This window comes from Pyxicephalus adspersus, chromosome 5, assembly GCF_032062135.1.
Source record: "Pyxicephalus adspersus chromosome 5, UCB_Pads_2.0, whole genome shotgun sequence".
Taxonomy (NCBI): domain Eukaryota; kingdom Metazoa; phylum Chordata; class Amphibia; order Anura; family Pyxicephalidae; genus Pyxicephalus; species Pyxicephalus adspersus.
The window spans coordinates 60,853,946-60,926,034 of NC_092862.1; the positions used below are offsets into that span (position 1 = coordinate 60,853,946).

The 72,089-nt window shown below is 40.1% G+C and overlaps 2 protein-coding genes across 3 annotated transcripts; both read left to right on the forward strand.

Annotated features, from left to right (window-relative positions):
- The first annotated feature begins 14,519 nt into the window (after positions 1–14,519).
- On the forward strand, positions 14,520–24,717 carry LOC140331007 (regulator of G-protein signaling 9-binding protein B-like). The gene is made up of 3 exons (XM_072411673.1): positions 14,520–14,857; positions 16,780–17,089; positions 23,367–24,717. Exons 1-3 carry the CDS (start codon positions 14,762–14,764, stop codon positions 23,663–23,665), a joined length of 705 nt encoding a protein of 234 aa, XP_072267774.1. The 5' UTR covers positions 14,520–14,761; the 3' UTR covers positions 23,666–24,717.
- Positions 24,718–36,017: 11,300 nt separating this feature from the next.
- On the forward strand, positions 36,018–54,683 carry MCUR1 (mitochondrial calcium uniporter regulator 1). Of its 2 annotated transcripts, none has more exons than XM_072411674.1 (10): positions 36,018–36,236; positions 37,163–37,384; positions 41,346–41,462; positions 43,328–43,431; positions 44,198–44,299; positions 45,353–45,394; positions 46,495–46,566; positions 49,987–50,040; positions 53,594–53,708; positions 54,395–54,683. In XM_072411674.1, exons 2-10 carry the CDS (start codon positions 37,285–37,287, stop codon positions 54,448–54,450), a joined length of 762 nt encoding a protein of 253 aa, XP_072267775.1. In that variant the 5' UTR covers positions 36,018–36,236; positions 37,163–37,284; the 3' UTR covers positions 54,451–54,683. The 2 variants fall into 2 exon arrangements, with proteins under 2 accessions (XP_072267775.1, XP_072267776.1); XM_072411675.1 differs by having other exon boundaries at positions 36,020–36,236; positions 41,373–41,462.
- The last annotated feature ends 17,406 nt before the right edge of the window (positions 54,684–72,089 follow it).

Below are 72,089 nucleotides of genomic sequence, written 5' to 3' on the forward strand. Positions count from 1 at the left end.
GCAATGTAGTCATTTCACTGCCTGTTTATGCATTAATGTATTCTAAGATAATTAATGCAATGTGTGTTTTGCCATGTTCCAAGATGGCTGCTGTGCCCTCGGCACTTTGGGGATGAGGTCATCAGTACTGACCTAGCCTGGGGCAGGGATTCTTGGGTAAGCCCTGGAGAAGGACATGGTCTGGAGAGACTCAGATTCTGTTGCATGTGCAGAGAAAGTATAACTTCAGACTGTAAGGGTTTTTTTGGGTTTTTAGGGATTTTTTTTTTGGTGGGAGTGGTTTTTTTTATTTTGGGGGGTGAGGTTGAGTTTTTTTGGAGGGGAGATTTTTTTGGGGGGTGTTGCCTAATTTGAAGGGGGGTTTGTGTTTTGGAGATTTTTTTTTGGGGGGGGGGGGTTTGGTTTGTAAGGATTTTTTTTTCTGGTGGGGGGTGGTGGGTTTTTTTGTGTTTTTTGGGTGGGTGAGGTTGGGGTTTTAAAAAGATCAAAGAATAAAAAGATGTTAAATTGTGAGCCTAGCAACTCTCTTTTGGTTTTACATTTTACAAGCTTGACACAGTTTGTTATGATAGAATTACATAGTTCCATACAGAGGAATGGTAGAATGGTCAGCTGGTTCGATTTTATTTGAATCCCCTAAGCCTACTTGGAGCTAAAATATCTTTGAGGGTGCTGGACCTTCTAAAAATGAAGATCATATTATCCTGGATATTTCAGAAAGAGATTTCATTTCAGTAATGGCCGGTGTTCATTTTTTGCTTTTCCAATTTGTTTATAATCTGTAATAAATCTTGTAGTACATTTACTTGGTTCACTGACTGTATATTTCTATCCATTTTGGTGCTCCAGGATAATAGCATTCCTTTCCTGATTGTACACCTTTGAATTTTATTATACCTAGAATGTGGCATTGAGTGTTTTGGCTCAGCAGAATGCCACAGAGAAGCTCAATAAAGGTAGAATTTACAGGGGAGGCGTGTAGAGGGTGTCTACATAGTGGGAGAAGCCATCAATATTGTTAACATTTCTAGGGACAAAACCTCATTAAAAATATCTGTATTCTAAAAAATAGCCATTTTTATAGAAATGGCTGTTTGATTGTTGTATTTTCACATTATTGTCCACACTCTGTGCACAAGGTACCTGCTATTATCTTAATTACCAAGAAGTCTCTCATGCACCTCAGTGAAAACCAAGCATTCTCCTGTCCAATGAGTGCGCCTTTATTTGCCACCAAGGCCCTCTCATTGGAGGAGGAATGAAAGGTTGGAGTCCCAAAGGAATTTTGTATGCCTGAAGTATGGATATCCTTTTTGCTTACTCCTCATTCCTTGGTAGGCAAGATACTTCGGATCATAGGAGGTACAATAAAGATGCTTGAGGTCTCCTTCAAGAGGATCAACCATCACAACTCCAAAGGTTACCAAATGTCCTAACATTTTGTGGGTGGTGATAATAATTTCAGCAATAATAATGATAAGAGAGAACCAAATTACCACACTTTGATGGGTTTTTAAAGATCTGTTTAACATCTCTATTTCCAAACTTAAAGTATCTGATCACCATGGAAAGAACAAGCAATGTGAGGGCAACAAAAACATTCACAACCATATATATGATTGTGGAATTTTGATCTCTTACTTCTGGTATAAACTTATCTTGCCAAACCATATTCAGGAAGAGGATGGGTTTCTCTCTGCACAGCTTTTCTTCAAGTCCCAGTGTACACAGAAATACAAAGCCATTGCTGTCCTCCTATTGGCTGTGTCTGGGTTTCATACTCTGGAGCACCAACCTGTAAAAAATACGTAGATCGGGAAAGTAGCTAGCAGCTCAGAAATCCTAAACTGCATATGTGTCTATATTCAGGGAAAGTGATAAAGCCACTGGAAGGCCATGACAGTCAGAATTGCCTTTATACTTATATATAGGAGCAAATCAGCTGTGTGACCTCATCTAGTAAAGGACTGTTTACTGTACTTTGATCCCTGTTTTCTAAACACCACTATAGGGAATCCAATGCTTGCGCAGGAAGGGTCGGTTACACCATTATGGAAAGTGCCTGTAAAAAGGTCAATTACTCCAGATGGTTCTATACTATGTTTTTTCTTCTTTTTATAGGCGCTACACCATTGTGTAGATGTTTTAAATGTTGTTTGACTTTGTCCCCTTGTTTGTTAGTTGTTACTATTTGGAAAATTTTTCTCAATAAAAACCTATTGAAACAAAAAAAAGGTTAGTTACAGACTGCATTGAAAAATAAAAGGTGAAGTAAAGTACAAGCTGAACCGGTAACTGGATCTAGGATGTTAGGTCTTGAACAGAAGTGCAAAATGAGAAAAGCTACAGATAAGCTGAGCTAGTAACAAGAGCCAGAAATCAGAGCACTGTTAGGTAATCTAGGTCAGTAACCTCGAACAAAAAAGCAAAGCATATACCAGATAATATGCTTTAAAAGAACATTAACAAAGTATTTGATTTAGGCAATTCAATATACAGCAGTCTTCTCTTTTTACTATATACCACATTCATTGGTGGTGGTTGCTCAGGCTTGTTTTCCCTTTTTTTTAGTAATTCTGCTAGCATGACAGTTTGGGCTTTATTTATAAAAGAGGGAATCTGACATTCCGTCAAGCATTCCCTGGTGGGAAACAATTACTGCTATTGATACACATGGGCCTGGAAGATTCTCACCAGGGAATGTTTAGGGAATGTCAGATGTCCTGTTTGATAACTAAAGTTTTTTGTGCCCTTAACCACCTGGGCGTTACACTGATGTCTAGATTTCTGTACCAAAAGCGTTACAGGTTTTCATGAAATTTTTTTTTTTAAATTGTAGACCTGTAACTTACAGAAATATGTCCGAATAGGGGTCTAGTAGATATCATGAATATAAAAAATGTTTGAAACACACAATCATGTAAAAAAAGAAATTACTTTTAATAAAATTAAAGGAAAAACACAAAATTCAGCTTAAACAAGAATACATAAATAAATGAAAAATACTGAAAATGCGATAATTCGGTATACTGTATAGTAATATATTTTTCTAAAACACCTCCCTAGTGTCCAACCGTCCAACGTCACATACCTATAGACAAAACCACACAAATATATTTTCTATTATGTTGTATTGGATTGGATACAGGACTTTGTATTCAATCCAATACAAAATGTTTGAATGAGTTTCAATTTGAATTTCCCGCACACGCGCCGACGTCATCGCGCACGCACACAGGGAGAAGCCGGCTGGCTTTTTTTTCCTCCGCCGGCCGGCTTCTTGTTTCAGAGATCACCCGGCGCTGGAACGAGAACGACACTGGATGATCAGCGGGACCAGGTAAGAAGCCGGCCGACATCTTGTGTTCCCCCGGCCGGCATCTCACCGGTCCCGCTGGTATAGGAGAAGGCACCTGACGCTGGAGAGGGAGATCGACGCTGGAGGACGACGCTGGAACACGGACATGACGCTGGATAAGCACAGCGGGACCAGGTAAGTGAGGATTTTAATGTAGGGAGAAAAGTTCGGGGTTAACGATAATTGCAACTTTTTTTAGTACGGAAAAGTGCGGGCTTAACGGTTGGGAGGTTAAAGTTATAATGCTCACTCACCCTATTACCCTGCATTCGTAATCTGGTCCATAAACGCCCCACCTCTCCTAATCTCCATTACATGGGGGGAGGAGTTTGGTAGCTTACAGAAGATATATGAGAAAGCTAATAATATCATATGAGATTTATGTTCAGCACAAAGGGAATTACAAGGATAGTAAATCTCTAACAGGATCAAGAGGTATCTTTCCCTACTTGCAGTAAATGCACTAAGCCTGAAAACAAAAAAATTATGCAGTCACTACATCTAAGGACTGGCAAACTGCAATATACTACATTTTTGCTCTTGAGTTTAAATATACTTCATACTCAAAGATTACTTTGAGGAAAAAACACAAGTCAAAACAATCAGGAGATCTAGAGAAATAGGCTTATGAGATAACATTTTCATGCATTAGTCAGCCTGTCCTTACCTTACCTTCTCCTGGTTAGTAATTCCGATCTTTGCTTTAAAGGGAGGCATTGAACTCTGATCATATGTCTGAACCTATGATTTTGACTCAAGGTATCATCTGCTGCTTTTCATAATTTGTTCAGTTTGCATTGTCTACATACATACAAGTTATATTAGAAAAAGTGTGCTCATTCTTCAAATGATATGAAATTTTACATTTTACTTTACATGACTGCGGCAAAACATAGCTCCGCAGACTTGCATACTAACCCCCTTGCCTACCCCAACCTCAACTTACCACAAAACTTTTCCCCACCCCCTCCCCACCTTGTTACACAGTAAATCACACCAATCGTTGCCTAAATGGCCGGCAGGCCTTTTATTAACAAAAAATTTATTATCCAATAACCTATTAAATAAAATATATAAAATAATATAACAATATATCAATATTAATATTGATAACAATTACAAGAAACATAAATGTTTAACTGAACAAATAATTAAACTTGAAACATTATAACAATATTAGACATTAACAATAACAATACCATAAAATACTGTTTCAATAACTATTGCTTACTTGTTGCAGGTCCTCAATGGCCACCACTTTATACCTTTTGGAATCTGCACCTTACAACAACAATTGCTCCCAGCCACCCATACTTCCAGCTCGGGAACGAAACTAAACATTTATTGTGTAGACCCCACCAACAAATTCCACCAAACTGCAACCTAAGCCGGGGGTTCTTTACCTTAGATGGGCCCCCCAACTTAATTGTTACACAACAACACCTTCCCCTCGAGGACCTCAACCGCCACAGTGCCACAAGCGAGACACCTCACGCTTGTGCGCTCCTCCAAATTTGCAGTGCCCATTTAATCCCATCCTGCAGGCCTAGGCACCACAAATAAATGCCCGCATCTGTCAAATGCACCCCATCAGACCTTAGGAACAGACCTGGCTCAACCTTTAAATCGCAGTGCTGCACCAGTAACCCCCCATTCCTCCGAAAATCTCATTTAATATCTCGTATCAACTCCCGCACAGGCCTGCTACCCAAGTCGTTCCTACCGGGATGGAACACCAACACATCGGGCACCCAGTCTAACCGAACAAAGCTGTTAATTTCCCACATGACCCTGCTCCATTCCAGGCCCAGAATACCAAGCCACCGAATCAGCCCACTCACTCGAGGGATGCCCAGCTGTCTACCATCAGGTCGAAAAGCCGCTCTCCTTGCACACCTCGACACATAGGAATCACCTACGATCCACACCAGGATGGGGAAAACACCTGTAACAAAAACACAATTGAATAACCGTCCAAGGGAACAAATAACCCAGAACCAAACTGAAACCAAAGGAAGAGAACAACAGCAACCAACCACCCTCCCCATAACAAAGCACCACAACCATCAACACAACAAACCGGCTGCTACAACATATCACCCCCTCCACCCCACGCCGCCTAACGCACCAAAAGATGCTGACAAATATAAAGTCTAAAATGCTTGGATTCCCAACGCCCAATACGTTTGATGACATCGTCACCCAACCCTCATCTGGCTGCTTCCGTTGCCGCCCCAATTCTAAACGAATAGGAAGAAAATTCTTTTTCATTCAAACCCTCCGCCTTGAAATATTTTTGAAAAACCGCTAAACACTGATACCGAGACAAAGCCTGCCCATCATATATCAAAAATGGTCTCTCCTCAACAGGCCTTACCCTCAAAAATTCTCCAACAGCTGACACAGGGCAAGCTATATCCCTATCCACCTTTTCCAATTCCACAGTAAAACCCCTGCCCAATTGATCCGTCTTTGACCTAGCAATCCAAAGATGTACTCTATTACTATGCCAAAACACTTCCCGCACCTGCAACCCCCTGGCAGATTAACCACTAGGCTCACAAGTTCCCCTATTTGCATAGTGCCAACAAACGCTAACACAAAGGCCTCCCTAAACAGCAGAGCCTCAAACTCAGGGGAGCAAACCTCCCTCAACCACCCCAACACAGCCCTTAAAACATGACATGAGCCCTGGTAAGCCCCTCACCCCCAAACCTTGAACAGAAACAAAACCAGTCAGCTCACACCACCGAATAGGCTGCCTATGTGGACTGACTCACAGACTGCCGAACTATACCGGCTAGCAATCCAATGCGATCCTCCACAATCTCTGCCGGGCCGCTCCTGGTGCCAATTGCCAGAACCGATGCCGCTGAAAACGAGACAAGGCATCCGCAATGTTGTTCTCTACACCCAGTACATGTACAGCCCCAACTGCTACATTCAACCTCAAACACCATCGGAAAAAACTCAAGCGCCACCAGATTAGTCGTCAGGCCCACTCTGACCCAGTCCTTACTCACCTTGCAAGTAGACACCAAAGCCAACGCCACCTGCTGCATTGGTGAACAGCTCCAACTCCGCACTGACCACCGGCCCTTCCATCCACACTGACTGCCCGTTATAACCTTCAAGAAATTCCCACCACACTACCAAATCTGCCCTCAACTCCTTATCTCCCCAATAATGTGTGTATGGCGTAGAATTCCATCGGATGCAGCTGCCAGCCGTCTAGCAAAAATCCGCTCCATGGGCATACTTCTAAACACAAAGTGTAACTTACCCAACGAAAAATGAAGTTTCTTCAGCTGCATTTTCCGTCGAGTACTCAACTTAAACACCTCGTCCACCAACCTGTGCAACTTATCCTCTGGCAACCTGCACTCTATAGCCACTGTGTCAATTACAATACTGAGGAAAGCCAATTCCATAGTCAGCCCTTCAGTCTTGTCAGCCGCCAACGGAACCCCATAGCATAGCTCCGGGTCAATAGGCGCCTTAACGGAGCCCCACAGAGGATAAGACAAGTGATGGATGAGCCGGAACTTGTTTGGTTCCTTTTTGGGAACCACCCCTAATGGCAACACCACCAAACCCTCAAATGGAGGCTCCATGAATGCCCCCCCCCCCATTCTCCCAAATTCAACTTCCTTAGCCATCTTTGTTGTAACCACTTCTGGCCACTCTAAGGCCAACTTCAGATTCCTTGCCCGAAGAGGTGGTGATGCCATTGAGCAAGGAATCCTAAATCCCTCCCTAAAACCCACCTTCAAGAAGCGCACAGCAGCCCTTTCCAGGTATCTATTTAGAAAGGGGACCATCCTTTCTACCATCCCTGGCATCTTCCCTTTTTCCAGCCAAGTCTCCGGATCGACCCTTCCCGTGCCTAAAACATCTTACCAGGCCTTGGGCCCCGCCACACCCGGAACACTTATGCCAGAAGCGACAGGCTGCGCCGAATCTCGTTGAACTACCAACACATACCCTTTATTCTGAGGGCCGGGAATCCCAAGGGAACTTGACCCCCGGCTCCCCCAAGAAAGGGAAACTTACCACTCTCACCAGCATCATCAATTTCATCCAAAGACTAATGTCTTTATGGTCCCAGCAAATTGATGGCTGAATAGCCTTGCTCTGCCTCAGCTGTTGTGCTGCGCTGTTCGTCATGCCACGCCAGCCCGCAACGCAGAGCAATGCTCCAGCGCCCTTTCCCCAATAATACTTGCCAATATGGCAAATGCCTGCAGCCAATTGGCAAATGTCCTTTGAATCATCCTGACACCCCACTGTTCCTCCTCCCCTTTTTCCTCTCACCCAAACCACGATCCAGGTTGAAGCTCTCCAAGGCAAAAACGAGAAAATATGGACAAATTGCCAGGGCCAAATTTTTTCCCGCACTTCTAGTTTAGTTGAAACAAACATACACCTCACCCTTGGCCGCGTCACCCACATTTACCTGACCGCTAGTGGACCCTGCCCCATCACCAGGGGGCTCCTGCTGTTCCAGATCCAATGCCTCGTCCACGCAACTCTCTAAATCCCCTTTCTCTGAACCCATTCCCTCATCAGCTCGGTCTGACATTGCCGACCAGCAGCCGCAGGCCCCCCTGCCCGTTCTCCTCCCGGCCCCTCCCCCACCCGGTACTAACACGCCACTAGATTTGCCCCTCCAAACCTAATCAAACAGAACGCAATACCCCCAAAATGTCCTGCAAGCCCCACTGATCCCCCAACAACTGACCCCCAGCCCTACTCCCACCCCGCCCTGGCCCCCCCTCCCCAACCCCCCTGAAAATAAAACCCTCAGCAGACTCACCGGGACCACCAGATCCTGAAGCCGCCAAACCGGACTCCTTGGGCCAACTCGGGGCCCTGAACTCTCTGCGCTCCTCCTCTACCTCTGATACTGCACCTTCTGAGTGCCCGCCAGCCAGCGCCTCCTCGCCTTCGACCCAGGCCTCAAGAGCCGGAGAGCCCCAAGCCGCAGCAGGCCCAGCGCATCGGCACAGGACCGACCCTTGAACTTCGCCCACTTGCCGGGTCGACATCCAGCTGCATCCAACAGCAACCCGGCTGCCACCAAACCGGCGCCCGCAGGCTGCATTTTAGCATTTCCAGGGCAGGCCTGCAGGCTCTGGCGGCCGGGCCTACAGGCTCTGGCAATATGGCCCGGCCGCCATGTTCTTTGAGCCCACAGCTCGCCCGCTCCACCGCTATCCTTTGTGCGCCCCGCGCACGTTGGCCATTTTGGCAGGGACCGGTCGCTTAAAAGCATTGGAGAAGAAGCCCGGCGTCCCCTCCTCCCTAGTCCCGGAGCCCTACAGCTCCTAAACTGGACGCCAGTCTCTCATAACATCCCCAGCAGCCCAAGCCCACCCAGGATCACCAGCACCCTCCTGCGATGGGGGGGTAGGCCAGGCATCCCCAGCCCAGTCTCCCCCTCCCCTTAGGCTCCGCCGTGGCCAAGGATTCCTTCCGGCCTCGCCAGATGCAGTAGCCTGACAGGTCTGAGCACGGGCAGCCGGAGGGTCCCTGGTGGGGCTCCTAAAACAGCACCGAGCCCTAGGGGGCTGAGCACTCAGGCGCACCAGAGGCCTATACCTCCGGGGTTGCCTGGCATCCAGTCCCCCAAGCATGGGGACCGAAGCCACCACCTGTAGCACAGAGCTTACCCGCTCCTGCAGCCAACTTGGAAACCCGAGACTCGGCAGCGTCACACAACTGCTTCAGGAGGTCCTCTACACTAGCCATCAGGTATTATCAGTGATCTTGAGTATGTAATAAACAACACAGCAAAAGTTACACTGTTCAAATTACATAAAGTATAAGTACGTAAAGAAAAATGCAGTGCAGTACTTGATGTGCAGCGTGTTAAAAAAAACAAAGCGTTCAATGGCCCAGGGTATGTGATGTACAGTATAGCACACAATGTGCAGTGGCTTGAGTATGTATTGTCCAGCAGGTTACAGCTGACGGTTGTAACACTCTCTGGTTTTAATGTTGTTTATGAGCAGAACAGTAAAGTTACTGTGATGTTTCTGTGCTCCCATCAACCTATTCCCTTGCATCTGCACATTTATTTTCACTGTTTTGAGTTGTTGTAAACGTTTTGTTCTTTTTTTGTGTAGATGTGTTTCACAATAAACTTTTTTCACATTAATGGTAATATGGTATGTCCTTCTGCAGTGGGACCCAACTGGCCACAATAGACAACAAGTTACTATTGTTATCATATGCATCTAGAGCAGAGGTGTCAAACTCTGGCCCCATAATTCCTTTTTTTTGCCCCCAAAGGAATCTTAAATTTGAACTGCAGCTGGCCCGCAGCTGCATTGAAATAGCGCCGCTACTACAATTCCCAGCATCACTCACGTCTTTAAACCAGTGGGCTCTCTGCCTATGCATGGCCCCGCATTGGACTGTTTTATAGACGCAAATAATGGTGGGAATTTTACTAGCGGTGCTATTTCAATGAAGAGGGAGTTTCAGCGGCGGGCCACTCATAAGATTTAGCTCCGCATTGGCCGTGTCTGGCATTTCCAGCACTCTCCCTCTGCTGTACTTTTCCATGCTACTCCAAGGCATGGACTTGAATGGTTGGAATTTCATTGAAGAAAATTGGTATTATTATTGTTAGCCTGTGCAAAAAGGTTACCATTGAAATTTATCTCAGAAGGCTACAAATAGAGTAAAGCTACGTACACACTTCCAATTATTATCGTTGGAAAATGAACGACGAACGTTCATGCACGATATATACGAACGATCGTATAGCACCGATCCTGCACATAGAGTTAACGACACGATCGTTCGTAGATATTGTACACACAATAGATACGATCGTTTGAGCGATAGAGGAACTATGTGCACGACAGGAAAGTGAACGGACGTTCGTTCATCACGCATGCTCTGAACATGGACGATCAACGAACGACCGTACACACGAACGATGTTCAACGATCGTCGTCCAATCCGATCCGCCGGTCCGGTCGTTCGTTTCCAGCGACTTTCCTCGTTCGTCGGCGTCGTTGGTTACTTTTTTACGAACGATTTTTTGCCCAATCGATCGTTCGTCGTTCGATTTGAACGATAAAAATTGGAAGTGTGTACGCACCTTAAGAGGCTTAAGATTTTTCTTTAAATAAAAAAAGTTATGCTTCTTTCTTTATTATAAGCTTGTTCCAGACTGAATGTGAAGCAAAACCTTATTGTTTCCATATGAAAAGGGTTTAAATCTAATGAGAAGAAAAAATTTCTTCAATTTTTTCAATTAAATTTTAAGGTTGGGCCGCGACTTTGTCTAAGTTTTTAATTTTGGCCCTCTGTGTATTTCAGTTTGACACCCCTGATCTAGTGGGTAAGTAAGGGGTACAAAATGTAAAAAATGGAGGATAAGCAGGCAGCATAAGTTTGAATTTTGTTTTATATGAAAATGCACTACATGTCTGTAGTCAGACTTAACTGGTCACTCTAGACAACAGGATACCAGCGCTAGTATAAGCACAACCATACCAAACACTCCTTTCCTGAATTGATAGTTGTTGATGAAAGGGAGAAAACCTGAAACATGTCCCTAGAACTCTAAGCATGATCACCTCTCTCTTCTGCAATAAAACATATTTACCTGCCTTTTCACAATTGTTTTTTTTGAAAAACACTAAGCTATGCATGTGCAGCTTGGTGTAGACTGCTGGGATATGTCAGGCATCTGGCAGCTCACGCATGACAGTTTCACCTTTTCAGCATGGCCAATCAAGATAACGGAAGACCTGACACCAGGAAGAAGATTGGGTGAAGATTGCAGAGCGTATAATTGGTCGAGGAAAGGTGAGTGCAATTAGAAAATTGCAATCAGCAGGTAAGGTTGTTTTGTTGCAGATGGGACATTGTCTCTTCTGTAATAAAGGATTGTGCAACTGTTGCAATGTTTTAATTTGAAAGGGTGAGGTCCTTGTTAATGTTTATCTACATGGTATTATTATTAGGAAGCAGACCCAGAAAACAGCTTTTCTATGTTTTTTTATGAGCATGTGTACATTGACAGCAGTACTCTAGGGCAGTGGTCACCAACCTTTCTAAAAAGCAGGACCCGGTATCATAGAATAAAATTTTGCCACGGCCCAGTATACGTACAGTTTACTACTCTGCTATTCGCAGCAGATCTGCCTCCTGTCAGCACTCTAGCTGAGAATAGCAGAGTAGTATAAGAGAGCTGGTGTGCTGTCAGAGCTGCTGGAAATGGCAGAGAGGTGTAATTCTTACATACATTGCTCTGCCAATCTCACCTGTCTCACCTGTCCACGGCCCAGGGGTTAAAGACCTCTACTCTAGGGCATATACAGCACAGCATATATAGTGAGGTCCCCCCCATTTTTTTTTTTTTTGAAATTGTATTTTTTATTGAAAAGTTTTGTGATAGATTACAGAAGGGAAGAAGGGGTTACACACAGGGAAATTAACAATCATAGACCAGAACAGAACGCAGCTGAATTTCAAACATCCAATAGGCATATCTTAGACATAATATATAACATACGCATTTATAAACATTTGTAAACAAAACAAAATCGAAAGGAGGTAGAAACAATCAAAACTGTTGTGACAGCCAGTAGAGGGACTGGAGGATTAGTCTGATAAGTTAGAATAAAAACGGTCCCATGCCTCCCAAACCACCTCAAACCTATCCACCGTATTTCTAAGGAGTGCCGTGAGGTATTCCATTAAACGAATCTCTTGTATTCGTGCATGAAGGTCGCCCATGGAAGGAGGTATAGTCATTTTCCATCTGGTGGGGATCAACGTTCGTGCTGCAACTAGAACGTGAGTCACCAGTTTGCGGGACACGTTCGGCATAGTTGGGGGGGGTTGACCTAGGAGATGCGTAAGGGGATCCAATGGGATCTGATGCTGGACCACCACCGATAGTAAATCATTAACCCTTGACCAATATGGCTGAATAAGAGGGCAGAACCAGAATATATGTTCTATCGTACCTCTATGTCTTCCACATCTCCAACATGAGGGGTCCACATCCGGAAACAGTCGGTGTAAGACTGCTGGTGTGTGGTACCACCTGAGCAAAATTTTATATTGGTTTTCTTTATATAAGGTACATATAGAACTTTTGTGTGCGGCTTCCCATATGTCAAGCCAATCTTCCGGGGGTAACGATCGACCCAGCATCTCCTCCCATTTGAGCATATAACCATACTTATTGGGCAATCCCTGAGTAGAGGAGTGAAGTAAACGGTAAATAGCCGAGATCGTGCCTTTAGAAAGGGGACCTTCCATACATAGTCTTTCAAAGACAGTGAGGGGTTGGAAGACAGCAGTAGGCTGGAGAGACAAAATATAGTGTCTGATTTGCAGATATGCGTAAAAAGACGTGCGGGGCACTCCACTTTATTAGTGAGTTCCGTAAAAGAGAGCAACCGCCGTTCGATTGGGTCTAGAATGTGTCTAATTTGAAATAGACCTCTATCTCTCCAAGGACCTGACATGGAACCAGACAGACTATCCGGAATCTGTGGATTTAGAATTATAGAGGTTAATCTCGAGGCTGGGGATACCAGGCCAAATTTGTCCTTGCAGGACCTCCATATGGTCCTCGTAAACACCATTGGAGCTGTCAGATCCGATTCCACTAGTGACAGGGAGGAGCTCCACAACATGACATTGGGGTGAATAGGGGCTATCCATTCCCCCTCTAACTCTACGCCGATACTAGGAGGGTGAGGGGAAGTCCACTGCAAGACATGCCGCAGATGAGCCGCCAAATAATATTTGTGAATATCCGGGCCTCCCAGTCCTCCCCCCTCCCTAGGAGCACAAACAATATGTTGGGGTACCCTGTGCCTTTTGTAAGCCCAGATAAAGCGCATAAAATTAGTTTGGATTTTTTTCAGTACTGGAGACGGGACTCTGACTGGTAATGTCTCAAACAAGTACAACAGTTTAGGAAGAAGCATCATTTTCACAGAAGCAATCCTACCCAGCAGCGATGTGCCTTCCATTTAGATAAAAAGTTATTCACCTCCCGTAATAACGGGGGGAAATTGTGGGCGTACAGTTGAGAGTATGTGGAGGTAATTTTAGTCCCAAGATAGCTGATGGAACCCACCTGCCAGGTGAAAGAGAAAGAATCTTTCAAGGCCTGTTGCTCCGTTGGAGTGATGTGAAGAGGTAGGGCCTCTGTTTTGGAACAATTAATTTTAAATCCCGAGACTGTACCGTATTCCTCCAGGACTTTCATTAAATTGGGGAGGGAGACAGTCGGTTGTGAGAGAGTTAGGAGGATATCATCAGCGTATAATGAAAGCTTGTATGATTTGCCATGCACGGGGACTCCATGTATGTTGGGGTTGGAGCGGATGCAGGCCGCCAGTGGTTCTATACACAGGGCAAAGAGTAGGGACGATAATGGGCAACCCTGTCTCGTTCCATTTTTGATGGAAAATACAGTAGAAGAGGCATGTGGCATTTTGACCGAGGCCGAAGGGGCCGTATATAAGGATTTAACCGCCTTAACAAAGGGGCCTGTAAAGCCCATTTTATCCAGGGTGGCTAACATAAAGGGCCAACTGACCCCCCCATTTTTAAGTATCATTTTACATCAGTGGCATGCCCTACATAGTTATCAGAGGCAAACTGCCTACCTGCACTGGCTGATCAGCTGATTGTAAAGTTGTAGCACAGTCATACATATATGACAATATTGGTCAAGGCCGGAAACACTTGATAAATGGTCCAATAAAACTCTGAGGACCCAGCAATTAAATGCAAGCTGTACAAGGTAGCCAGCCACATGATGTAAACACTGCAGTAGCTGTCAGGCACAGGTAGATATAAATCTTTTATACTTTAAATAAAGGAAGCTAAGCAGGCAGGACAAATTCACTCCATATGAAAATTTTCTTATTCTTTAAATATCCTATGTGTTATTAGAGCAGACTACCGGTAATTCTTTAATAAGCAGTACTCCAAATGATAGTCTGCTTTTTTATTCCAGCTTCCAGAAACTGCGGGCAAACATATTTTGTTTTCTGAATTTGGAGATTTGAACATAAGAATACCTCCAGAGCTAAGAGATAAAGAGCTTACAAAGGCCTTGTCATTTCACCCAGGGTTAGGACCTCCTTTCATAATCCCTCAGATTACTTCTCAGCACTCTTCTTGTTACTGCTTGTTCCGATGCTGAATACAGAAAACCTTCTTCTACTTTTTTTCTGTGTTTTATAGGTTAATATTTTCTAAACTATATTCTCCAATGGATTAAAAAGTGATTGTCCATTTTTTCAAATGCTAAACATGAGAAATGCAAGTACTGAAGATCAACAACAACATGCAGCTTGATAGGTTGCAAAAATCCTAATTTTGTAGGCTTCTCAAGAAAAAGGAGCCCAAATGCCTATCCAAAATAACAAGGTGGGCAATGAAGCATGCATAAACTCCCTGAAAATCAGAGAAGAATGCTGGTCAGTGGTGGAAGCATTGAATAAGGTACATGTTCTTAACTAATACTTCTTTTACTAATACTAGGGTCATATTTAACGTGGGGAATGTGTTGTACATAGTTGAAATAAGCTAATAAAATACTAAATACACCTAAAAGATAATAATAGTGCAAATTAATGCTTTTATTTTTCTTCACATCCACGTTTAACCACTTCACATCATCTTGGTAAATACTAATACATTTCTACAAAACTTTGCAGCCCTTTTGTATTCTGTTGTAGCAATGTTATGTATAGTGTTGTTGAAGGTCATTGCAAGGATGTGCTGCATACAGAATGGGATCCAAAAAAGAACAACCTGGATGATCCAGGCAGTGTAGCAGGATAAGAATAGACATAGTAGGATTATGTGTGTAGGTGTAAGACTGCAGAGAACATTGGTTTTGCTATGTAAAATAAGAATGTGAATCTAGAACAGGCATTTATTTGCTTGTTTGCTTGATTTTACCATACAGCCAATATATACTTCTATATTATATGCCTGTTGGTATAATAATACAACTATGAATGTTTCAGCAACAAATGCTTTAGTGTTTATACAATGATTAGTTCTTCTAATAATACAGGAAAAGCTCCCTGGATCTGTGCTTTAGAAAAATTTTAGGTGTATGCTCTGCTTAAACATTTTTCTATGATATTGTTTGGAGTGAGGGTGGATGAGAACCCTGGTTTGTTGTTTTTCTATTTTAGGATAAATAAAAAGCGAGAACCTCTCTCAGCTTTTTACCTCCGTATGTGTTGTTGTTTTAAATGTTATCACCATTTCTGTTTAGTAAAATCTTGGGCAGCAAGGAAGTGTGAATAAATCTCCCTGAAGAGTCCATGGATAACAATAGCACCACAAAGATTCTAATCCTAAAATACTTTTATAAGGCTGCCATAGACAATAGATGGGAGGAAGAATATATACTTCCAGTCCCATCTACCTGTAATTATAATCAATTTATTGGTGATATATACAGACATGAGATCCTTAATCTGTCTGAAAACAGCAAAAAAATCAAAGTTGCAAATGGTAACAAAGCTTTCTATGGGGCAGTTAAAACTTTTAAAACAGAGGATCAGACGTCATTTCATTAAAAAATGCAGTGACTTATCGGTTATAGGACTTTAATCACCCCTTAACTTTTCTAATTTGCATAGTGCTAAATGAAAAGTATAAATTTAAATTGCTTGCTGTGAAACATCATATGGTTGGTTTTGCAGTAAATTATCATGAAAACCTGGAAACATGTTATGTAAAAGCTGATTCTTTTTGTTACATTTTTTGTGACTTCTTTACATTTTATATGGTTTACTAAACTAAAATTCAGGGATTGCCTACTCTATTGATGAGCCCTGTTACTTTTGTACTACAGTAATCACTATTTAAAATAAAGAACCAATGCATATTTGAGTCCCTCTTCCTTCACGCTGCCTAAATGTAAAGGGTTGAGTTATCAGCCTTGGTGATGGCACCAATGCAAAAGGTACCTGCTTACTTAGGTATGGTACCTATGAATCATTCTGGCACATATTTTCCCCATCTCCACCCCCTAGGAGTCAGGCTAAGGGATGAAGAATCTGCAGAACTACAGTGATGATTTAGTTGACTTACTTCCAGGACACATTATATCAATTGCATACCTGCGATAGATAATTTTATCCTATTATCCTGTAAAAAAAAAACACTTGCTGAGTCCTGTGGTAATGCAGATTTAGTATAAAGGAACAATAGCATGTGATAGGGTACATGGGTATTTGCTATTTCAATCATCTTTTACAGTTTATTAAGTTTATTTTATTTGTATTATATTCCCCCTTCACAGATTTACTTTAGGTTTATTTTTCAGCAATATTACACGTCTTTCTTATTTTCTATACTTATAAATCTATTTGATTTTTCTATCTTTTCCATGTGACTGGAAGGTGGTGGCATGCTACAGACATTTGGCAGTCTCTGTTGGAGGTTCCTCCGACAGTAAACGTCTGCGTGATGAATTGAGACGCACCCGAGAAAGGGCCCAGGAGCTGGCATTAAGCAACAGGAACAAACTGACAGCTGCTCTTCGGGATAAACAGCTAACCAAAGGAGACCGCATGGAGTTAGAACGTCTCTGGGTACAGTTTTCCAGTGGTTTGGAGCTTTTCCACACTGACATGTGTAAGGTGTATGAGCTTGGGCTGTCCGTTCCCCTCTCTGCAGGCAATCAGCCAGCAATACAGACTGGCAATACAGGTAAAAGAGAAATATGATTTTTTTTTTTATTGTGCTCAGGATCAAAAGTTGAATTACTTCAATAACAACCTTTATCAGTTTAAACAGAATTTCTGATCAAAAGATATTATGAGTTGATGTAACAGTACAATTCACTATGTTTTATTTAATTTTTTTTCAATTATTAATTACATTTTAAGTAGATTTTGGTAACCTGGGCACATCTGTGGCTGTACAGTTTTCACCACCTTGCATAGGATGAGTATACATTTGTTTACAAATGTGTATATTGCCTGCCCTATTCCTACAGGTCTATGCCTAATACCGCCAGAAATATTAGGGGTAGTTGAGTTAAGCAAGCCTTTTTAAAGCGTACCTAAGCTCAAAATGTTTACTTTAGATTAAAGGGTAGACAACCCTTTAAGTAAAAGTTGTATTTTTTTGTAAATGCAAAACCCTTTTTCTGGCAATCAAGACAGAAAGGAGCGCAAAGCCTCCCAGGATACCTACATCACACATCACGCATCCTGGGAGGCTCTTGGCTGCTCCTTTTGCACATGCCCTTCTCTATGGCATGCACGGAAGAAGCCCTTTCTTTAATAGAAGAAAAAAATTGCCGATCTCACGCATGTATCCATGGATCTGCGGACTTAAAGGTGAGTGTTTTTTTTTTATTTTGAGTTTAGTTTTGCTTTAAGGTGAACCTGTTTGTCATTCTACAAGTCCTGCCTAAAAGCAAAAACCACAGAGTACATTCTGTTTCTATTGCTTACCAAAAACTCTTCTGTTTTTTAAAACCTTAGTTTGTTATTAGGGTAGGGGCTTCATGCTGATACTTCAGGGCTAATCCATACTAATGGTTATATGGTATATGTATTGTATATAGGTTACCTATTTTTACACAAATATGTTGTATTTTTTCACAAAACATACATTTTTCTGAGCAAATTATAGATGTTCTGTCCTTGCAACATGTTTCATTATAGTCTGTGAACAGTTTGAATTGTAAATAATCTATTGTACCTTACCCATTACACGAGACTGAACATATTTTGGGTATTCATTTTTTTGTAGAAGAATGTGGATGAAAATGGAAAAATTCAAATAATCAAATACGTAAACGTACAATAAACAGTGTTTATGCTGCTGGTGAATGTAACAACTAACTTTGGATCCACAGCTCACCAGTGATGCTGCCATAAAGGAAAAAGCAGCTGTTTTTGACTGTATCCTGGTATTAGATGGGCACTTGCACATGTTCATCCTTTACATGAAACGTGAAATATAAGCTTCCCTTGATGCACCTGTTTGAGGGAGAAATAGTGTGTACGTGTTAGTGTCAGAGAGTGTAGTGGGAGGAATAATACCCAATAGTTGTTGTTGCCGTTGGAATAGTGTCCCATCACTGGTATCAGTGGAATAGTGCTTACATGTTGATATTAGTTGAAAGCATAGTTCCCCAATATTGGTGTCTGTAGTGCCCAGCATTAGGTGGTGATGATGGCCATCTTTGGTGTCAGTAGGAGGAATAATTCATCACTGGTGGTATAGAAATAGATCCCCATCATTGAGGTCAGTGGAAATAATGGTGCCACATTGTTGATATGAGTGGGAGAAATAGTGTCCCACCATTGCTTTATTTTGCAATAACATTGTTCCAATTGCAATTCCAATACATATTGTTCCAATACATATTCCCAGCACACTATAATACAAAAAAAGCATGTCAACATGTTTGAATTTCTTAAAGGCCATTTCATGAGTTCAAATATATTGCCATTTCATGGGTTCAAGGATATTGATACTAAATAGACACATGGTTGCTCAAGGTGTGCTGGACTGCAGACCTCTAGATCACATTTAGGGGGTGGGGGTGTTTTAAGTTATTGTAGAGAAGGGTGTGTGTATGTGTGGGGTTAGTTTTCCCCCTTAAACCCATTAAACGGGCAACGCAACTGAATAGGCCTAACTTGTTGCTTCCCGGCTTACCTTCATTTATAAGTTAATTGCATTATGCCAATCCTTCTTCCTCATACTGTGTTTCTAGACACCTTAAAAAAAACTTTCAGGTCTTCAGGGATCACCTACTATAATTGCTTTAGCTCACAGTACATTAGTGTGGGAGTCGGTAAGAAGAATACCTCCTCCATTGCTGGCCATTAGGAAGGATGCCACCCTTACAGATATATGGTATATTTTAAACTGACCTAAAAGTCACAAACTGCTTATTGCTCAAGAACCCCTAGCAACCTCTGGAGGAACCCCATGGTTCCATGGAACCCTGGTTGAGAAACAACAGGAATTTAGAACTTCCCTAAGGGTTTACCTGAAATCACATATTTTACTGTGGACTTCTTTGTGGATTAACTCCAAACCCATGAAAATGAAAGAGAACCCCAAAACCACTTGGTGATCTAGTAGGAGTATTATGAGCAACCTCTGCAGGAACTCTGGTTGAGAAACTATACTGTCTGTGCTGTTATGTTTTGCTCATTTTGCCTACCTCTAGTAACACCTCTGTTTTTTTTTAAATATGGTACTCTTTTTTTTTTTGCCAACATGTTATACTAAATCACTCATCTGACTCATTAGATCATTGGTGTAAATGTGGGCTAGAAAACTGATCTTTGTAAAAAAAAACAAAAAAAAAAAAAAAAAGTTATTTTTATTTATGAATAGACGGAGAAACATGCAAAAAAAGGGAAACATCAAGTAGCATAAAACAATGCTTTGCTTAACAAAATGAGCTGGTGATGCATTTGTTGATAAGCAAACATTTATTATAATTTGGCTTTGCGTGGACATTTTCTTTCTATTCTTTACACAACATTACTGAACATATCAAGCTATTTATCTTACCAAGTATTTGTCTAATCTCCTTTTACCTTCATAGTGACCCTGAAAACATATGCACCTTACCTCTAATAGTTATCCGCTTTCTTAATGTTGTACTAGCCAAGTCATTAAAGAAAGATTTAAAAGCTTTGTGCTTATGCATTGGTTATAGACAATGACAAATTAAATGAGAACAAGTGACACAAATTATTTGTATGTACCAAACAAGGATAAAAGGAAGGCAAACAATTGACAACTTTGATAAAAATACTACATAATATCATTTGGAAATGCAGTAAGTCAATATTCTGTGTAGGCATTTCACAAACACAAGTTTTAAATAAATACTTTTATTACATTGAATTAATAGCTTTTGGTTATAAAACATTAAATAACTGTTATTTTTATCTAATACAAACAGTCTAACTATAACACAATTACAGAAGGTGAGCAATCCATTTGTGAAATTGAAAAGAGTAATTGTACCCTTATAAATCTACCAATTGTCTTCAATTTCTTCATTCAAATACACAGCAGTTCCTGAGCCTACAGACTCATAGCTGTACATATTAGATATGTAGAAAGATTTAATGATGTCACTAACTTACACTTTCATCAGTAAAGCTGGGTGATTCAGCAAATCTGGAATGGAGTTCTTAAAATCATGCGCTATTTGCTAGCAAATGTTTTGAATCCTGTAACAGATCCATTCTAGGTTTGCTGGATCACCCAGCTTCACTGATGAAAGTGTATCCTCTCCAGCCTTGGAGAGCTTTAATAAATCAGGCCCATTGAGGCAGTATCCTTGCTTTAGGGACTGCTCTCTTGAAAGCCTTTTTATAATATTGTTTACAAGCATTTTAAACCACACTTGAATATTCATTTAGATCAGCTGATCTTTCCATTACACGCCTTTTAACATAAAAGCATTTTAGTATAATAATGCCTTCCACTGAGTTGTGTTTCTTTGGGACTGTCGTAGATTCACTTGTTATGGAGTGCAGTCTGCCAGAGCACAAGTTGTTGGAGTTGCGCCTTGAGGTACAGAAGGTCAGACTGTTGCGGGGGATTCACTTGCATAATTTGCAATCGCTCCTGGGAAAATTGAATTTTGCGTGCCGGATTATGCCTATAAGTAGAATTTTCAGTCGCAGGCTTGCGGCAGCCACAGTAGGGGTGCGTGCACCTGGGCATTTTTCTACGTTTGATTAAGTTGTTGCGTGAGGATTTGGGTGTTAGGAGCAGTTTTTTGGCACAATACAATGGCAGGTCTCTATGGATGGCTCAGATGGTGGATAATGTGGAATTCGATCTGATTACTGATGCTGCAGGAAATTGTGGGTATGTCACATATTTTAATGGAAAATGGAGCGCTGAGGAAGTGGCACCACACGCAAAGGTACTGGGAACGCCTTGTCCACCAGCTCTGTAGAAGGTGATTTGGGGGTCATCGCAGGGTTGATACAGAGATGGGTTAGTGCAGGAACGTGGAAAGCATATGTTGGCACTTGGCGGGAATGGTTCTTGTTTTTGCAAAATTCAGGGGCGAGAGGTGTCCTGAATGGGGGGGGGGGGGGGGGATTTAGTGCTATGGTTTTTGGTTAGTAATTTACAGAGTGGGGTGTCGGGGGCAGCGATTAGCAAAAAGTTGGCGGCCCTGGCCTTTTTTTTTTTTTTTTAAGCTTGCTGGTCTATCTTGCCCCATTTGTTATAGGATTGGGGGGTACTATTCTCAAAGGGGGAGTGCGTGGTGTTGTGTGGTTTGCATAAGGGTATTTTCCATAATTGGAAGGCAGGTTGGACCATGTTGTTTATTTATTTGCAGGTGCTGCAGAGTGTCTGCTATGGATCTTGGGACACTCCTTTGTTTATTGGGGCACAAGGAGGGCGGATATAAGGCCTAATGGACGGCAGCTGGGTATTCACTGGGACACAGCTCAAGTGTGGTGGATAGGGATCCCTGGTATGCAGTGGAGTCATGTGGTACCGGAGGTAACCAGATTTGCCCACTTGGATAGGCCAACTGATGTCCTATTGCTACATGTTGGGGGAAATTATATTGGGTCTTGTTCTATGTGGGAGATAATAAAGGATATTAAGTTTGATCTTTTAAGGCTTAGGAGTGCATTTCCACAACAGTGTTTGTTTGGTCAAACATTATCCTGAGGGTGGCCTGCAGGAATGCTAGGTCTGTGGAGAAATTGAACAAAGCACGCATTAAGATTACCAAGGAGGTTGGAAGGTTTCTGGGACATATTGGGGGCCTGGTGGTTAGGCATAGAGAATTGGAGGTGGAGCCTCACTTGTTCCTCTGTAGGGATGGAGTGCATTTGAATGCGGTGGGAACCGATTTATAGTTCTTAAGCCTGCAGGAGGGGTTGCAGAGGGCCTTGAGGGTGTGGCGGGGCTCGCAAGCATTAGGTTTCATGCATGCAGCATGTGGCAGTTGTTTGGTAGATCCATACGAGCAGGGGGATGGGAACTCATCACGGTATGGAGTTCTTCTTAAGTGGACCCCGCACGACACTTGTCATGGGGTTGTCATGGGGGCAAAGTGGGAATAGAGGATGCCCGCTAACTGTGCCCGAGGCAGTTTAGTAGCCGCTGGGGGCCTGTTTTGGGAAGAGGAAGCATTGTGGTATTGGAGGGGGTACTTTCATGGGCCTTTAATAATAGGGGAAAAAGATGTTGGACGGAAAAATTGTTGTATTTTATATTTCATGGTTGCATGCTTGACTATAGCTGTGAAGCGGGCTGACCACTCCTGGCTTTTAGTTTCCTGTTAACAAACTGTGGTTAGACAATGGCTCACCACTTTTAGTATATCCTGTAATCACCCCTATGCTCTTGCCTCCACAGGTATGTAGATACATTGTGCCTGATTTATTAAAGTTTTCCAAGGCTGGAAACGATACACTTTCATCAGTGAAGCGGGGTGATCCAGCTAACCTGGAATGGATCTGGTCCAGGATTGAAAACATTTGCTAACAAATAGCAAATTACTTTTAAGAAATCCATTCCAGGTTTGCTGGATCACCCAGCTTCACTGATGAAAAGGTATCCTCTCCAGCCATATAGAGACTTAATAAATCAGGTCCAAAGTTTCCACTGCAGGGATGGTGGGAGAAGTAGTCTGGCATATATTGTTCTTCATACTTTGGGTGTCACATGACACATATGATTGACTCTAATTTGCTGAATTCAAAAAATAAATTTGTATTGAATATGTATTTCACTATGCAATTACATTAGGCCACTTCTTTATAAAAGACCCCTAAGACTACCACTGCAGAAATGTAAATATATTTTTTTTTAAGAAAAATTCTTTGATAGATAAGGCAAAGTAATGGGTGATATGTCTGTACTTAGCTTTTCTTATATCTTAATATGAAATGCATCTTTGCTAGGCATATTGTGGTTTAGAAACGACCTTCTAGTTCTAAAGTAAATTTTATATTTCCAGGCAGTACCTCTGCTATCGCCTCCAGGGCACTAAGTGTCCAAAACATCACCCACAGTGAGTCACCACCAAATAATAAAGAAAAGCTTGAAGACAACGAGCTAGAAAAAGAAATACTCAAGGTGGACCAGATGATCACTGACATGGAGCTCAAAGTGAATGTCCTAAGATGGACTGTAGAAGCAACAGCAAATATGAATGATGAGCTTGACAGCACTGATGTGTCTTCCACAGCTTTGCTTTCAATGGATGAAAAAGAAAGTCGCAACTGCTGTAATGGATGCAGTTTACTGTGTCTTTGATTTTATGTGGTACGGCACTGGTAGTTGTTATATATTCTTTGTGCTGTAAATGTGATATTTATTTCTGGTTAGTAATGCTTTGTTTTAATAATCTAATATTTTTATGATTACAATTAAATCATGAATACTTTATTTATCTTTATGTGGATGAACTGGGATAATCTGAATTTTCATTTTAAAATGTTACTGGATCAGACTTTGACTAAGTCCTTGTCACATGGCAAAAAAGTTTTATTTTATGTTAGTATCGAGCAGCAGTCCAAGCCGGATCACTAATATTTATAAAGCTTCCAATTAAAACCTAACTTCAGTTAAAACAAAAAATTACACGTGCAGTCGGGCTACTACTACATTGCAAGGGGAATTCTCCTTTTTTGCCATATATATAACTTTTACATACATTATTCCCTGACTTTAGTGGGCTTCTTTTATTTGTGACAGGTCCCTAGCAGCTTGTTCTGTATGGGGCTCCGTGCTGCAATCGGAGGCACCAGTGTCATTCTCCATGATGTAATACATTTGTTTTACAGAATCAGTAGACAATATTTTTCATGTGAGTGCACCTTTACGATATCCATAAAGCTTTCAAATACATACATTTTCAGTAAAATAATTATATCTGAGAACAAACAAATGTTAAAATCGTATCCAGCACAAGAACATAGAAATCCAAGTACCACTCTATTCATCTAGTCACATAAAATAAAATCGGTAAATGACTCTGACATCCAGTCATTGGAAACAACTGTCACTATAAACCCCACTCTACTGATTAAGCGATTAAAATAGGTGGCTTTTTATACTTTCTGAATTAGCCATATGTAGCCTTATAAAGGTTTAGGACAAACTGCATCAAGAATGAGAACGTTGCATAATTTATTACATGAATTCATAAGAATCTAAGACTAAGAAGGATTTTCTTAAATCTGTTGACTTTCCAATATAATACTGTAAAATCTTACTGACAATCTATTTGTACATATCTAATTTTTTATTGAGAAAAACACAATAAAGTTGATATGGAAAATTCTAATAAAGTTGTGTAAAAATGATGTTCTACTCTAATACTTTTGGACTGTAAGATATGTATTACCTTCTTTAGTTTGTGTCAGGAAAAAAAAACTTCAAGACAGAACCTTGGTACATCATTAAACTTCTAATCCCTCAAAGACCATGGACCATATATTCATTAGACTTTTCTGTTGTAAAACTGACAATGGTTGTAACACTATTTTCATTGTTGGTATTCTTTTTGCACAGGTTGTTGGCACATTTTCTACATGTTCTTTCAATGACAGCAACTCCTTTGGTTGCAAAAATGTAATCTTTGTTTAATAAGGTAATTGTACGGCAATCCATTGAACATTAAGTCGTGCGTGTTTTCAACCTATCATCCCAAAGCAACAGCCAAGCTAAGCACAGTACTAAAACATTGGAACAATACTACCGTATGTTGTTTCTTCACATTTTCTAAAGATCATTGGGTATGTTTCTATCTCCTCTCAGTAATCTATATTCTATAATCAATAATAGTAATCTCAAGTTATTTTACCAAATATAGTTCTGAAATATTCAGTTCCATCTGTGGAAGACAGACTGACCATTCTGGTAAATAACAGTAAGATGCTTTAAAAATCCATTTTTCAAGCACAATCCAATTTTAAGGTAAATTCTGACACACAATATATAGGAGATATGTACCAGAAGACCTGTCCTGGTTTGTGATTACGACCCTCAAAGGAAAATTAAAGGCAAGCATAATAAAAGACAAAGGCTATAAACACCAACTCCTAGCAGTTTGATGTTCCTGGCACAATCATTGCAATTATTTTTAGGAAGTTTAAGGTCCGTGGGCAACCAGCATGGATGTGGCTGCAATAGGAAAATTAGAACCTAGAGTGGGGAGAAAGCTAGGGGAAATGATAGACAAAAGCAAAAGACAACTTCCAAAGAGATGAAAGCTGAACCACAAGGTCCATCACAAGGTGATTTCATTATCCATTGCTTTGAGTAAATGCCATACCTACTGTAAAACATGGAGGATAATTGGTTATGTTTTAGAGCTGTTTAGCTGTGTCTGGCTTGGATATTTTCAATCTGTGCAGAAAGCTCTGTCTATGATGCAAGTTATGGATCCTCCAACAGGATAATGACCAAAACCCCACAGCTAAAACACCCAAAATTTCTAAGATCAAGACATTTGACTGATCTGAAGTGGCCATTTATGAGCAATGACCTAAAGGAAAGAACTGAATCGTGCACTTTGGCATCCTTTAAGCCTGACACAGCTGAAGCCATTTGCCAAGGAATGGTGGACCAATCTAACTGATGGCTGGTACTCACCGAAAAAAATTGTAATTGCCTGTTGTAGTGATTGCCTCTAAAGGTTGTGCAACAACATATTAGGTTATGGTTGCCAGCATTTTTTTCCATACCATCTTCATTTGTGGTATTATTTGAAATATTTTGTTAAATGAACTCTCTAAAGAAAAAGTCTATATCTTCCCAATTAAGAAAAACAATTATGAGTGCAAATTACTTTAATCAGTTTCAAGTTTGTGTAGGGATACCAACACATTTGTCTACATCTGTAGGTCTCTTTTAGGTAAAGAGAAGGATTACTTTCCAGCATGAATGATTGTTACCCCAATCCTACAAGATTCAGCCTGTGTGTTGAGTCTGATTCTAAACTTCCAGGGTTCCTCAACCTGGGCTGTGTACAAAAGGTTGAATGATGCTGAATTATTTTACTATGTCATATGTCAGATTTAACAAAAATAATAATTACCTAAAGTTGGGTCTAAAGATTTTGCAGTGCATTTGCAACTAATGTATTATTACACAATATTTATATAGTGCTAACATGTTAAGCAGCCCTTTACAATGTCCATAGTCATGTCAATAGCTGTCCCTCAAAGGGGCTCACCATCCAATCTTTTAATTTTAAAGTCAATTATGGGGGGAGGCCAAGTAACATAACTGCATGTTTTTGGAATGTTGGAGAAAACTAGAGTACCTGGAGTAAACCTATGGAATAAACACAGGAAGGACCTGCAAATGCCATGCTAACTTCTGAGCCACTGTGCTGACCAATGTCTGTGTGTTGGGGTGCCATTCTATAAATAATGCATATAACACTAAAACACACATTTTATCATGTCTTATCACAAAGGTTCCTGATTTGTCAAAGCTCTCCAAGACTGGAGAGGATCCACTTTATCGGTGAAGCTGGGTTATCCAGCAATCCTGGAATAGATTCTGATTATAAAACATGAAATAACTGTTATTTTTATCTAATAAAAACAGTCTAACTATAATACGAGAACAGAAGGTTAGCTATCTTATTTGTACAATTGAAAAGACTAATTGTACCCTTAAAAATTTACCAATTGTTTTCAATTTCTTCATTAAAATACAAAGCAGTTCCTGTGCCTACAGACTCATAGCTGTACATATTAGATATGTAGAAAGATTTAATTGTGTCACTACACTTACACCTTCATCAGTGAAGCTGGGTGATCCAGCAAATGTGCAATGGAATTTGTAAAATCTTGCGCCATTTGCTAGCAAATGTTTTCAATCGTGGATTAGATCCATTCGAGATTTGCTGGATCACCCAGCTTCACTGATAAAAGTGTATACTCTCCAGCCTCAGAGAGCTTTAAATAACCAGGCCCAGTTGACAATCCAAAACCCGGTCATCGATAATCCGTTTCCTTCAGTTTTCTGGCATGAATTGCGGAGCGCATTTTCAATACAGGGACTGTGGAACACTGTTTGGCCACTGAAGTTTTTATGGCGCTCTTCTGCAGAAACAGCTGTTAGATCTTGCTTGCTACACTAAATACGCGTTGCGAGAGGAAGGCTGGCCTGTGTATGGAGGTAAGTATAACTTTCAAAAATCCAGAATTTTCGAAAATCCGGCACTCCTTGGGTCTGGAGGTTGCTGGATTTTTGAATGTCAACTGTATAAAAAGCCAGCCTTGAGCAGGAAAGTAGGTGAAAGAGTTCTAATGGATTGTAACATTCCTGACAGGGTAAACAGATAATTGGATCAGCTGACCAATGCCAGATTCTGAAGTACAAATAAAAGGTCCAATATAAATGTGTTGTGTTAAAGTGCCATGTGTTGCATTTACATTCATGTGTCAGGAGGTACACTACAGCTATATCAAATTTTAGGATATATGGAAAATTGTTTTCATACTTCCCCCTAATTTTCCTTTCCTGGCAACTCCTCCTGACAACGCACACATGGGTCAACTCCGCCCCATTTGACCCTCGAGGACCAGTATCCAATACGAAAAGCGTTTACCTCTTAGCCTCCCTGTTCATTATCAATCCTTGTGACAGGACAAAAAAGAAAGGAAGGGGACTGCTCTGCCAGGAGGAGTTGCCAGGAAAGGAAAATAATGTGTAAGCATGACAATAATTTCCCATATTCCTGGCACTCCTCCTGACAGCGCACACATGGGATGTAGCAAGCAAAAAGAAGGGCTAAAAACACACAACTCTGGACATTAATATTGCTGCAAAAAGGAAATTCTTTCGACTTTCTTTAAAGCTAAGTGTATTCTTGATGCGCAAACGTTACATCTGTGCAGGAGAAGACATTCAATTTATAATGTTCAATAAACATATTGGGCAACTTCCAGCTGGCTGCTTTGCCAATTGTTTCCGTTGGAACTTTTGCGTAGGCAGCCCATGATGTCAACATGCCCCTCGTTGAGTGGGTCCTGATTTCATGAAGGTTTCCATAAGGGGAAAGCACATTGGATTGTCCCCAGGATCCAAAAAGAAATGATTTGTGCAGAAGCTGCTTGACCTTTCTTGGTCTGCTGGATTTATAAGAATAAATTACCTGCTTTCCTGAAACCCTGTTTTCTTTTTTAAATAGATGGATATTAACCGAACCATATGCAACTTTTCTGACTCCTCTCCCCCTTCCTCTGCTTGTGTTGCATTCATTGTCGGTAATACTGCATTCCAGTTTGGGTACAAACTGATAAGACCTTTGGAGGGGATTGTGGAGAGGGATGTAAATGTACCTTTTCTGAAGATACAGAACAGTCGGTTTTTACAGCTCTGGGACTCTTTGAGCGGATGTTATTGCTATCAGAAAAAACATTTTCCCCCGTTAATATTTTCATTGAACACACCTCAGTGGGATAGAAGGGAGCTAGTAAGAGCTTTTAGTACCATTGGCAGGTCCTATGTCGGGAATATTGATTTTAACGGTGTTCAGATCCTAATTGCTGCCTTCAGAAAATGTGAACTAGCATACTCTCACTTCATTTTGTCGCCGTCTGTACTAATAAGGCAGGTACCTGTACTTTTATAGTACTGTATCTAAGGCCTTTATCCTGTGCCAATTGTAAGAATTCCAAGATTTGAGATTGGAATGGTTCTGTTAGAGAAAATCCAACTTCTTGTGCCATATGTGAAAAAAAAAATTTCCATACCCTCAAGTATGTTTTGTTAATTGCTGGCTTACATGCCTTTAAAAAAGTTTCAGCAACTCTTGATGACACACCTTCTGCTAGATACCTGTTTCCTTCCACAGAAAATTAGTCAACTGGCAATAATATGGTGCAGGTTTGCCCCAAATTCTCTGTACCAACAGGTCTTCCTGATCTGGCAGGAACCAAAATGGAGCTACTAACATCTGGTTTAGCAAGGAAACCTCTGGTCTTCTTGGCCAATGCAGAATAATTATTATTATTATTCTTGGCTTCTTCCCTGATTTTCAAAAGGACTCTTAATTTTAACGGTATTGGAGGGAACACAAAAACAACTGGGAAATGCAAACTGGAAATGGAAAAAGCATCCTGTGCTCGTGCCTGACTGCAGTGGAACTCAATACAAAAGATTGGTTCCTGGGCCTCGAGTATAAAATCCATCAGATCGACCATTGGAGTCCCCTATCTCTGAAATATCAGCTGTAACTACTTGGGATTTAAAGACCCTTTCCTGGAATCTGGTAAGGATCTGCCTAGTGTGTCTGCTAGTTGAATGTATATACCCGGAGATCTGTTGCTGAGAGGTCGTGAGACGTTCTTCTGCCTATCAGAAAAAAATAATTTACCTTATCTGAAGAAAACAGTGACATCTTGATCCACCCTGTTTTGCAATATACCCTACTACCGTCTTGTTGTCCATCAAGATCTTCACTGTACCAGAATCCTCGAAAACGCTCTCAGCCCCTGCCATGCTGCCATCAATTCTAGCAGGTTGGACCTGGTCGTTGATGGAAGCTTTCATTGACCCTGAGCCTGCTATTTGAGGACATAGGTTCCAAAACCCATTGAACTTGCATTTGTAGTGAGGATTATCCACTCCTTTTGTTCTAATGATACTCCACTGGATAGTTTCTGTGTTGATGCCCACCATAATAAACCTCTCATTACTAATAATGGACGGTGAATTTCCTGTTTCAGAGACACTCCATTCCACTGAGTTAGGTAACATATTTGTAATCCGCTCATGTGTCATCTGGCCCAAGAAACCACTGGGATGCAGGACTTCATTAGCCCCAGTATCCTCATGCATTCTCTCGTGGCCACCTTTTGGGTTCTTGAGAACCACACAGTTCATTCTTTTTTTGGCTTATCTTGTGTGCGATTAATAACACTTTCACTTTCTCTGTATCTACTGTTACCCCCAGATATCCCATTACTTAGGTAGGACATATTTGACTTTTTTGATGGTTTATTAACCAACCGAATTCTACTAGAACAGTCAACACTTGTTTCCCTGTCTATCCCAAGCCATTTCTTTGGATCCGCTAGAACCAGGATCTCGTCCAGATAATGGTGGAGACATATACCATGAAGTCCCAGAAAAGCAATCACTGCCATCCGAATCTTGGAGAAAAAAAGGCATGGCATGTAAACTGGAAATGCTTATTCCTTATCGTGAAACAAAAGTATTTCTGGTCTCCTGGAAAAATGACACATGTAGATATGTCTTTTCTAGATCGATAGAAATCACCCATGCACCAGGCCTGGTAAAAAATTGCCAGAAATGTTTATTTACCGGTCCGGCTGATTGAGGGGCCTTGGATTTTGACGGTCTGTGAAAAAATTGCCTGGAGTCCCCTCCATTGTTGACAAAAGGGTAACAGGACCTACTTCCTCCAAAGTTCCTAAAAATTCTCTCGGCAGGTACAATAGGTCCGAATATACTGCGGACTTCTGCATCTCTGTGGTAGTAGGCCTGATCTTCCTCCTGTCAGCTTCTGAACACCTTCTTCTAGAGGTTTTCCAAGAAACTCCCTTCAAAAAGCCTTGAGCACAAAGCTTGATTTGATGTTGAAGTAAGAGCAGCAACGGGCGACTGGCTAAGCACCCGCTGAATAGATCCTTTTTGAGATCTCCTTCCATCTCTTATCTTTGAATCTCTAATGCAACTCAATTCTCCATGTGAAGGACCATGTTCCGTGCTAACCCTTGTAATGCTGCGTCTACTGCTGGATGCGAATCCCAAATTCTGTATCTTTCTGAACCACAATTTTCTGAATCCTAGGAAGGTTCCCACTGCTTTACCGGCTCATCCTGTAAGTTGGAGATGGCCTTCGGTAGGACTTTTTAGACTTTCCGTAATAGCCTGATCAATAGAACCTTTTTATCTCCTGGGACTCGCTTTCCTTATCTCAGCATGCTTCTTTAAAGCATATAACACACACCAGTTTAGATGGCGACGCTTTTACGCCACATGCCCAACATGATTCGCTTTCAGGGTGCTTTTAGACTGAGAAAGTGGCCTGCTTCTATTAATAATTTCACAGGGTGAGCTTTCTCTTGTCCCTCGTCCTCTTTTAGAGGACCGATGGATGGGACTGGAGAAGCCATTTTCCAAGATATTTTTTCTAGGGTTTTTATCCCTGTAATAAGGTAGTATAAGATAAAACTAATGTATATCTATCCATTGTGAGATCGCCTGTGGCAACGGGGGGTGTTTCAAGCAGAAAACAGGGCCAACAGGTTTTAAGTGCTTCAAGGGTTTATTTCACTTAACACTATTTCCACACAAAACAGGCAAAATAAAACAAACAGCAAAAAGAAAGCCTGGGCACTGAATCACTGCTAATTCCCTTAACTAGCAATCCAGCCGATCCTAGTGTTGTTCAGGACTCTAAGGCCCTAACCATATAACTTTTGCAACAAAGTCTGTGTCTGTGCTCACAGTTCCCTTTGGACCTCCTCCCAGCACACCAGCCAAAACAGAGCCACAGGAATAACCAGGCTGGGAGTTTATATCCCCAGCCTAATTTCCAGGATGCATTTCAGGTGAGACAGTTACACCTGATCATACCCAGGCCTCTAACTCCCCCACCTGGCCGAGAAGCCTGGTACTTCAAACCCCAACTTCAGATTCAAAGGAAAACTGACTAAACAGAAAAATACTCTGCGTATAACCTGTATCTGGGGCAAACGTACCTGTCATCCCGAACGAAACCCTGTGATTTATTTGGCCAGTTGTCACACCATGTCAAAAAATGTTGAAGGAAAGATACTTTTCTACTTTTGCCAGACAGATACAAATGCTCACAATCGAGTGGAAACATAGATCCAAGCATAAGAACTTACAAGTTTTTGCAAGGGTGAAACTCATGACACTCCAATGTACACTCAATGTTTTGAGTGGGGAAGCAGTATGTGGTGGGGGTGGTGGGGGGATGGGGGGTGTCAGTTTGAGGGGGTACCGGAGTGGGGGGGGGGGTGCAGGATGTTTTGGCAGGGTTGAATAAGGATATTTGCTTATGGATGGGACTTATGTCGGTTGGCAGGCAAGGCAGGTCAGTTTTTTCCAGAGGAGGCCGGTGATCAGCAGATGTCAAGACCCTCAGCTGGAAATAAGAAAAAAGGGTTGTGTTGGCTCTGTAACAAGGGAGGATGTCTCCCCATTAGGGCTGGTTACCAAAAAGGAGGCAGGAAATTCGATTCGGCCATTAGGTGGGTTAGGCGTTATTGGGCGGGGGCATTGCTAGCAAAAGCGGATATTGAGGCCCCTTTCCGGCTGTTGCCAGTTCACCTAGACTGTGTGAGGCTGTTGGGGTGTAAGTGGGCAGGGGAGTATTTTGTGGAGGTGGAGTCAATTATCCAGTATTTGGATGACTTCTTGTTATTCGGTCCACCAGGGAGCTCTGCGTGCAGGGTACTGCTGGCAACGTTAGAACATAGCGGTGCGTTAGCACAAAGCAGACAAAACCGAGGGGCCCGTGACCACTTTAACCTTTTCGGGCATCGAATTGCACACGGTGGAGATGAAGAGTAGGTTGCCCCAGGACAAGTTGAGAGGGTTGCAGACGGAATCCATTTTGCGGGGGGGGGGGGGGGGGGGGGGGGGGGGGGGGGGGGGGGGGGGGGGGGGGGGGGGGGAGGGGGGGGGGGGGGGGGGGGGGGGGGGGGGGGGTAGGAAGATGGGCTTGCAAAAGGTTCAGGGTGCAGGGTGATTAGGATGGGTCGAGTGTTTTGTCATCAGTTGGCAGCTGCAACGGTGGGGGTAAAGTCGCCGGCATGTTTTGTCTGTTTAAATAAAGGAATACGGGCTAACTTGCTGGTGTAGGACAAGTTTTTGCAGGAGTTTAATGGGAAGGCATTGTGGCTGGGAAGTGGGGTTTTGGGGCCTACTTTAAGTGGTGTGCAGGGGTGTGGCCGCAAGATCGGGTGGATGAAGGCTTGGTTACAAATTTGGTGGTTTTAGAGTTGTTCCCTATTGTGGTGGCAGTGGAGTTGAGCTTGCCAATAAAAAAGTGCGTTTTTATTGTGACATGGGGGTGGTGCAGGCCATTTCCAGCTTTTTGGTATCATCGGGGCCTGCAGTTCGTTTGTTGTGGCACTTGCCTTTTACATGCATGCAGCATAATATTTATATCTTTGCAAGGCACATCCCAGGGGTTTGCAATGGCATCGCTGATACTCTGTCTCGATTGCAGTGCGACAGACAGGCTCATAATGATTTTAGGAAAGTAGTGGAAGGCCTGCTAATGTTAATGTGTGGAAAAAATGTTATTAAAATATTATTTAAATGTTATTTAATTTTGGGTAGGTTATTGATTTAATATGTTAATTTGATTTGTTATTGTTGTTTTGCTATTTGTTATTTTGGTATTTATATTTGTACTTTAACTTATTTATTTGGTTAATTTATTAATGTAAAAAAAAGGCACTAGGGATCAGCGAGCGAGTTTTTAAAACTCGATCTCACAGCGAATTTGGCTGTTCCTGCTTACCGTAATTGTAAGCGAGAACGGCCAGTGTAAATTTGCTGAACAGGATAGAATTTAATTAAAAAAAACATTTTATAAAAAAAAATTTTTTGGGCTGTGCTGATCAATAAATGCAGCCATGGCTGCATTCATTGATCAGCTCAGTGTGCGATCCCCGGCACTAGAATAGTGACTTGTCCCCATTTAACCTCTAGTGCCTTGGGATCACACACAGGATTCCCAGGGCTGCATGAATGAATGCAGCCCTGGAAATCCTCTTGTACTGATTTCCTGGAACTTCCGATTGGTTCGCGAAATGGACGAAATTTCGCGGACCCATTGGAAGTTCGAGGACATTTTCATCCCTAGTTGGCATCAGGGGCAGAGCATGGCAGTTACCCTTGTCCGGACGGTTTGTGGGGGATTGCGATGGGATTATCCGAAATTTAATTCAGCAATCGGTGAGTGCTTGGACTTAGGACAAAAGGTTTGGTGTGACTGGGAGGTTCTACAGAGGCAGGTAGGGAGGAGTGCTAGGGGAGACCAGGTACAGATACTGCTGTACTGGTTGGCTAAGCAGTTTGCGGTTGGGGGTTCCGTGGGATCTGTAAATAGGTTTATGGTGGGGTTGGCATTTGGTTTTAAATTGAGGGGCATGCCTGTGTGCCAAGGGACAAAGGTTTTTCTAGTGTGGCAGGCTTTGGAAGGGTATAGGAGGGGTAGAAAAAGGGTGCGGGACGCCAGGCGGCCGGTGTCCTTTGAGCTGGTACATAAGTTGTGGGCAGTTGGGGGAGGTATGTCATGGGGTTTATGAGCAGCATTGGTTATGGCATTCTTTGGGGTCATGAGCTTGGGGAGTTGGTTAGCCCAATGAAGACCCGTCCTGGTGGAATTCTGGTGCAGGATGTGGTGTGCATGGCAGATAAGGTGAGATTGAGGATTAGGAGGTCCAAAACAGACCAAATGGGAAAGGGATTGTTGGTAAGGTTGTTTTTTATGGAGGGATCAAGGATCAAGGGGTCTGCCCAGTGCAGTCGTTGGTAGATTTCCTGCAGCATGAGGGTGGGGGATTTCTTTCACCTCTTTCAGTTTGTGGCGTTTTTTAGGAGCTGCTTGACCCAGCTGGGAATGTACGGAAAGGAATATTCCTTGTTTTCTTTTTAGGGTGGCTACTGGGGCGGCAAGGTGGGGAGTAAGAGACAAGGTTATCAAAAAAATTGGGAGATGGGAATCCAGGAGGTTCAAGTTGTATATAAGGCCACATTTGTTATAAGAGTTTTGTGTTTGGTGGGTGTGTTTTTTTAAGGCTGGCATTGTTTATTTTGTGTTCTTGTTGGTTCGTGCAGCCTGGTGTGGATTCTTGGTCATTCCTACGTGTGGTGGGTTGCCCGGAGGGCGGAGGTTCGACCAGATGGTTGTCATTTTGGAGTGCCTAAGTCAGAAGCTATGGTGCGCTGGATTGGTGTTTTGGGCAAGATGTGGACCCCAGTGGTACCAGAAGTCCTGAAATTTGTGGCGCTGGACAGGCTTCCAAATGTGTTGGTAGTACACGCTGGAGGTAATGATCTGGGGCAGAGGACCATGCAGGAGTTAATTAGAGACGTGAGGCTGGATTTCCTGTGGCTGAGGTATTCAGAGTTATTTGTGGGTATTTATGCAAATGTTAATTTAGTTATATAGGTATGTTAATTAATGGTTATGTTTTATTGTGGTAGTGGGGGGGGGGGGGGGGGGGGGGGGGGGGGGGGGGGGGGGGGAGGGGGGGGGGGTTGGCAAGCTTGGAGGAGGGAGGGGGAATGAATTGGCAAGGTCCCAACTACCCTAGTCATGTACACATCTGGCACAATAATATTTATTTATATATATATATATATATATATTTCAAACAAAAAAATGCACCTGCATTCAATAGCAGAACCCTCTGCAAAAAATGCAGTACACACTTACCAGGGATATTGCACAAGAAGAGTCCTCTGGATATTTAAATATGGCCCCAACAATAAAAGGTCAATAGAAAAAAAGAAATTTCCCTTTTTCTTTTTTTTTTCTTTTTTGCAACTTTACTAACTATACAGATCGCCCTGCTAGAAGCCAGACGCTAGGTGGCGCCAACCTGACATGTTCAGTCCTGCAAAATAAGTAGAAGAAGCCATCTTGACTATTGGCGTCTCCAGCACTACACTGCCCCTTCCAAGGCTAAACTAACTGCCGGAGCAGAGTACAGGAATGAAAACACAACCAGGACCCTAAGGCCCTCAAGCCCGGGAACAGACTTACCATATCAGAAGATCCTAGGCTGGAGACTGATAGTACTTACCGGTCCTGGAGCAAGAACAGAGAAAAGAACAGGGAGGCTAAGAGGTAAGGGCCTTTCATATTGGATACTGGTCCTGGAGGGTCAAAGTGGGCGGATTTGACCCATGTGTACGCTGTCAGGAGGAGTGCCAGGAAAATAGTATAACATCACTTTGCGGATGCATGAAATTTTGAGATCAAATATAATTTTACAAAAAATATAGGTTTAATAAACAATTGAATAAATACTGTAAACTTGCAACTACCAAATGTATATTCTATAGATTATCTGCTTACTGAAAATATATAATGTTGGTATAAGTATATCTTAAATTATTTTATATATATATATTAATATATTATTATATCATTATAAAAGTTACAAGTCAGGGGTGCCCAAAACATTGAACGCAATCTACCAGTTGATCGCAAAGGCAACCCGAGTCGATCATGGAGCCCTGCCCTACCCCTCCCCGTTAACCAGCAGCCCTGCTGTACATCTATAGGGGTGCTGGGGTTGTCTTTCTGTGTGAGAGGAGTGGGGAGAGAGGCAGAGAGGGCAGCAAAAATAAATATATGTTTATCATTTTTATTGTTGGTAGATCATTTTGACTTGGTAATTTTAAAAGTAGCTCACAAGCCAAAAAAGTTTGGGCATCCCTGTCATAAATTATCCTCTGGCCAAAAAATGAGAATCTTTGCTTGTGTGTAGACATTTGCTGAAAAATAACACTGGTCTGTGACTGGGTAAAGAACCACCATATTTCCGAAGACCACAAGTCATAGCAGTCACTGGGAAAGTATCAGCCAATATGACGCTGGATATGCAGACAACTATGAACTTCCGTATTCCACAATGTCCCACCTATTTCTTTGTTTTGATAAAACATTCTATGAATTGAGAAGTTAGGACCTGTCAGTGGAAATAGTTTACTTTTACCTGATGCTAAATCAGGAGAAACAGTGCTTTTATAACACTATTTATATTTTAGGGGGGTCCACAATACTTCATAACGGACCAGGACGACCTGATACTATGGAGACATTCTGAAGACTCCTGTGGACTGTGCATTAGTTACGATTAAGTGGTGGAGGCACGTGTCGGGACCTGGCCATGAAGCCGCTGTTGCGTGTCCTTGCCTGCAGGGAGCGCACTGTATCCCCGTACAGAGGCAGGGTGTGCTGTGCAGGGCTGCAAAGTGCCTTCCTCAGAGGTGAGATGGGTGACCTGCTGTAACACAACATGATGAGTATTGATGGCTAAAACTGAGAAATACAACATGATACTATACACATATTCTAAAAAAAAATGAATAAAATTTCCAAATGATTCAATATCAATTGCTTTGCTGTAGTTGAAATAGGCCAAAATACAAAAGGTGCTTCACACAAAACATCAAAATATCCAAAGAAGGCCTAAGCGGGTTTCTATAGGATGATTATGAGGTGTACTGATCATATATAAACACTGATCACCACCCAATAAAATGGAGAACACAGTCTGATCTCCATGTTTTTATAAACAGGACCCTAAATTGAATTCATCATATGCAACTCTTTGTGGTCTTTAAAAAAAAACCAGTGAATCTTAGATTCACTGAAACATTCCCTGGTGGAGAATCAATTACTGCCATTGAAACACATGGAACTGGAAGAATCTCCACCCAGGGATGATTTAATGTTTATAAATAGACCGTCAGCATATTAGATTAGTATTGCACTTCAGCCCTGTTTGTATATTGGTATGTTCTACCTAGACCGGGGAACTTGATAAACACCGGTCACTTTATTAGGTACACTTGTTAAACTGTTAATACAAATCTCTAATCAGCCAATCACATGGCAGCAACTCCCTACATGAAGACATTATAAAGATGACCTGCTAAAGTTCAACTGAGATCAGAATAGAAGAAAAGAAATTTAGGTGACTTCCAGTGTGGTGTGTTTGTTGGTATCAGGATGCTAGTCTGTTTTAGAAATTGCTGATCTGTTGGGATTTTTACTCACAGTCATCTCAAGGATTTACAGAGAATGGTAATACAAAGAAGGCTGCATACACACGTGCAAAAATTGTCATAGGAAAGGATCTTTCACGATTCTTTCAAACGACAAAAGACTGCATGACGCATGAATGAGCGCTGTACATACAGCAGCGTTCTGCTCTATGGAGAGGGGGGAGAACGAGAGAGCCGCAGTGTGCTGTGCTCTCTTCCCTTTACTTCTATTACGATTGTTCCCAGAATCTGTCCATGGACCCGCCGGGATGGTTTTCTGAACGACGAGCGCTGTACACACGCCAGATTCTTGTCATGGACCAGAATCATCTGACGTGTGTACATAGCCTAAGTATAGAGTGAAAATGCCTTGTTGATATCGGAGGTCATAGGAGAAGGGCCAGACTGGTTTGCCCTAAAAGAAAAGTAACAGTAACTCAAATACCCTCTCAATACAACTGAGGTAAGCAAAGGAGCTGTGAACACACCAAACCTTGAAGCAGATGGGCTACAGCAGCAGGAGCCCACACTGGGTGTAAGCTAAAACAGGCAGCTAAGGCTACGATTTACACAGACTTGCCAAAATTGGACAAGAGAAGATTGGAAAAATGTTTTCTGATGTGATGACTCTAGATTTATACTGTTATTTTCAGATCTAGTCAGAATTCATCACCCACAACATGAAATCATGGCTCCATCCTGCCTTGTATTAATAAATCAAGTTGGTGGTGGCCGAGTAGTGGTGTGGGGGATATGTTCTTGGTACACTTTGGTAGGAAATGAGCATTGTTTATATGACTATCACCAGATCTCACTCCAATAGAGCACCTTTGGGATGTGGTGAAAGGGAGATTTGCATCAGGGATGTGCAGCTGACAAATCTGCAGCAACTATGTAACGTTATCATATCAATATGAAGAAAAAGTTTTTAAGACTGTTTCCAGTACTTCGGTAAATCTATATCATGAGGAATTACAGCAGTTCTGATAGTAAAAGGGGGACCAACCTGATACAGAGGGTCATTCTATACTACAGTCCTACAACAATTCAAGAAGACCAATATACAGTATTTGTTCTAGGTCTGGTAGGAGAGTGGGGTCTTATGGTTGCCAGCATGAAAAACCACAAACAAAATAGGAGTGTTTCTGATAAGTTTAGTAGTAAGACAATTTCAAATAAAATGTACATTTCATCATTTCATTTGCATATATATGTATGTATGTGTGTGTGTTTGTATATGTGTGTGTATATATATATATATATATATATATATATATATACACAGTGAGGCAAAGAAGTATTTGATCCCCTGCTGATTTTGTACGTTTGCCCTCTGACAAAGAAATGACCAGTCTATAACTGTAATGGTAGGATTGTTGTAGGTGTGAGAGACAGAGTAACAACAAAAGAACCCTCAAAAACCCAGTGCTCAAACGTCAGAGCTTGATGTGCATTGTAATTAGTGAAATAAGTATTTGATCCCCTAATAAAAAATGACTTAGTACTTGGTGGCAACCCCCTTGTTGGCAATCACAGAGGTCAGACGTTTCTTGTAGTTGGCCACCAAGTTTGCACACATCTCAGGAGGGATTTTGTCCCACTCCTCTTTGCAGACCCTCTCCAAGTCAGTAAGTTCCCTCCACAGATTTTCTATGGGATTAAGGTCTAGAGACTGGCTAGGCCACTCCAGGACCTTCATGTGCTTCTTCTTGAGCCTCTCCTTTATTGCCTTGGCCGTGTGTTTTGGGTCATTGTCATGCTGGATTACCCATCCACTACCCATTTTCAATGCCCTGGCTGAGGGAAGGAGGTGCTTACCCAAGATTTGACGGTACAAGGCCCCATCCATTGTCCCTTCGATGTGGTGAAGGTGTCCTGTCCCCTTAGCAGAAAAACACCCCAAAGCATATTGTGTCCACTTCCATGTTTGACGGTGGAGGATGGTGTTCTTAGGGAGCATTCCTCCTCCTCCAAACACGGCAAGTTGAGTTGATTCCAAAGAGCTCAATTTTGGTCTTATCTAACCACAACACTTTCACCCAGTTCTCCTCTGGATCATTCAGATGTTCATTGTCAGACTGCAGACGGGCCTGTACATGTGCTGTTTTGAGCAGGCTCTGCAAGATTTCAGGCCTTCACGGGGCAGTGTCTTTGTTTTCTTGGTGACTATGTTCCCAGCTGCCCTGAGATCATTGATATGTTCCCCCTGGTGTAGTTCTGGATAGCTTCATCACTGTTCTCCTGATCATTGCAACTCCACGAGGGGAGATCTTGCATGGAGCCCCTGACTGAGGAAGATTGACAGTTATTTTGTGTTTCCCCCATTTGCGAATTATTGCGCCAACTGTTGTCACCTTCTCACCAAGCTGCTTGGCGATAGTCTTGTAGCCCAGTCCAGCCTTGTGTAGGTCTACAGTCATGTCCCTGACATCCATGGGCAGCTCTTTGGTCTTGGCCACGATTGCTTCTGTGGACAGGTGTCTTATATACAGGTACTGTAACAAGCTTGGATTAGGAGCTCTACCTTACAGAGGGTGCTCCTAATCTCAGCTCCTTACCTGAATACAGTAAAGACACCTGGGAGCATGAAATCTTGCTGGTTGATAGGGGATCAAATACTTATTTTACTCATTACAATGCACAACAAGCTCTGACTTTTGGGCACTGGGTTTTTGAGGGTTCTCTTGTTGGTTTTCTGTCTCACACCTACAATAATCCTACCATTACAATTATAGACTGGTCATTTCCTTGTCAGAGGGCAAACAAAAGCTAGCTAGCTAGAACAAATATCAGTCTTTTTGTAATGTTCTATGTATACAGGGGTTGTTGTAATTGATTTTATTTAAAAAATGGTAACATTTTGACTTCTCCTACTTGCAGTCCTACAACTTAAAACTTCCTATTGTAGATTCTGACCTCTGTGCAACCTAGGATCCCCCGCCCTATAAACAAAGGCTTGTTCGTTTAATCTGCACAATATTGGATAATTCAAGTAAATCATGTTTTTGTGAATATTGGAATCTTTGGAAAAGATCTACGACGTGAAAGAAAGTGTACTTGTTCTATACAATATCAATCTTGTATGAACATGCTTAACACATTTAGTAAATCAGCAAAGCATTATGTGACTATGTTATTTCTAGGTATAGATCTACTTTTTATGAGTGTCAATTATTTCCAGATTACAGAACATCTATTTCATCAACAGGGGATGCACATAAAAGGACGATATATTCATCTGTGGGCAAAAAGTTCTACTTTGACACTCATGCTATTGTGCAGGTTCTAGAAGAAAAAGGTAAGAATAATGTGGGATTAGCAGTGACAAAATAAATTGCCTGTGTTATTTTGGGAATCATATTACATTTTCTATGGTAATAGAACTTGATATTTGTTTAAGATTGTAATGCATCATAGTAGCTAGCAGGAAAAGAAAAACAAGGTATTTATTGGTGATGTTCCTTCTTTTTTTTTACACACCACAAAAGAAATGTTTGTTATCATAACATAAGTGCCTATACAGATTGGTTTGTTATGTTGCTTGATTTTAAATGTGGAAATCTGTGCAATAAAACACATGGCAATGTTTAGTACCCAAAATGTATCCAACCGACACACTGCTGCATAACGCACAACTCTGCATTACTCTGTGATTTTAAAATGCAGCAAGCACCATATTAATGTGCCATTTGGTACATTGGGATGCACATTTTTATGAACAGGCAGCCAAACAAAACAAGAATTGCAACTGCTTCAAACAGTCTAATGTTACTATGTCCAAGGCAAGGTACATGTGGAGGGGACTTTTCACAAATACACAATAAATAGTTTCCAAGCACACTTACCAGCCAGCTTGCTCCAATCTGTTCATTGTCAGGTATATGCCATGGGAGCGCAGAGCCTCCTGGCTACACAGTGAACTTGGCACTCTTTTTTTTCCCATTTACAGCAGGCTATGTCATCCGATCTTGCCTGCACAGTGCGAAATCGGGCAACGTAACCAGAGGAAGATGGCAGCCTCCGGCTCTTCCTCTGCTCCGGGACAAAGGTAGATTCTAGGATGGTTTGTTCTGTTTTAAGGGACCATACATTACAAAACTATATTTGCAAATAGGTAAATATCTGAAATATGGATATTTTGTCTTTTTGGCAGGCTGGCTGGTAGGCCTGTTGGGAAACATACACAATGCAGTACACAGTCATGATATAGATAGCTGCTATTTGTTTTAGTCATGAAACTGACTTAAATGTTAAATGTGCCAAATTTTGTGATTTTGTGCCTTTTCACATGGCTAAACACAGTCCCAATGCAATGACCAGCTGAAATAAATTGTTTCCACTAGTTCTAATTCACACCAATACTTTATGTTGGTGTAAACTTTGTAAAAGGGGAACATGCTGCATTTAAACACAGCACAATGTGTTACAACATATTAAAGCATGTTGCAGAAAGACAAAATGTATTTTGGCACCTAGTGTAACCAGAAAAAACCCTTACACAATTGATTTTAGCTTGTCATTGCACTGGGACTTCTCATATGCATTTAATGGTGTGAATATCAGTGCTGGTCTTTGCTCTTTTTTTGTATTGCATATAATACCAAAAACGTGCCTTAAAGAACATAAAATGTTATTGACTTCAAAACTAGTTTGCTAGCCATGCCTGCTTATACATTATGAAGTGCTTGGCAGTCCAGAATTCTAGAGTTAAAGCACTCCCAGCCTTCATGTCTCAATTTTTGCTGCCCAGTGAGGTTCTTAGCAGTGCTGGGCCAAGTAAATAGTGAGAGAAAGGTAGTTAAGTTCTCAGATCTGCTAAAAAGGGCTTACAGGACTATCACTGGGGTATATTTAGGTGGCATGTGTATCCTAATATACCAATATCATTAAATGTACTAGGTGGGTTTATGATGCAGTATGTTCAGCTTTCCATGTTTTCCAGGTACCAAAACCTGGTGTCTACAATGAAATGGCACACTTTATATATTAGAAAATTATGGAGAAATGTACATGTGTACAGAATGTGTATAGTACACATACATAGTAAACACATTTACTGCTCTTTGTTTTTGGAAAGAAGAGCAATTTTCTCTTTCCAGTTTGTGTAGTCATGTAAGTTTTGCTGCTGGGTATAGTTTTCTTTAAAACAATGTTTTTGTTCAGGATTCACCAGTCAGCAGTCGGAGATAGTTGTGTCAGCACTAGTGAAAATCATGAATACTAACATGGATCTCATATACCAGGACATGGTTTCCAAAGTGCAACAGGTTAGTACCAAGAAGAATGGGATCTTAGGATCAGAACAGCCTTCTATAAGTAGAACAATAAAACTGCAAAGGGGATGGCTTTTTCACAGCTAAAGAAAAATCTCCATTGACAATTAACAGACGGTCAGGATAGGAACTCTAGCCACTGACCATTATTTTCCTATAAAGTCATTTTATATTTCCCTTTTTTAAAAATATTTACATATGTTTTGTATATCATTTCTCCTAATTATAAAAATATTGTATATAAATAACATTTACAGCTAGTAGGTGGCACTTTTTAGTGTTTTTTAGTGTTTTTTTTTTTAGTGTTCTTAGTGTACATGGCCTTCTTGACTTTTAAGCTGAAACAGCTTGTCCAAGTTCAGTAGCTCAAGCATACATTTATTTATATCTCTGAATTAATCAGAGGAGTGCCACTTCCATTCATTCCTACAGATTTATACTTGTGATAAAATCCATAGTGCTTTGTAAATCTTAGGTGCACATCTGTGCACTCTGTATCAAATGTTTGTAAAACAAAAAAATCAATATACCAATAATTTAATATATAAAATGTTTTAGGATATTGACATAAAAAGATTGAAATTAACATTAAATGCCTTTAATTCATATTGTCGACATATTATGCATTGCATAGCTCTCTCATTTTCTGTGCCATCCCTTTTATATTAGAACGAATTGTTAAAACAAAACATATTGACCAGCTCTACTAATATATCCCTGCCATCAAGCTAATGCAGGGCTTATGCATCTTTAATTACAGGAGATCACTCTACAGCAGGTCATGTCACACATAGCTTCTGTAAAAAAGGATATGATCATCCTGGAGAAAAGTGAATTCTCTGCTCTCAGAACACAGAATGAGGTACCTAACACACCAAGTTAAGTGTTGTTTTGCATAAAGTAGTTTTTTTTAAGTGTTACCATTATCATTTGTTGCATTGTCTTTGGGATTTCTAAAGAAATTCAAAATATTTTTTTACTTTTTCTCACTCATTATAGGATTATTTCATTCAAATATAAGACCAAACAAGAAATGATAGTTATCAAAGTCAAACTATTTGATGCCATTAAATTTAAGAGTTAAAGAAAATACACAGTTAAGGTCATACTTACCTAAAATAGCATCTGATAAATAAACAAAATAAATAAAACAATCGGATGAGATTCGATATTCGTGGAGCAACTGTTGTAATGGTCCAAACAATACTGAAGCGTACAGCATTGGTTGCCTCATACAACTTATCACAAGACTACACTGACATGACGCGTGACGCTCCCTTGTTTTTCTGTCTCCGGTACAGTTCGTGAATTTAGTGCAATATAAAGACGGAAATTGTCATTCAGAACATAAAAATGTTTTAGAATATTGTTTATGATTTATTATTAACAAAACATAAAAATTACAAATAATGTCCAAATTTTTCTGGACATTTCCAAACATTTTCTCGTGGACCACTGGTTGGCCACCACTGGTATGAAGAGGGTGGATTTTTTCTGGTTATGTATAGTCAGCCACCTTACACAAATATAATTTCCCCCTGCCAACCACAAGAAAAGAAACATACACAAAAAAAATAATCTTATTGCATATTCCCTTAAGTGTTGTGTCTTAATAACACTGTTAACGTAAAACCAGTCTAGATGGGGGTTTTTTCACTGCCGCTGTGTTTGTTTCCGGTCAGAGACCTGTAATACAAGGGCCATATAAAATCGATTGGAAATAATTTAATCCTTAACTAAATTTAGGGTGATTTCTTTTTATGGGGTTTACTTTGTCAGAAAATAAATAAATAAAGTAATGCATATATCCATGATTTATTATTTCATGGATGTTGCTACAACAACAAAAAAAAGAACAGAAAGATTAAAAAAAATAATAAAAATTGTTTCTAATGTTGGTTTTTTTTTCCCAAAGAAAGTAAAAATTGAGCTCCAACAGCTGAAGAAACAGTTATTAGTAAGTTTTGGTCATTTATACTTACTTCTAATCTGTGCTTTCAAACTAATGTTGCATTTTGCAAAACTGACTGAAACCTTTGTTTTTTTGCAAACTATATGTATACTATGCCTAAAGAAACCTTTAGCCATGGTTGAATTTAGCAAAAAGTTCTGCTTCAAGTAGTGACACTTGCAATGACACACCTCTTTAGACCCAATCTATGCAGACAGTATGATCCCTTGCTGACTTGGTATAGTCCTCTGGCAGCTTAACTCAGTTGCATATCAACATACCTTAAAGCTGCCCTGAACTAAAATTTTTTACTTTGCATAAAAGGGTTAAAAAATGCTGATCTCACACATGCTCAGTGCGAGATAAGGTAACATAGGCAGAATAAGTGGAAAGAAAATGGTGGTGCCCAGCACTTCCAGTCTTTCGACGTATAAGAGGGCAAAAGGGTTGATTTACTAAATGTATGCTGCAATTTAAAATTTACTTTGCAAAGCAAATTTTCACTAGATTTGCTAAGCTAAAATTATCCAATCATATACCAGAAATGTAAAAAAATCACTTTTGTTCAACAGGATTGAATGGCTGAAGTTGTCAGAGCTTCAACTTTTTCATTACCTACGTGAATTATTCTTTGTAAAAATATGTAGTTGGTATCTATTGAAAGACTGTACTAACTAGTACAAACAGAAAAGAGAAGCAGAACAGGTTGCTGTAGCAGCACAAAATGGCTGCATTAGGGATAAGGAATTTCCTAAAGTGTAACTGCATTTTTGGCACAATTGACAATTTTAAAAATGCTAATAGACCCTCTTCTGGCGTTATACTCGCCTGTCTTTGATCTAGTGAGATCTCAGCACAGCTTTCCAGCAAAATCCTAAGATCTTGTTGGATCAGAGACAGTCTCTGACAAAAAGCCTTGTACAATATAAACTCAATTGTTGGCAGAAACCTGTTAAAGAAATACGTTCCTACTGTCCTTTTGAAGTCTATGTGGTTGGTGTGTTGTGAATCTAGTGGCTCTTTGGTTAATTTTAATGAGCTACTGATTGTGTACCAAATGTTTTACCTTTGATAAACCAGAACCTCACATGATTTTTTTTTCTAAGGATGAAATTCTTAAAGTCAGAGCAAACAACAAATTAGACTTTAACTTGGAGAAAAGCAGAGTAAAGGAGATGGTATGTATATTCCACTGTCTCTCATCTTTTGAGTGACCTCAGATCTCACTTGTAATGACCTAAACTCAAACCACCCATCAGTGGGTTCTCTATATAAAATCCATAGAATTTGCACTTCTATGACATTACTTTTATGAAGTACAAGGCAAAACATTTTGCCATAATTACAAAACGAATCTGTCTCATGTGGCTGGCATTATTGTACTTCAACTAGAACATATCATTGTGAGGTTATTCTATTTTTTTTTCATGCTTTCACTTAGCCCTAAGCTTGCCCCAGTTGCAGCGATCAGTCTAACAAAGTACAGTGGTACCTCGGTAAAAGTCCGCTTTGGAATAAGTCCAACTTGGACCATATCCTGTTTGGATATGGAAAATTTTGCTTGGTATATAACCTTTTTGCTAGAACTTGTATGGGTACAAATGAGTCATAACACAGCGCGCTACCCTTATTTACCTCTCTCGAGACAAAGCTATGACTGCCCATGAGCGTCAGTACGCCAGTTGCTACCATTCAGTGAATACCCCGCGCTATATCTGTCTGTGAACTACATAACATCTCCTCCTCCCTTCTCAGCACCATCCTTTGTATTTTCGGTACTTTAGTATTTAGCAGTGTTTAACTTATTTTATACAACCCCATCAATGAATAATATGCCAATAACTATAAGATTCATGGGAAGGGATTATTCATTTTCCTTTTATTTCCCATGGGAAAAGTCCAAGGATCTGGAACGAATTGAGGACTTATACCAAGGTACCACTGTATATGGTAATGTGGTAATCAAGCCAGAGGTGGTTTTATTTGCCTTTCAAGCTGCTCTTTGTGCAGAGCTCATAGAGCACTCTTTGTGCAGAGCTCATAGAGCCCAGAATATATTGTCACACTAGTGATCCTATTGCTAGTAGCAATTCTTCCAGCAACAGCATCACCAAAAAGAGCACTTATCTGTTCTATATTATGACTTCCTTTGCTGAGGTGCTGTAAAATCTTTCTCAATAGTATGGTGGAAACCTGCTGTAAATAGTCAGTGCTCTCTCTGCTCTCTTTTAGCAATTCTGTCTCTTTAATTTGCCACAAGGATCCATAGTGTGGCATGGCCTTCAAATAAATGGTGGCCATTTATGAACCAATGGGGAAGAATGTAGACCTAACTCCTAAAAGAAAGTAAATTAAGAAAAAAGTAAAAAACAGACTAACACCCCACCACACCCTCAATGTATAGAAGGCGTCTTACTTTACCTTAGGCACATTTTACCTTCCTTTACCACTCCACTGCTCTGCATTGATTTCCACCTCAGTCAAATGACACTTCTATTGCTTCTAGGAAAAGGGCTCATGTGCACATTTTTATTGCCCTGCTACAGTGACATGTTTATCTCAGTGCCTTATTGCTACGTATGTTACACAGGAAAATAGGATGGGTGAGCCTAGCAGAATGTAAGAACCGACCATAGGGCTTGGTCAGTATTTGAGAAGCTCTTTCATTAGGGAGAATAATGAGGCTACCTAGTCTTGTAGCTTTATGTTTGTAACTATCCTTGTAATGGATTCTGTAGTTTTAGTACTTAATGAGTTACTCACCTGATAGATGTAGATTTGGAAAGGTACAGAAAACCTCATCTTTCTAATTCTGTGTCAGTGACATAAAGTATGGAATAAAACATTCAACTTAACAAAAAAACAAAGTTAAAGTTAGCAAATACAGCCTACGTACTTTTGACATGTTCTATTCCCTTTAATATAGGTTTTAAATTGTGTTTACACATCCATTGGTAGTGAAACCCAGCATTAATTATAATGATGATCTACTATTCAGATGTTTGCCTGGGCAAGTAATTCTTCCACATGGATCTGGAAAAAAAATATATATATAAATAACTTTTTGTTGTTAAAATTATTTATTTACCCTACATCAGATTTCCAATGCTTACTCACCACCACAATCACATTCATTCTATTTTTGTGCACCAATCAAAAGTTGTTTTTTACAGGGAATAAAAATCACAATCATTTTTAGAGTTTGGTTATAAGGAAGTAAGGGCACTCCAAACCTGTCCAGGCAGCTGTCGTCAGTCACATGTGACGCTCCTGAAAACAGTGCTATTTTGGGAACAAAGTACACTTTTATAGCATTATGTTTAGTGACATAAGAACCTCAGTAATTTTATTTTCTGCTGAATTTGCATTGGTAAACAGAATTACACCAGAAAAGTGTGATTTCAATTACATATAAACAATAATGAATTAGTGAAATCAGCAATTTTAGAAATGAATCATGTTTGCATTTCTATAATATTTACCTCAAAATTCTGTTTTTAAATGGAGAGGTGGTAACAGGTTACTTTACGTATAAATATTGTCATACATTATTGTGTTTACTTAATATGAGTCAGGAGATCATTCGGGTTTGGAGAACTCCTTTAGTAATGGTAACATTGACATTGTAAATCACAGTATTTGATTTTATTACCAGCACATGGTTCATTAGTAAAGTCAGATTACTTTGCAACCCAGACAGACAACCCTTTGTAGTGAGTTTCTGGTAAGATGCTAATTATAGTGATAAAGCCATGAGGGTCAGATTTAGGACAGCTAGAGGCCTAATGCCATTTATTTATTTTTTCCTTTTATCTGATTTCCTTTTTTAAAAGCTTAATAATAAAAAGTGTCAGATATGTTTTTTGTACTGCAATTGGCGCTTTTAACCTTGTAATTACACAAAAATAGCAATCAGAAACTCCAATAATTTGAACACTGGCAGCACGGTGGCTCAGAAGTTAGCAGCCTGTGCAGCCCTGGTCCCAGGTTTGAATCTTGGTCAGGACATTATCTGCATGGAGTTTACAGGTTCTTCCCCTGTTTGCATAGGTTTTCCCCTGGTTACTCCAGTTTCCTGCCACATTCCAAAAACATGCAGTTCAGTTGATTGGCTTCTCCCCAAAGTAGACCGTAATAAAGATTTACATACATAAAGACATTAACATATATTTATGGTAGGGACCTTAGATAATATTGAGTCCCATTGAGGGACAGCTTGTGACATGGCTTTGTAAAGGCTGTGTAATATGTTGGCACTATATAAATACTGTATACTAATAATAATAGACTAACTAATTGTCATACTTAAAAGAGGCTTAGGCAGCCCATTCAGATTATTGTAGAATATGACATTTGTCACTAATAAAGTGACAATCATGTCAGCTGATCGCCACTTTTATGACTGGGATAGTGTCAATAGAAATCTAAATAATGGTACATTGCTGGTGATCATAGTGACTGCAGGCTTTAAAAAAGTGCCTTCTAGATTTGTGACAAGCAAATACTTTGTACACACTGTCACTATGAACACTATGAACAAGTGTTGAAAATATTTCTTTTTGTGTTGGTCACTATCATTTTTTTCTTTGCTTTCACAGTATGCCGATAATGAGAGGAAACTTTTGGAACTTCGAACAGAGATTGTGGAAATGGTATGTAGTTCATGTTTGTAAGCAATGGAGGTAATAAATCATTATTTCCATTACCATTATTAGTAACAATCATTGTAAGACATTCAGGCTGATTTATTAAATATTTTGAGAACTATCATACAGTAAATTGTTTGAGAATGTATTTAAATGGTCCAGTCATGTGCAGATAAAATAAATATGCAGAGATATTTATTTCATATAATTGGATAAATGAAGTGAATCTTCACACAATGTATTGTGTGACCTTCATGAATTCTTTGTTAAATCAGTCTCATTATTTCATTTACTTGGACTTGTAAACTTATTATATAAATTTTTTATTTATCTTGTTTACCCATAATATTTTTTAGCCCTTTTTGACTTCCTGCTCATTCTATATTTAAAGTCTAAACCTAATTCTGTTTTGGCTGCATATAAAAGAACAAGGCAAACATTATTTGCAGACTTCACTTAGGGTATGTACACATGTGCAATATTTGTCTTTCATGATCCTTTCCAACGACTGCACAATGCATGAATACATACAGCACCATTCCGGGGAGGGGGAGATTGACGGAGGGGTACCACACTGCGCTTTTTCTGCCTTCACTTTCATTGCGATTGTTCGTTGTCGCACACACACCAGATTCTTGTCCGACATCAGCCCTGAGCCGATTATCGGACGAAAACCATTGTACATGTGTACCCAACCTTATACAGGAGCCACAGATAGTGGTCCTAGGACACAGAGTGCTGTTAATCCCCAGGATTTCAGTTCACCCAGTGGGCCTGATTTATTAAAGCTGAGGACTGGAGAAGATAGACTATCATGGATGAACCTGGGTGATCCAGCAAACCATGGATTTAATCCAGGATTGGAAACATGTACTAATATCATTACTTAATAGCAAATGATTTTTAAAAAATCCTATCCCATGATAATATATGTTCTTCAGTCTTGGAAAGCTTTAATAACCCTTGCCTGTGTCTGTGGGAGTGAAGGATGCCTTGAGAAATAAAGGTACTTTAAAGATGACTTTTTTGTGTGTATACCCTGTATACCTAATATCCATAATAGGTGAAGAACCTCCTAAAAAATGACCCTAAAATACATTAAAGAGTACTAAGAGAAATATGCTGAACCATACTTTCTGACATTCAGTTGTATTAACTCGTTTTGTGCTTTCTAATTTTCTTCTTTATATTACTATTTCAAAATTACCAAATGTATGCTTTGTGAGTAGTGCTATTAATACCATCATAAACAATGTTTAAAAGCATAAAATGTTATTGTAAACACTTTCAATTTATAGTTCTCTATATAATCCAAGTGTAAAAATTTAAGGAATGCAAAACAGGTCCAGCCCGATGAATCATGCTCAGTGTACTGTCAGTCTATTTAAAAGAGGTTGTTCTGTTTAATCCTAAATATACGCTGTGTGTGCTTTCGAGATTGCTGCTTCAGGCACCTCTAGAATACAATAATAAAATGAATTTACATGGCTGAAAAACACTTTTTTGTAAATAAACAGATCTGCAAATGCCTAGAATATTTTTTAGCTGCTGGTCACCCATTATAAATAGCATCAGGCTAACTTGGTTTTCAAGCATTTTACGTTTTACAAATGCAAAATGTTCACTTTGAATTGTTTTTAATTATAGTTTGGCGGATGATTGAATCACCTACTGATGTCCAATATCTTCTGGGCACTTGAGATTCCTCGGGTATAGTTCCTGCCTTTGCTACAGCAGAGTTGCTTTCATTCACCCTGGTGCATTTGCCAGGATTGCACCTGTTATGGGCCCAGGCAAGATTAGAGAGTGTACAATCATATAAATCTTAAGATGGAAGGGAGAGAATTGATAATGATAGATGGAAAATGCCCAAGTGTGCTGTGAAAAGGAATAATTGTGTTAGAAAAAAATATTTGTTGATTTTATATTGGCAAAGACTCCTGTTAAATGCAACTTCAGCCTGTAGAGTTATGTTGGGTACTTTCTGTTGTCTTATTGCTAGGTTTCAAACTCTCAAGGTGCCCTTACAGTATATGCAAAAATCTTGTTTCTTCATCATTCTTACCATTATTCCTAAAATAGTATTGAAATGTAGTTTCTATCATTAGCCATCCACCATTCTACTTAGAACTCCCCTTCTCTGTTTCTCCTTATTTTCCTTTATATTCTTCCTATCATCCTTCAGCCTCTTAGAAGATTATTGTTTAGTAGTACTGTTGCCAAATTGTTCCCTATTATCAGACAACTGCCCTGTGTTATAATCTTGCCTCCTGTATACTGTTATTTCAGCAACAACTTGTTTTTTACTTTTGCAGAGTGGTGAAGAGTTAGTACACCTAACAAGTTTTTACTTCTTTGTTAGATAGATTTGGCCTTCATAGTATTGCTGAAAACATGTTTGGATAAGAAGTGAGAACTCTAAAAGAGAAATGAAAAAGCTTTTATTAAATAGGGATGGGAAAGTCTAAAATCCATGTTAATTTCTTGTTGTGTCACTGTTACAGATTTTACCTCACTTCTTGTCTAGTTGAAACCATTATCAGTAGTGCAGGAAGTAAGGATAAACCTCTTTATCCAAAACAAGAATAAGGGTTTTGGCTTGATGTGTGCTGTAACTAAAACTCCTGAAAATAAAAACCCCTTTTATTGTTACTATTTACTGCCAACGTGATTCACAGTGGAAGAAGATTATATATTTATGCAAAATCTTCACACCTTAATATGGATGACAAACATGTGTGTGTGTATATATATATATATATATATATATATATATATATATATATATCATTTCATTGTGCATTCCATACGCTGGCTCTGTATTTGTTGTGAGAACTAAGTGGGTTATGTCCTGCTTGGAAGAACCACAGGGACTCCCTTTAAGCTTGCCTGAGAAAAGACATAGACATATCCTGTCTAGCAACATCTTTGCCACATACTAGTTTTTAAACAAGTAAACTAAAAAGGGATTCACTGCTTTTACGTTGCAAAGGCTGCATTGGTTTTAGGTTCACTCGAACTTGGCAGAGCCAATGGCAGAACACCAATGATCTTTTTAGCTGTCTGTAAGGTTGGCATTTGACCACTGCTCCAAGCAGGACATTATTTCCACTGATGATCCACATACAGGGCAGTATTTTCACTAACCCTCAATGAATCCATTTTGTCAGGGCTACCCCAAAACCTAGACATATTTTCCTGGGTTCTGCTAGAGTACAAAGCTTTCAAAAAGGCTTTACTACAGGAAATTAGTTTGTTATTATTATTATCCTTTGACAGTATTTACATAGCCCCAGCATATTACGCAGCACTCTACATTAAATAGGGGTTTCAGCTGACAGTCAGGTACAGACAGTAACACAGGAGGAGGAGAGGACCCTGCCCAGAAGAGCTTACAATCTAGGAGGTTGGGGAATTACCACACAATAGGAAGTAGTGATGGTTTTAGGAGACAGAAGAAGAAGAGTAGGTGAATATGAAAAGATGGGTTTTGAATGCTATTTTGAATGAGCAGAAAGGAGCAAGTTCTAGTATATTGTAATGTCTTTATTATTTGCAGCATGTCACACAAGATAAAGGGCTGACACAAACCAAAAGGAAGATTGACACAGAAGTAGCAGGCCTGAAAACTATGTTGGAAACCCATAAACTTGATACAATTAAATATCTTGCTGGTAAGTAGTTGTCTTCATAAGTATTGTTTCTTGACTATATGTTTCTTTATTGGTCACAATTTTCTTTTTGTGGCTCAAAGGTATTTATGTAACAGAAAATGTAAAATAGCACATCTTAGTTGTGGAAAAAGCCAGCATAGGGTAAAATGGCATGGCATATTTAAGTGGCCTTTGGATGCATATAAATAAAAATAAAATTCAGCACGATATATTTTATAATTCACTTTTGATTCATATTGATTAGTGGTGTGTTAGGCATGTATTAACTCATAATTTTATAGTGCAAAGGAGCTCTTTACCGACTTTTGTTTTAGATCACTTACAAGTTGATTAATAAAATATCCACAGATTTATCAAACCAGCACATAGTTTCCTTATGATCAGTAAGGGCTAAATGACATGGGTGGTCAGTAATGGAGCAGTTACCACTTTCTAACCCACTGACTGCTCATTAAAACCATTCCAACAATCCTTTGGTGACGGCTAGCAGGCTGTGAGTTGTCCGGGAGCCATCACATGACCGTCACTTTTGCCTTACTCCTAGAAACTAATTATATTTAAGTTTAGTGTTTTTGAATGATGTGAAGATGATTGCTTATTGGCTGGTTTGTGTACATTGCTCTGGTTGTGTGTACATTGCAATGTGTCCTTTTTATGACTTTAAACTTGTGTTTTCTTCCCAATAGGTTCTGTATTCACATGCCTTACAATAGTCCTTGGATTTTACCGTTTGTGGATTTAGCACTTATCAATCTGTACAATTCCCATAACATGGTAATCCATTTTAAAACCAAATGACATAAAATGGATTTTGTGGCAGTTATGTATTTATTTGTAAAAGTGGCTGCATTACCAAAGAGTGGGGAATGACCTAATGTCACAAGACATCTCTACTTAAAATTATTATGCAAATGTTTTTCCGTCCATTGAATAAAAAATTGTTACGTCAACAAATGTTTAATTCCAAAAAAATAAGACTGACAAAATGATTTTATTTATTTTTTGTGATGAATGAATGTTCACTGACTGCGTACAGTTTGTTAAACATTAGTACCAACATACTAAACCAGCTTCTCCAGTTCTGTAAGACTTTCCTTTGTTACCCCTTGTTGGAGTGTTTTTTATATAGGACACAATAGTGTCTGCACCTTCATATTGTATGTATGTCATTTTTTATTTGTTTTTTTTTTAGACAGTAGTAATATTTAAAATACAAATTTCCTACTTTCACATACTGGCAGGGAGAAAATACACAGCAAATATTGCAAATACAAGAATTACTAGGGATGACCAAAACTGCCCAGATTCTATTTGATCAATTTGAGTTTTTCAGATTAATGTTAGTTAAAATTGTGTGCATTCGAATAGAAATCTATAACTACCAACATTTACAGCTGCTTTTAGCTGCCCATCCTAATTAGACATAGGGCAGATTTATTAAAGCTCTCCAAGGCTGGAGAGGATACATTTTCATCAGTGAACCCGGGTGATCCAGCAAACTTGAAACTTTGCTATTTGTTAGCAAATGTTTTCAATCCTGGACTAGATCCATTTCCGGTTTGCTGATTCACCCAGGTTCACTGATATAAATGTATCCTATCCAGTCTTGGAGAGTTTTGACAAATCAGGTCTATTATACAATATCAACGAATAAATAAATTATAGTAAGAGTTGTACATATGTAAATATACCTCAGCATCAGCACGCCCTAGTGGAGTAATTGAGATTGACAGTTGCACTTAAAATCATGTTTTCCCAACATAAATTTAAAGCGTACCTGAACTCAGAATTTTTACTTTACTTTACATAAAAAGGTAGACAACCCTTTGATTTAAAGTAAAAATGTTGTTTGTTAGTGTTTTTTAAATGCAAAACCCATTTAAAAAAAAAAAGTTGCAGCAACACCCCCTAATTTTCGATTGTCTAGGCCAGTGGTCGGTAAAGTTTTATGGCCACTAGGCCATTTATGGGGTGGGCAGGAGCACACTAGGCTGGACCCGCCCTAATGGCTTCGCCTACCACCAGGGAACACCCCCTGAAGTGAAATCCCTCTCCTCTGTATGCATTGCGAAGTAGAGGGATTTACCTTCAGGGAGCTTTCTCTTTTTACCGCAGTGGCGGAATATCAACACCAGCCGCAGTACATAGGGGAGCAACAGCAAGGAGGCGGCTCTGGATCGGATCATCCGGCGGGCGTTAGGCCGGAACGAACTACCGTCCCAGCCATATCTGGCCTAAAGACCTGAGTTTGCCAACCCCTGGCCTAGGCGATCAAGAACATTCGTCATGTGTGAGATCGGGTGACGTAGAAAGAAGAGAGGAGAAGAAGATGATTTTTTTTTTGTGTGTGGGGGGGGGGGGGGGGGGGGCTTACAGAAAAAAAATGTTTAGAAAAATTCTTGGGGCGTATTCCCACAGGTACCCCCTGTCCTCTCCAGCCCTTTTGTTCTAGGGCTTTGGAATTACCTCAAATGCGTTTGTTAGAGTGGCGCTTAAGTGATTTTAATAAAAATATTAGGTTATTTCATGAAAACTCCAACAGTTAAAGTGTTATTAAATAGTTGGCATTTATGTTCTGGTTTTAAGTCTAGTTAATCTGCACAAAACCATTTAAGCGCTCACTTCAGACACTGGGTTCTTTCATGCTTTCAGTATTGGCTCCATGTCTTTTTTTCTTCGAACAAATCAAGCCCTAGGAGTGAACAATCATTCTACTGAGCCCTAGAGCGGGTGCTTTGTGTGTTTCTGTGCCAGCTAACTTGCAGTCAGGATATACAATGGAGGAGGATGGGAAGCTGGCTCATAATTGCATTTTAGATTGCAGACAATTTATCCCCCAAACAAACAAGAAAAACTGATCTTTGACTCATCACACGTCAGCCAATAAAAAGGATACTATGCATTGCCTAAAACTGGTATTTCGTGTTTTTGTAGATGCTAGAGATTTAAATTACTTTAATATTATTATTATTATTAATAAACAGGATTTATATAGCGCCAACATATTATGCAGCGCTGTACATTAAATAGGGGTTGCAAAGGACAGACGAATACAGACAGTGATACAGGAGGAGAGGACCCTGCCCCGAAGAGCTTACAATCTAGTAGGTAGGGGAATGTACATACAATATGAAGGGAGATATGTAGTATTGGGAAATAGTGATGGTTTCAAAATACAGAAGAAGATGGGTAGGCAGGTTTGAAAAAATGGGGTTTCAGTGCTCTTTTAAATGAGCAGAAAGTAGGAGCAAGCCGAATAGGACGAGGAAGACCATACCAGAGAGTTGGGGCAGCTCTAGAGAAGTATTCGTGCGTGTGATGAGGTTATGAGTGAGGAAGTCATTAGTAGGTCATTGGAGGAGCCGAGAGAGCGGCTGGGGGAGTATTGTTTTTTTACCAGGTCAGAGATGTAAGTGGGACAAGAACTGTGAAGGGATTTCAAGGCAAAGCACTGGAGTTTGAATTTGATTCTAAGGTGAAATGGAAGCCAATGTAGAGATCTGCAAAGAGATGCAGCGGAAGAGGAGTGGTGGGAAGGATGGATGAGTCTGGCTGCAGCATTCATAATAGATTGTAGAGGGGAGAGTTGGGTTAGTAGAATAGCAGAGAGGAGGAGGTTACAGTAGTCTAGATGAGAGATGATAAGAGCATATACAAGGAGTTTGATGGTCTCAGGGGACAGGTAGTGACAGGACCTGGAAATGTTCTGAATATGGGGGGTAAATGGGAGGGCGGAGTCAAAGGTTGACAGTAAGGCAACGTGCCTAAGGGGATGGATGAATAACTGTTGTTAACAGTTAGAAATATGTCAGGGAGATTTGGAATTTGAGGGGGGCACGATGATGAGTTCAGTTTTATCCAGGTTGAGTTTCAAAAATTGGTTAGACATCCATGATGATATGGCCGTAAGGCAGCATGAGACCTTATCCAGGACGGAGGGAGACAGGTCAGGGGTGGACAGATAGATTTGAGTGTCATCAGCATACAGATGGTACTGTAAGCCAAAGGAGGAAATTACTTAATAATTTCACTCCATTATTAGGATTTCCACACAGTAAAAGTGACCTATATAAAAACATCTTACGCTTCGGATTTAAAGTAAAATTAGGGCTGCAATTTCTTTTACTACTTTTAAAAATACTTGCCTGGCTGCTATGCTGAAATACTGGCCTAAATACTTTGAGCCACTGACCTTAAAATAAATATGTAAATCATTAAGCCCATGTTAGGTCAGAAGGCCTACTTTTCCTACCTGTTCTGTATCAGTGGCTCAAAGGGCCTGATTTATTCAAGCTCTCCAAGTCTGGAGAAGATACACTTTCATCAGTAATCTGAGTGATCTGGCAAACATGGAATAGATTTCCTAAAAGTAATTTGCTGTTTGTTAGCAAATGTTTTGAATCCTGCACCAGATCCATTTCAGGTTTGCTGGATCACCCAGCTTCACTGATGAAAGTGTATCTTCTCCAGCCCTGCAGCTAGCATTTGTAGAGGTACGCAATAGCAGTGTCCAAAATGACTACAAAGCCATTTATATTGCAAGAACTCATAAAACTGATCAGACCCAATCAAAACTTGGCTGCATCAGCTAAAATGCATAAAGTAAGTCACCAGGTACACACAACTAAGCACAAGTATATTTAGAGTAGTATAGTATATAGTAAACTATTGAAATGTGCAAAATCTCAAAGGAAAAGATCAAATATGTCCTGAAAAAATGATTAAACATACTTAAATGTGTTGCTTTAAATGTTGGCATCTATCGTTGATTTAAGCAACTTTTTGACTGAAATTGTAAACCGACAATCAAAACTGCCAACTGATTACTAAAACTGCAGTAAGAAGGAAAGAAAGCAAACCAAGCTTAAAGTAGACACAATTGAATGTCATTTATCAGTAAAAACTACTCATAACGAGATGTTTATACCAAACACAAGTTGAAATCTGGAAGATCAGAATGTAGGAAATGGACATAAAAGACATGTGCACTTTGACTTGTACCTATGGTAATAATCACAAGTCATCTATTTTGCATTGTAAATGCCATGGCTTCCTTAATTATCAGACATGAGTTTTTCTGAAGCTAAAACAAACATGTTTTGTATTGTCTATATATGATTTCTAAAATGAAGTCAATAGATTCCAAGATTTCCAATATTCTTTAAAAGTACTTGGAATTCATTTGAAATCTAGAATTTCATTGCATGTACCCTGCACAAAGTCCCAGGAGTATACAAAGTTTGCAAAAGAGCTGGATAGTAAAACTTAGTGTTATCCTAAAAAATTTTTTAAGATGTAGAATGGGTAAAATCAGTGGTCTTAGTTGTAAATACAAAGAAATTGGAGGAACAGATTTACACACACCTTAGAGGCCTAAATGTGGCCGTAGGGAAAACACTATCAAATATCTACACCAGTTTCTCATACATGGTTCTCTTGAGCAATGAGCATTATTTGCCTCTCAAGTTTAACTGTTACTAATGATCCTTTTTGGCATTATTCGCAGTGGCCAACAATGTAAAAGGCACCCTAATCACCACACTTTGATTTGTGGATACAGTAATTATAGGGAGTTTCATATAAGTTGAAAATTATTTTAGGGGTTCCTCCATGTTAAAAAGGTTAAAAAGAAATGGTGGTCTACACGAAAAGACATATAGGAGTCTATTTATAAATCTAAATATTACACCTTCTTTGGTTGAGAATCAATTCCAGCTAAAAAAACATGCTTCTGTGCTGTGTGTTAACTTCATGTCAAAAAAGCAAATACAGCTTTTAGGAGTTATTATTTTAAAAATATTTGAACGCGCAAACAAAAGCTCTTAATTCAAACAGTGCCTGGGGGTAAATGGAATCTTGAACATATGATAATTACAAAAAAATCATATTTCTTACAAGAAAAACAAAAAACAACCCTACATTTACCATCAGTTCCCATCCATGAAATTAGTATAAGGTGTTTTAGGTTAGCTGCCATATGTTGGGATTTCCCTATAAAGTTTGCCTGGCAAAACCCTGTTTTGTTTAAACCTCAGGTCTTTGAAAATGGTTTTGGTTGCCTTTTGAGTCTGGCAGGAGATTTAACAGGATTCCAAATTATTTGAAATTAGTTTTACAGTAAAAACATCAATCACCAAACAACAATCTACATAAATTTCAAAAGACTAGTAATTTGTCCAAGACTTGGTCCATTAAATTCAGCCTAAGAGGTAAACTTTTCATGCTAATAGATCCCAACAAATTACACTAAAGTATTCTCAGGTAACTTTTGTAACAGTTGGAGTCAAAGCTCATCCATTTATTGTTGGAAATGCAGACATTAAAAAGTCAGTCTTTTGCTTTTAACCCCCCCTATCAGTCTGCTTCTGGCCAAGCAAAAAGCGGTTCAATTTTTTGCATGGAAATTTATTTTACATTGTAGACCTATAATTCTTAGGCATAACTCACCAACACATGTCTAATAGTTAATAAATTTAACAAAAATCTGTTAAAGAAAAATAAAAAATAATGTAATATAACTGTACAGCAGCATATATATAATATATATATATATATATATATAATTAAAATATATATATATATATATATATATATATAATATTATGAATATTTCTTTGTATTGGACTAAATACAGCTATTTTGCATTGAATCCAATACAAAACTATTTGAATTTCCGGCCGCACCGATGCATGCACTGATGTCACTGGGAAACCCCGTAGGACGTCTCTGCATTTCGCGGCTGGACATCCTAGGAGGCAGATGTGTCCCCAGGACCTGCGGGGACCGGCAGGACGTGGGGGTCAGAGACAGAACCAGGTAAGTGGGGGTTTTTTTTCTGCTTTTAAGTACCCTGCATCTGACTCGGGATTACCAAGTTTTTTTGCATGTAAAATCGACCCTGAGTCAGACTTGGAAATACCTCTACTGTCTTCTGTCAGTTGACATATAGATAAGAAAAACAATGTACTGTGGAATAATGATTCAAACAAAGGTGCTTCTCTACAGTCAAAGTTAGCATGTTTGTTGCTAACTAAAGATAACATTTCAAAAGGCCTTCCTACCAACTGTGAAGTGTAGTGGTAGAAATGTTAGGGTCTGGGGTTGCTTTACTGCATCGGGACATGAGGAGATTGCAGTCATTGGGCCTGATTTAATAAAGCTTTCCAAGAAGAGAAGGTACACTTTCATCAGTAAACATGGGTGATCAAAAAAAAACCTGGAATGGATCTGGTTCTGAAAGAAAAACATTTGCTAACAAATGACTCAATCAATTCCAGGTTTGCTGGATCACCCATGTTCACCAATGAAAGTATCAAAGTGTACCTAATTAGAAAGTTAGGTCACCTGTCTGAAAGCTGAAATTGAATTGGAAATAAATCTTACAACAATATAATGATCCAAATTATATAAATCCACCAAGGCTAAAATTAAGGAAATAGAAAGTTATGGACTTGTCTACTTAAAACCCTGAATTTAATCCTATTCAGACACTTTGACTAAGACAGTTCATGTAAAGAAAAACATATTGCAAATGTGGTTACAAATTTCAGAGTCAGAGTGCTAGACAGTTAATCAAATGCCTTTAAGAAGCTATGCTAAAGACTACAAAACTAGCTTCTGTGGCCAAGGGAATACATACAGTACATTTTGTACAGTACATGTATAGAGCTTTTGTTTAATGCAAAATCAAAACTCACATTTTCAGTTTGTTTTTAATGAAATATACCACCTCTACCTTTATACTGAATAAAGATCTATTGTTTGCCTGTTCAAATATGTTGAAAAAATTAACAGTTTTCATTGGGTGCACCTACTTTTTCACATGACTGTGTAATATATTTACAACATTTTATTATTATTATTATTATTATTATACAGGATTTTTATATTATAGTTACAACATGTTACACAGCATTGTTCAATAAATAGGGATTGCAAATGACAGATACAGACAGTGACACTGGAGGAGGAGAGGACCCTGCCCCCCTTCGCTCACAATCTAGGAGGTGGTGTATAAAAAAGTCTTTAATAAATTCTATGTTCTATATTATACATTGAATTCATTTAACACTGTAACAAAAAAGGGGCGTCCTGTTGATGGTCAATATGATGAAAATGATGATTTCTTGTTGAGTGGCAAAATCTCTGAAGAACAATTTTCCAATTTAAGGGCCATGTTGAAGAAATTCAAGATAACAAAAGTGAACACTGCAAGCAAAGTCATATATTATATATTTGGGAAGCTCTAAGCTTAAGACCACCTGAAAGCCAATGATGGAGGCATTTCTAGACATGACAAATTACTTCTGACTAATCATCAATAGTATAAATTATTTAGGAAAACGGCTTGATATTCCTGGAACACACAATAAAAAAAGTTACAATTAATGTCTTCATTAGTAATGTGTTGCTGTAAGAAGAGAAACCATTCTATGTCAGTGATGGAAATGAGCTATGCTTTAGCTCTCTAATTCATGAGAAATGTTTCACATTTTCCAAGGGACGTAGTGCCCAAATTGTTCTTCCTAACCAGTAAAACATGAATTAACGTGTTAGACCAAACAATATTCTGTTTTGGACTATTGCATCATATTATTTTACACTATCATTACAAAAATACTGAAGTTTTGATCTTTTGGTCTAGCGCCCTATATCCTGGTTTAAAAAGGGATTAGCTAGGTTAAGAGTCCGGTGTGTAAATGGTAATTATATGGATTCCTAATAGTAAGCTGATTCTTAGTATTGTCTTTAGTAGAACAATGTGTGTCAGAAACAGAAAACCAGAACAGAGGTGGTAACACAGAAATGTTTGGTTTTGTACCAAGTTATTAATAAATATTTCAACAGACAAATAGGTGAAACAAAGATTATTTCGTTTTTCAATAGGTAAACAATTGTTAAGGTGAATATACACTAGTCAGTGTGTGCATGATTGTTACATAGTACATAGTGTTAAGAATATTATCACCTGGATATTGATCATTTACTCAGGTACCATTGTGCACCTATTGACCAGCACAGCCAATGTGCAGAATGGAGATTTCCCATTGGCTGGCAGTGCCCTCTGATGCATATAGCTTAAACATAAAGCAGTCATTTCTGATCACCATTTGGTTAATATACTGATCAAATATGGGTCAAGAACCCCCTGATTTTTAATAAATTGGTGTTAGATATACTTAGTAGAAGGTGGGAGTCGAATAAGCCAAAACTGGTGTCAGTGACAGCAAAAATAACCCCCACATTGGTGTCAATGACCAAAATATAATTCTCTCTCTCTTTTTGCTCCTTGTTTATTGGGCCAGTTGGTTCTATCCTAGGTAGTGCCAATAAGGCTGTAGAGCAGAGGTCAGCAAATGTTTTTGTCCACTAGGCCATTTCAGGGTTAGGCAGGTGCACACTAGGCTGGACTTTCTCTCGAGTCTCGCCCTAATGGCTCTGCCCCTCCACTAGGAACGCCCTCTGAAGGGAAATACCTCTCCTCCGCAATGCATACAAAGGTAAGGGAATGTTCCCTATTTACCCCAGCGGGGTAAGTGTAAATAGGGAAGGGAGCCACCACACGGAGGCTCCCAGAGCCGCATGCGGCTCCGGTAGTTTGTTCTGGCTCCGCTGCGGGTTGCTGGCCAGGATTGAGTCAGAACAGCTCAATCCGGGGTGTTAGGCCAGAACAAACTACCGGCTAGGCCCTATCTGGCCTAAAGGCCGGAGTTTGCCAACCTTAGCTGTAGATGAACATCTCTGTATGTGAGATCTTTCTTTAGACTTCCGCTCAGAACTTTGTTGGCACAGGAGAGACAATTGGAAAAAACAGACCATGTCCATTTTGACTCAACTAGTGTTGCTGCTTCTGCTCAAACTTTGTTCACTAGCTCCTCTCCAGGGTAAAAAATAAAGACAGGATTGTAGAACTTTACACCTAATGATCACTAAGTGCCGTATGAATGTCTCTCCTACTGCTTAGATGATCCACCTCTCATATATAGTAAATCTTCACTTTTTGAGTTCATGTCCACTAACCATGAAATTATCAGCAAACTGGCTTTAATAGACATAGCAACAAGCAAGAAAACAAAACAAATGAAAAAGGCATAGGAACATTAGTATAGGAAGGCAAAAAGTTAAAAAAAATCACTGGCAAACTTGGTCAGGCGAAGTTCACCAGCACTTAGCAAAAGCAAGTCTCCTGATAAAGTGTTCTATTGCCTATGTGACCCTCTCCATCCATGGTATGCCTTCATTTTCAATAGAACAGTTTAGTTTATTGTTATTCTAAATGTAGTCAGCTTTTGAAAAGCAAGAAGTTAACTACACCTCTTTATTCAGAATGATGAGGAGGAACATCCCTTGAAAATGTAAATTTGTAAGTGGTAAGTCTGGAGTAAGGGACCTTAGTGGCTGAATGCACTATATTCAAAAAAAGGAGTCTAGAGGTCATTCATTATTTCTACTGATGTTTCATCAAGTGACAACAGCAACTGGCAGTAAGGATCAATCTAGAATATTCGTAGCACAGATATAAAGAGTGCAACAAACATTTCATGTTCCATATACTAGAACCAGGTGGCCACCAATATATGTGGAGTTTGTGATGGCCTGCCACTCTCTGTTGTCACTACAGGTGTACTAATAAATGTACAGGGTGCAAGTTGCAACTGATTGTCCCAGCAGGAAGGATACAGCCTTCTTTTATCACATGGTAGACTTGTGATCTATTTTTTACAATCAAACTTTTTTTTACTATTCCTACTTCTTGTGTCCTTTGTCAGGCTGACATTGATCATGTAATAATGATCAAGGTTTTTCTTTGTATCTGTGTGGTCTGTCATGCTGATGATATGGATCAAGTATTGGGGTTATTTTTGGTTCATGTAAATCCTGACCAGATGGTTAGCCCCTTTGGTTGGTCACCAACAACTGTTTGCTGCTGATGGAAACTTTTTTACAGCAATGGCTGAATTACCCTCTTGTGAAATGTTAGTTGCTTATGGCTTAAGTAACAGCCTCTAGGAAAGAAAATATCAACTGTCTGTTTGTATATACAGTGTCTAGACCATACATTTTGTTATATGAGTTGGTTTAAGGGCAACCAGTATTATAGCCTAAATACATTCGCTGTAATAGCTACAAAAGTGCAAGATTCAACCCACAAGTTTAAGATATTGAGATGGCAACCAGTGCAGAGCTTGAGTTTCTTTTATTGGGTCTGTGCTGACATTTTGTGCAGAATATATGTAGTTAAAAAAGGACATGTTGGACTTTTAGCCTAACTTTTTGAAAGAATGCCAAACAGTGGACAATTGCCAAAACATGCTTTGTCACGCTTCACACAAAAGGTATTTGTAGTGGTCATTTCTAATTTAGAAGACTGTTTTTCAGAATAAAATTTAAGAAGCATTTTGTGCAAGTAGTTTATTAGGTAAGGAATTTACTAAGACAAAATAGAGACTTCCTGAAAAGCATCCATATGCTTAAAAGAGGTGCATATTGTTTTGAAAACATACCAGGCTATATTATTTGCTTAATATGTATTGCTGAATAATTTCCTGGTGACAGATTCCAGAACATGGGTACATGGGCAAAATGTCAAATGGTAATGTTCCTTCAAAAGGAATTCAGTGAAGTTCAGAAGCAGCCTAATGCAACTAAGAAGTATCATTAAAAAATATAGACAAATCAGTGTTTCCACAAGCCCTACCACTAATGGTAACGTGTAATTTTCCCAGGTGGAAACAAGGCCGTATGAACTGGGTGACCCTTCCCCATTATCCTTGTTTGGCAGCTTCTTACTGTGATTCCCTTCCCTGGTACAGTACAGGCACCAGAAAATGTGCTTCTGTTTTAGACAGTTTCATTCTGACCATTTACATTATATTTCCTAATGTTGCTTGGGGCGCATAAAGGTCCCAAAGACAGGTTTCGCTATTTTCCAATAACAGATAGGCCTAGGCTGAAGCCTCTTTCAAAAGTGAAATGACAAAATAAGCCACCCTATATCTGTCAGTGGGAACATTTTCTAAATAAAAAAAGAAGCCATGACAGACTTTTGGATTGCTGTGGAAGTGGTAAAATCCATACAGAGAAATACGACACGCCAAGAGCAGCCAAAGTTTCTGCAGCTGAAGCGGGAACCAGTAGAAAAAGTGGGAGAGAGACATTCCCATGATTTGTAGCTCATACAGGTGATCTGCAAGATTGGTAAACACATTGATAATGAATTCTTTCAACCAATAAGACAGATGTAAGCTCAAAGTGAATGTACTATTCTGTACAAAGTTTATTCAAAATAGCTACAAAATGCAGGGTGCATTGCATATGGTGGCACAGTTATATGCATGGTACAGATACATACTTCTTCAGAAATCTGTTCTGATACTGGAATTTAATGTGCTGACAGTTTTCCTTTCAGGTGGTGTAAGCTGTCAGGGATGGGCTCTTGGTGGGATACATGGACTGAGCAAAAATAGTCACATTTACACTATATAATGTGACCAATGGATTGATCTTGTTGAGGTAACCTATGAACTTTGAATGCAGAGACATAGAATACATCCTGTAACATGACTTGAGGACAAACAGGGAACCGCAGTCAGTTCCCCACCAACAAAATTACACCACACCAGTTTTGCCTAAATGGCCCATAGGCCTTTTTATTACATTATTATTATTATTATTAACCCAACCGGTAAACCCGACCTTGGTTAGGGTTTATCGATTTTGCAAAAATCGATAAACCCGAACTTTTCTCACTGTGTAAATCCCCTCACTTACCTGGTCCCCGCTGCGATGATCCGTTCTGTCCAGTGTCGATCGCTAAAAAAAAATACTCGCCTTCTCCCCGCAGCTCCTGTGGACACGTCTTCTGTCTTCTTTCTTCATCCGGCGAGTGCAGTGACGATCACCGGGGTTTCTCGGTGTTGTCACTGCATGCGTCGGTGCGGGCGGGAGGCGGGGCGGTAAATTCAAAATCCTTTGCATTGAACTCAGTACAAAAAAGCTGTATTGAGTCCAATACAAAGAAATCCTTATATAATATATATATAATTGTATTATATATATATTATATAAGCTACTGTACAGGTACATTACATTATACACTATTTTTTTTTTTTTTAACTTTTTTTTAAAGATTTTTTTTTATGTTTTATAAAAAAAATATTATTAAATTTATAAAATTTTGGACATATTTCGGTGAGTTATGCGGTAATTCAGTGAATTATAAGTAATTATTGAGTAATTCGGTGAATTATAGCCTACAATCTAAAATAAATTTCCATGCAAAAAATTTAACACTTTTTGCATCGAAGTTTGGAAAGAATTAGAATACCCGGCGTTCGCGTACGCGTCCTACGGCGATTCCTGATGCATGCGCCCGTCGATGGGGGTCGTAGCGGGAAATTCAAATATTTTGTATTGGATTCAATACAGAGTCCTGTATCCAATCCAATACAAAATAATACAAAATATATTTATGTGGTTTTGTCTATAGGTATGTGACGTTGGACTGTTGGACACTAGGCAGGTGTTTTAGAAAAATATATTATTTTACAGTATACCGAATTATCGCATTTACAGTATTTTTCATTTTTTTTTGTTTACATGATTGTGTGTTTCAAACATTTTTTATATTCATGATATCTACTAGACCCCTGTTCGGACATATTTCTGTAAGTTACAGGTCTACAATTAAAAAAAAAAATTTCATGAAAAACAGTGTACCGCTTTTGGTACAGAAATCTAGACATCAGTGTAACGCCCAGGAGGTTAATAATAATATTAATAAATTAACTAATTAAATAAAATAAATACAAAATTAACAAATAACAAAAGCACCAATAACAAACCAAATATGACATATTAAATCAATAACCTAACCAAATTTAAATACCATTTTTCCACACATTAACATCTGGTTACCGGGTAGGTCCCCGTTCTATTACATCCTTTTGGGATCTGCGCCACTAAGATATGTAATGCTCCCAGCCGCATCATGCCAAGCCTTATGCTAAGCCATCATGCCTCAAAGCACACCTTTTTGAAGATTCCACACCATAGGCGGAATCTCCCACCCCCATTTAATACTACCTAAACCACAATCCTTTTAGGACCTCACTGCCAAAGCGCCACAAGCGAGACATCTCACGCTTGTGCGCTCCGCCACACCTTCAAAGCTCTCTGCACCCCGTCCTGAATCCCCAAACACCAGAGATTTATCCCCACATCAGTCAAATGAACCTCATCCCTTCCCAAATACAACCTACTCTCCCTTTCCAACTCCCTATGTCTGACTACAATCCCCGCATACCTTGCTACAAATCAATCCACATCCTTATTAAGCTTGATCTGGGCTTTGTTTAAACTTGCCACGGATCGGGCCCCCATCCAATGCGCCCTGGTCACCACATTTGACCAAACCACCACCAATTGAGGAAAAGCCGTCCTCAGCCTGATGAAATCCCACTTAATATCTCAAATCAATTCCCTCAATTTTCTCTTACCCAAGTCATTACCCTCTGTGTAAAGAACCACGACACCTGGCTGCCTATCCCAACGCACAAATCTATGTATTTTAGGTATTACCCTGCTAAAAGCTCTCCAATCCAATGGATTACTCCTTCAGACCTCGGAATGCCCAACTGCCGTCTATCCGGCCGCAAAGCTGCTCATCCTGCCCTACGATCCAGACCAAACAACGCAAAACTAAATGTCTCAGCAACCGAATAACCAGAGGGAATGAGGCTGTAAACGCATTCACTGCCTGGACCACCCCCAGGTTAACACAGCAAAACCGAATCCTGTTGTTTGCCAATGCCTTACCCCATAATTCCAGCGCAACCAATATGGGGAACAGTTCCAGCGCCACCAAGTTTGTCAGTAATCCTGCTTCCCGATGCTCCTCCGGCCATTGCTCCGCACTCCATGTCCCTTGCCAATACGCCCAATACCCGGATGACCCAGCCGCGTCCGTATACAAATCTAAATATGCATTCTCCACCGGCCCCTCCATCCAAACTGACTTACCATATGTTTTTGTATTTCGCAAAAAACTTTTCCAACACTTGCAAATCATCCTGCAACTCCCTGCTCAATCTAATAAAATTTGACGGGCAACAACCGAAAGGCCGATTCAATATCTGTCTTGGCAAGAAAAGCCCTCCGCCCGTATTTTCACTTATTTTAGTGCATAGTCAAATTATGTGTATGACACAGAGCACAACTCTGGGTCAATGGCGTCATTCATTAAACCCCCTGCTGGAAATGACAGATGGTGTATCAGCTGAAACTTATATAGCTCCTTTTTTTGGCACCACACCAGGTAGTGAAATCACCAGCCCCTCCACTAGCAACGCCTGAAATGGCCCTCCTATTCTCCTCAGCTCCACTTCCTTCCTCAATTTTTCAGAAAACCACCTGTGGGTGCATCCGGGATGATTTCAAATTCTTTGCCACTGGCGGTCACTCCACCAGTAAGCAAGGAATCCGGAACCCCGCCTTGAAGCTGTCCTCCAACGTTTGTCGTATCTCAGCCACGCCATGCCCCCATACACCCGGTGCGCTTCACCAATAGTATCCAGATAGCAAAACAACGCTGAACAATGTTCAGATTCCTTCTCTCCCAGGATGCTGGTGAAAATTGCGAACGCTTGCAGCCAATTAGCAAATGTGCGTGGAATCTGCCTATGCCACCGTGACTCCTCCTCCCTCTTTTCCACTCGCCTTGCACCCTATCCAAATTGAAACATTCCAACGGTAGCAAAGTAAAAGATCGATGTACTCTCCAAATCTGCTCCCGCGTCTCCATTTTTAGATGTGTCACCAAAGGCCCTTCAAAACAGACATAAACTTCCCACTGGCCACGTCGCCAACACCCCTTTGTCAGGGCACCTGTCCACTACTACTACCCTCAACTACCTGCGTCAAAAACACTTCTTCACCCCCTGCCCCCTCAGGCCGTTTGCTCACGGGGCCGCCACTGCACCCTGCGCCGTCACCTCCCCCCTTTCTAACCCCTGAATTCCTCCTGAAGCCACAGACCAATCCTGATCCCCTCCAGATCCTCCAAACCCTGCTAATACAGCATGCAACATCGACAATACATCCTGCACCCTCCGGACACCCTCAGCAGTACCTTCACATCTGACATCTTCTGAATGGTAAGTACAAGGATGCTTTGCTAAAAACTTTTCTTGCACTCACCTAAAACTTTCCCTCACTCTGACTCTTCACTAAAATGATCCCTCCTTCTCAAATTCCTGTCCTTTTAACCCCTTTAATCTCCACCACCTCTACATCACCTTCACATCCCTTCTCCTCCTGCTAACTTCCAGGGCTTTTCTAATTACCCTCTCACTGCCTGCTACCTGTCTCCCTCAGTCATGCAGGCCTTCCACTACCTTCCTAAAGTCATTACGCTCCAGGCCTGTCCTTCTGAGGTTGTAGCCCTTTGGTTTATCCACTGTTTGCCTCACCACTGGTGTGCCTCACCTGCTGATGGGCTGACAAGGAATGGCACAAATGTATAAAATACTGTTGCTATATACAGGCCAGTTAGGAAGATGAGTAGCAGACATACATGTGTTACAGACTGACAGGGCTGGCACTGCCCATGAAGTTTGTACATCTGTCTGCTTTGGATTTCAAACTTACACAAGTGTCTGGACTGCGTTGGATTACCTTAATACTAGAAATGTTTTCTCCCAACAAGTATATACTGCACACTTACATGACTTGAGTTGGAGCACCTGGGAAGTGAAGGTGATAGAGTTACTATCTGAAGCGCCTCAATGCTCAACAATTTGATCACTAATGTCATACATGAGATAAACATGTATGAAGACATTTGTGAACATATACAAAGTCTGAGAATCATACAGAGCCCTGGAGCCATCAGTGTTTCCTATACCATCCATTTATACACTCACTGGCTACTTTATTAGGTACACCTTGCTTGTTCTGGGTTGGACCCATTTTGTATTTTACAACTGTCATAATTCTTCATGGCACAAAATAACAAGGGACTAGATTTATTCATGAGGGATTTTGTTCCATATTGACATGGAAGCATTATGCATTTGCTGCAGATTGCACCCATAATGCAAATCTCCCATTCCACCACATCCCAAAGGTGTTTTATTAGATTGAGATCTGGTAATTGTGTAGACCATTTGAATACAGTGAACTCATTATTATGTTCAAGAAACCAGCTAGAGATCATATGAGTTTAATGACATGGTGCATTATGCTGCTGGAAGTAGCCATCAAAAGAGGGGTACACTGCAGTCATAAAGGGATGGTCAGCAACAACACTAAGGTACGCTTTGGCATTTAAACTATGTTCAGTTGGTACTAAGGGGCCCAAACTGTGCCAAGAAAATGTCCCCCACACTATTACACCACCCACCTGAACCATTATTACAAGGCAGAACCCTTTTATGTTGATGATGCCAATTTCTGACCCTACTATCACAATATCACAGCAAAAAACAAAACTCAAACCGGGCAACATTTTTCCAATCTTTTCTTGCCCAAATTTGGTAAGCCCATTGCGCTTTAAAATCCTAGCAGATCAGCAGTTTCTAAATTACTTAGAGCAACTTACTTGCAGCCAGCAAACAAGCAATGTTCAATGTCATCTAAATCACCTTTCTTCCCCATTCTGAAGCTTGGTTTGAACATTACCCAATCATCTTGGCAATGTCTTGCCTTGAGTGCTGCGATTGTGATTGGTTGATTGGATATTTGCTTTAACAAACAGGTGAACAGATGTACTTATTCACTGTAAAGTGCCAGTGAATGTAGATTTTTCCTCCTTTTAAAATCTGAAAAAAAAAATGTGATTATTACTATGGGCAAACCACAGAACTCATTTAAATCTGATGTGGCAATCCCTTGCTGTAACTTTTTTTGACATTCTATATTTTCAAGCTGTAACTTTAACAAGCATTGAGCTGCCACTTTGTATGCATTCAAACTAAATTGATTTTCTTTTCTTTAAAATTTAACCAAGCTGAATCATTTTACTCCCAAAGAATGCTTAAAATAGCTTTCTGGTCTCTGAGAACCCCTCATAATAAATCAATAGAAGATGCTATTTGCATTGGTACCCAGTTGGAAGAATACTCTCTAATATTGGTGGTCACAATATTACTTTTACAGACAGCTTAAAAGGTCCTGGGTTCCATGCAGCCTTCAAGTGGTGTTGGTCCTGAAACCATGTAGGGATCATTTTATGGGAGCAAGTGCTGAATCTGGGCTAGCCAGAAAGGGAGTCTGGTTGAAGTGAAGAGTCTGGGGTAGCCATAAGAAGAGCCAGGTGCAAGTGGAGGGTCTGGTTAGCCTGCAAGGAAGCCAGGTGCAAGTCAGGGGTCTGGACTAGCCATA

What these genes read in the sequence shown, in the direction of transcription:
- LOC140331007 (XM_072411673.1), top strand. Translation starts at nt 14,762, where the DNA reads ATGCCTATCCAAAATAACAAGGTGGGCAATGAAGCATGCATAAACTCC. An exon ending in TGGTGGAAGCATTGAATAAG is followed by an intron (nt 14,858 to 16,779) that starts GTACATGTTCTT and finishes TGTGACTGGAAG; the next exon opens with GTGGTGGCATGCTACAGACA. An exon ending in AATACAGACTGGCAATACAG is followed by an intron (nt 17,090 to 23,366) that starts GTAAAAGAGAAA and finishes TTATATTTCCAG; the next exon opens with GCAGTACCTCTGCTATCGCC.
- MCUR1 (XM_072411674.1), top strand. Translation starts at nt 37,285, where the DNA reads ATGAAGCCGCTGTTGCGTGTCCTTGCCTGCAGGGAGCGCACTGTATCC. An exon ending in GCAAAGTGCCTTCCTCAGAG is followed by an intron (nt 37,385 to 41,345) that starts GTGAGATGGGTG and finishes AATTATTTCCAG; the next exon opens with ATTACAGAACATCTATTTCA. An exon ending in TGGTTTCCAAAGTGCAACAG is followed by an intron (nt 43,432 to 44,197) that starts GTTAGTACCAAG and finishes CTTTAATTACAG; the next exon opens with GAGATCACTCTACAGCAGGT.